The sequence below is a fragment of the Cervus elaphus genome, chromosome 28 (genome assembly GCF_910594005.1).
Source record: "Cervus elaphus chromosome 28, mCerEla1.1, whole genome shotgun sequence".
In the NCBI taxonomy this organism is placed as follows: Eukaryota; Metazoa; Chordata; class Mammalia; order Artiodactyla; family Cervidae; genus Cervus; species Cervus elaphus.
In genome coordinates, this window is record NC_057842.1 from 30,282,298 (window position 1) to 30,343,245 (window position 60,948).

At 38.2% G+C, this 60,948-nt stretch overlaps 1 long non-coding RNA gene across 1 annotated transcript; it reads right to left on the reverse strand.

The window, feature by feature from the left end:
• Nucleotides 1–19,658: 19,658 nt before the first annotated feature.
• LOC122685518 lies at nt 19,659–43,343 on the reverse strand. Its single transcript, XR_006338421.1, has 4 exons — nt 43,332–43,343; nt 32,580–32,584; nt 28,998–29,008; nt 19,659–19,943 (listed from the first exon to the last, which is right to left on the reverse strand). It is a non-coding gene; the product is annotated as an uncharacterized LOC122685518 (long non-coding RNA).
• Between the last annotated feature and the right edge of the window lie 17,605 nt (nt 43,344–60,948).

The following is a 60,948-nucleotide window of genomic DNA, read 5'->3' on the forward strand; positions in this document are numbered from 1 at the left end:
GGGGCCACACAGGATTTCTGGATACTGACCACGTGACTCAGGAGTCCAGGGGCCGCCGGAGAACTGTACCCAGGCCTTCACTCTGCCCAACCACATCACCTTTCCAATTTCTGATGTTGTGGCCCCATGTCAGGGTTGTGGAGGTGGGAAATGTGGCAAAACAATTATCCTTTAGACGCTGCCTGCGGTCTATAGTTCATGGGTCGCAAAGAGCCCGACACGACTGAGCTACTTCACTCTCAGTTGCAGTCTACACCCACCAGGCAAGGACTTCACCCTCCCCCAGAGCAGATGGGAAGAGACTGGGAAATGCCCTTCCCTTTGTCTGCTACTCCTGCTTCTGCCACAGATCTACTTTTCACCATCAGCTCAGTGGCTCAGCCTGGTGAGTCTCCCTTTATTCTCATTCCCTAGCTCAGAAACTTTCTCTGGATAGTTTTCTGTCTTTCAAGAGGGTACACTAATAGATGATGGGGTGCAGGGAGACAGCAGCCAGCAGAAAAGGAACTGTTACACGAGGACAGCTGCAAGTCGAGTGAAACATAGGTAATTTGCCTTCAGGGGCTAACACGTGGAAGATTAGGAGACTGTCTAAAAATTACCATCACCCCCCGCCCCCCCCCCCAAAAAAATTAAGAGATGTAAGTAGAGTTGAGGGCTGAGGGCTGAGGCAGTTCAGACAAGGGGAGTTACCACCACCCGTGTGAATCAGCAATAGTTATTGAGCTGGCTCAAGTCTTAAAGGTGGAAAAATTACAGGTCCAGACTCAGCAAGTAGGTCAGTTTAGCTGCAACATAAGGTGCCTGGAGGAGGAGAAAAGAGGGCAATGACAGGTCTGAATGTCAGTCTGAAGAGCTGGACTTGAGTAGGCAATAAGGGACTTACTATAGTTCTTGAGCAGAGAAGACGAGCTATGCCCTAGAAAGATTCACCTTGGAGATGTACATAAAATGAATGAGAAAGAAGGGAGAAAGGTGTAGGAGACCACCAAAAACTAAAGTCATTAATCATTGCTCCATGTTGTATATACTAGGGCCAAAATATCTAGAATATTTTTAATCTAACATTTTAAATAGTTCCATTTCATCTATTTTTTCAACCCTTTGCCAAAGTAAATGCATATGATAAATTTGATACTCTACAGATTTTTGGCGATATATTTTAATATTCGAAGGACAAGGAATCCTGGCGTGCTGCAGTCCATGGGGTTGCAAAGAGTCAAATATGACTGAGCGACTGAACAACAACAATAACAAGAATTAAAAAATACACACTCCCTATCGGTAGCTATAGCCACATCTGTATCACCATACTCAGACCCAAATATATCATGAGCTTCCCTCCTAAGTAAAACATGGAACCCATTTTTTGTCTCTCAATAACTTTGTTATACTTTAAGCTTAAATGTACTCACACATGTGAATACTTAAACAAATAACTTATTTGGCTTTTAATATATTCCCATTAAAATATAACTATTTGGATGAAAAAATAGGAATTAAATGTTTTCAGTGGCAATACATAATTAGGTGTCAGCAATGGACTAAAGTGCCATTTTAAAGTAATAAACTATAAAATGTGTTTATGATGTTGGGGTATAATTAATGATAAAATTAGTGGAAGTTAACAGTACTTAGAGTTGTTTGTATTTATTCTAGCAGAGTTATAGTAATACCAAATTATGATAGACATTCCATGGTTCCTATGAAGATGGAATGCCAAGTGCTCCTTTTTCCTTTTCTCCTATAGGATTTCAAGACATGATTGCCTAAGTGACATTTACACTGTCACATACTTTTGTGAAATGCCTTATGTTAATTACAGTTTTCACATTTTGCATGATGACAAAACTGTCATATTGTCTAATGCCTGAAGTATTTTTAACTAAATAGTGGTTTCTATAAAGAGGTCTTAAAAGTGGATTTTTCTTCAGAAAAACTGTAACCAAGTAAAAGCAAATTTTGGAAAATAAATAAAATATATCCAATTATATTATTATATCCAATAAGATATATCCAAATTAGAAAAGAAAAGGTTAAATTATCTGTTTCCAGATAATATGATCTTTTGTATAAAAAAATCCTAAAGATTTCACACACAAAAAATTCTTTTGGAAAGGAATTCTTTTCTTTTTTCCTTTTTTCCTCCCTTGCTCCTTCCTTCTGTTCCTGTTTATCTTCCCTTTCCTTCCCTTCTTTTTTCTTTCTTCTACAATTTATTGAGTGCTTATCACATTCCAAACACTGAATAAATTACTTTATTCTCACTAATTTCTCACATCTGTATCCGAAATCATTATCTGAATCACATCTTAAATTGACATTCCCATTCTACAGAGCAGGAAACTGAAAATGCCTGAGATTAAGCAATTGAAAGATGAAGGAGTTAGAAGAGTCAATTGTTGTTCAGTCGCTCAGTTGTGTCCGACTCTTTGTGACCCCGTGGACTGCAGCACACCAGGCTTCCCTGTCCTTCACCATCTCCTGGAGTTTGATCAAACTCATGTCTATTGAGTCAATGATGCCAGCCAACTATCTCATTCTCTGTCTCCCCCCTTCTCCTCCTGCCCTTAACCTTTTCTAGCATCAGGGTCAGAGTAGAGGTCAGTTCCCTGACTCCAGCACAGACCTTCTGAGACACAATGTAAATGCCAAGCTAGGGCAATATATGAAACCCAGGCTTTGGGGACAGCCAGTCCTGCATTCAATAGACCGCTTTGCTGTTTATGACTTCTGGAACTTTAGACATCTCATTTAATATTTCTAACTCTGTGTAACTATCTGTAATATGGGCACAATAACATAGTACTTACATCATATGATTGCTGGAAAAATGTAATGAAATAATATAAAATGTTCTAAGACCTCAGGGTAGTTATCACTTGCATGGCATTATAGAACAATATTAAATTAATTATAGAAAAACATGTATTTCCCTTTAAATTTTGTAAATTCTCACTTTCTCTCTTATAACCTTATACCCTTGCATTCTAATCCCAAACCTATTACTAATTTACCATTACCAGTGTTTGATAGTTGGTTCAGTTTTCTTCATAATCATATACAAGCTTACATTAAAGATGTCTGAGGCCAGAAAACCATTTTTTAGACCAATTAATTGTGTAATAGCTGCTTTGCTTGAAAGCCCAACAAGCTGATTTCCCCCTACTTGCAAGCATGCTAAACGAACCACACCAAAATATTTGCTGTAGGCAAATAAACACAGCCACATATTCTACAAAGAATGTTTATAATATCATGCAGAAGGTCAGATTCAAACCAACTCCTAACACACACTGTGGATTTAAGAGACACACTAGCGATGTTATTCTAAACTCACAAAAGCACTCAGTGTCCTTTCTGGTGGAATTTACACTGCCGACAGACGCAGGTCTTACTCACGACTCTGATTCTCCACAGAAGTCATTGCATCATTTCTGCTTCCACTGCTTCAGTACCCAAACTTGGATCTAGGAAAAATGGACAGCCTATTTTAGAGAGGCCACCATACACACCTCTTAGTATTTTTATTGCAATTCCTGGGATATTTTTTCTGACATGGTTGGTAGTTAACACTTTTCTCAAGTAAGTAGCAGCATTAACCCACTTGGACTTTAAAGTATGTAGTCACTCTTAGAGCCTAGAACATCAAGAATTGGGTTCACTATCCTCCTAAATAATTCATTATTATCTACTACTGCTTTCACAATTTGGTGATAAGCATCCAATTCAAACAGAGTGTCCAGTGCTTTCATGGAGTTCAGCAGAAATTCCATGAACCACAGTTAACACTTTGCTGACCAGGATTGGTGGGCCATCCTGTTTCATACTTTCCTCACACCAGATACTAGATTAAGATAAACTAACAATCACTATCACATATGCCTGGAGTGAGATAATTTGCTACCCTGTAATAATCTGAGGAGGGGGAGAGGCCAGCTCTGAGAGGATTGTTCTAAAGCTGTTTGACGAGCGTTCCCTGCCGTCCAGTGCTTCAACTTCAGGAAATGTGGGTTCGATCACTGGTCAGGGAACTAAGATCTTGCATGTCACGCAGTGTGGCCAATAAATAAATAAGTTTCTGAAATATTAAATCAAGAAAAATGTTTTAAATAAAATTGAGAAAAAGAAAACACATAAAGCTGCTTGATAAAATAAAACTGCCTGATCTGACTAACAGGGATCACAGAGGTAATTCATAAGATTCACTCTTGGACTTGACCATGAGGCTGGAAAGAGAAGGCGATGTACAGCATGAGATTTACCTAGTGGGAGCATCTGACAGGGAAATAAAGTCAAGGATGGATGAGGATAACTGCAGGCCACAAAACAGCAGAAAAGCAGATCAGCACCATGGTCCTGGTGCTTCTCTAGGGATGAGACTGAAGGAATGAGTCACAGCCTCTTCTCAACAAATTCCTCATTTACTCCCTAAAACTTACACTGTACTAATTTCTTCATTAATCATCCATCACGATGATTTATGTGATACTCTCACTTTACAGATGCTAAAAATCTTTGAAAACTAAAGTAACTTAAAATTCCAAAGACATTTTGGAACCCTTTAGTTTTAAACTTGAAAATACAGTACTCTTAACAGAAGTTCACACTGACCTCCAAGCATGTCTATATATTCAATATATTCTGTTATGTTTAGAGGAGAGAAAATTGAAGTGAAGACCTTCTTTTAGTAATGATCGTTTTAATGTCTGCTATCACACTGGGTAAATAATGCTGAGCTCTCAAGTTTAGCCATGAAAAGTAATCATTTTTCAATAAAAATGGGCAATTCTCCATTTCAACTTCCATATAAATGCCTTTAGAATTAAAAATATTGTCCTAAAATGCATTTCGAATGCTCGGCTTATTATGATTATTCCCAAAGATCGTATTTTTGAGAGTTATCCTTAAAGATCACTAATTTTCCTTAAAGCTGTAGACATTTCATTTTGGTCTAGAATAATAAACACTGGGCTCTACCTCCTTGACTCTCATGGTTAGTGAAAAAAATTTTAGAAGAGTTAAGCATGAAAAAAGGTAATGTATTAGCATTAATCTAATAAAAATATATACATTTTTAAAATGACAAAGTTAGTCATAGACTGCACGGTGGGGGGGGGGGGGGCACCTGTGTTCCACTTCTTATGTTTCTGTCCTTTGGTGAGAGCTTCATGATTATATCACTGCTGCCAGCTCTGCCCTCTCCCCTCTCCTTCTGCAGGAAGTGAGTGGTAAGTTCAGAGGAGAAACGCCCAGTGCGGCCCAGGCATTCCTCGCTGCGAGAGAAGCCAGCCTGCCCTCATGCACCAAGCCCTAAATTTTACGTAGCAGCTCCCATATGGGGAGGCTCAGCCATGCCTGAGGCTTGTTAAGTAAGACTGTCTAGTTCAGTATCAGGAGTCTCACCTTCCTGCAGACATGTTCTCCAATACCAACTTCATCAGTAATAAAGGTGTCGTGTTGGCTTTAAATTGTCTGACTTATTGAATTATTTCTCAATGACATTATTTATTAGGCCTGTGTCACCACCAAGCAACTCTGATCTAGTTATTTATTCCTTCAGGATTATGCTTTGGTTCTGAAAGGTGAAGGGCTTGTATTTTATTTTCTGCACAATAATGGACTATTTGGTGAATGCACGTGTGTGAACAAAAACAGTAAAGCTTAGGAAACAATAGAGGGTGGGGTTATGTGCTCAGTAACTATATTTTGAGAATCCACTATGTGCTAGGAACATTCTGGATAGTGGGATTTTGGTAGTGGAAAAGACAAAGTCCCTGCCTTTATAGCATCTACTTTCCACTGAGGGAAAGCAAATGATAAACATATCATTATATACAACCTACATACACAGGCCGCTAGCTGGTAGTGATAAGAATACTTAATATAATGTTTTACAAAGATAGGGTAATCCTTTAGGTAGGATGGTTAGGGAAGGCCTCTCTAAGGAAACAAAAGTTGATCTAAAACCTAAAAATGTGAAGTGGTTGTCATGAGCCTATCAGAGAAAAAGGATTCCAGACAGAAGAAATAGAAACTTCAAAGGTCGGGGGAGGAATCTTAAAGTCAATGGGCAGAAAGATGACCAGAGTGCCGGGAATGTAACAGATGGGAGCGGAGAAGCAGGAACCAATGAGGTTGGAGAGGTCGGCCGGACCTGGATCATGAAAGGTCTTGTAAGCCATAATTGATAAAGAAGATCTTATTTGGAAATGAAACAAACATGTATCGGACTGTTTAAAGTTACAAATGTGTGTGATCTTAATTTAGTTTTTAAAATTTTCCTTTGGCTATTCTGGTGGAAAGGATTATAGGCAAGACTCAGTTGCAGTGGCTCAGGCATGAGACGGCGGCTTGTTTAGGGTTGTCCTTGATGGGGAGTAGGAGTGGGCAGACATGAGAAATCCAGGGGACTAGAGTCAACAGTACTTAGGTATAAATGAGTTGAATCTTATGAATTAAAGAGCAGGGTTGAATCTTATGAATTAAAGATCTCTCCTACATATTTATCTTGAACACCTAGGTGAAGATGGGTATAATATCAAGAGATGGGGAAGGCTTTCAGAGGATCAAGCTGAGTTTTATCTTGCACAAACAGTTCTGTTTGTTTCCATATGTTTGTGGTGTCTTTCAGACTGCCAAGCTGAGATACCAAGTAAGCAGCTGGATATATGTGTATGGGTCTCAAGGGGAAAAGTCAGGGCTAGAGATATTTTAGCTGCTGTTCTTTGCTGCCATGAACTAGAGAACTGCTGGAGAGTAATGAGATTAACACTATAAAATATTGCACATGGACATATATTGTTTGACCACCATTATGCTGAAAGCACTATATATCTCTCATCTGATTTAATTCTCACAAGAGTATCATATTATATATGGAAAAACTGAGGTGGGAGAGAGTAATTGTTTGCCCGCAGGCACAAAGTAAGTGGTACACCAGGCCTTGAATTCATATCTTTCTGATTTTAAAGTCCATGTTCATCGGGCTAAAATCAAAGGTGCTGGAGACACCTTTGCCCTCCATGCTCTTAGGAGACTGAGTTTCATTTCTTACGTCAGTTAGCTGTATGACCTATACCATATAATCAACAAGAAAACCCTTGGAACTCAAAGGTTCTGTGTGTTTGATTTCAAAGCTAGTAAAAAAGAAGAAATATATAATTTTAAAAGGACAATTTGGGGGGAGATGAACACCTTAAGAATTGGGGATGGATAATAATCAAGGGGTTCCTAATCCAGTATCCTGAGCTTTTATCAAATTATCTAAGGAGGTTGGCCATGAATCTCAGTGTGCCCAAAGCAAACCTAAATTATTCCAGGATAATTTTTAATAACTCCCCATTTAATTCTCAAAAGTATCCAAATTTAGACAAATTATGGTCACTCAGAACTTAGAGATCTTTGACCCAAATGCTCATGAATAATTGATATTGTATCAGTTCAGTTCAGTTCAGTCATTCAGTCGTATCTGACTCTTTGCAACCCCATAGACCTCAGAACGCCAGGCCTCTCTGTCCATCAAAAACTCCCAGAGTTTACCTAAACTCATGTCCATTGAGTCTGTGATGCCATCCAACCACCCTATCCTCTATCATCACCTTCTCCTCCTGCCCTCAATCTTTCCCAGCATCAGGGTCTTTTCAAATGACTCCACTCTTCAAATCACATGCCCAAAGTTCTGGAGTTTCACCTTCAGCATCAGTCATTCCAATGAACACCCAGGACTGATCTCCTTTAGGATGGACTGGTTGGATCTCCTTGCAGTCCAAGGGACTCTCAAGAGTCTTCTCCAACACCACAGTTCAAAAGCATCAATTCTTCAGTGCTCAGCTTTCTTTATAGTCCAACTCTCACATCCATACATGACCACTGGAAAACCATAGCCTTGACTAGATGTACCTTGGTTGACAAAGTAATGACTTTGCTTTTTAATATGCTGTCTAGGTTGGTCATAACTTTCCTTCCAAAGGAGTAAGCGTCTTTTAATTTCATGGCTACAGTCACCATCTGCAGTAATTTCGGAGCCCAGAAAAATAAAGTCTGTCACTGTTTCCCCTGTTTCCCCATCTATTTGCCATGAAGTGATGGGACTGGATGCAATGATCTTAGTTTTCTGAATATTGAGCTTTAAGCCAACTTTTTCACTCTCATCAAGAGGCTCTTTAGTTCTTCTTTGCTTTCTGCCATAAGGGTGGTGTCATCTGCATATCTGAGGTTACTGATATTTCTCCCTGCAATCTTGATTCCAGCTTGTGCTTCAGCCAGTCCAGTGTTTCTCATGATGTACCCTGCATATAAGTTAAATAAGTAGGGTGACAATATACAGCCTTGACTGACTCTCTTTCCTGATTGGAAACAGTCTGTTGTTCCATGTCCAGTTCTAACTGTTGCTTCCTGACCTGCATACAGATTTCTCAAGAGACAGGTCAGGTGGTCTGGTATTCCCATCTCTTTCAGAATTTTCCAGTTTGTTGTGATCCACACAGTCAAAGGCTTTGGCGTAGTCAATAAAGCAGAAATAGATGTTTTTCTGGAATTTTCTTACTTTTTGCATGATTCATCGGATGTTGGCAATTTGATCTCTGGTTCTTCTGCCTTTTCTAAATCCAGCTTGAACATCTGGAAGTTCACAGTTCACATATTGCTGAAGCCTGGCTTGGAGAATTTTGAGTATTACTTTACTAGCATGTGAGATGAGTGCAATTGTGTTGGAGTTTGAACATTCTTTGACATTGCATTTCTTTGGGATTGAAATGAAAACTGACCTTTTCCAGTCCTGTGGCCACTGCTGAGTTTTCCAAATTTGCTGGCATATTGAGTGTAGCACTTTCATAGCATCATCTTTCAGAATTTGAAATAGCTCAACTGGAATTCCATTACCTCCACTAGCTTTGTTCGTAGTGATGCTTTCTAAGGCCCATGTGACTTCGCATTCCAGGATGTCTGGCTCTAGGTGAGTGATAAAACCATTGTGATCATCTGGGTTGTGAAGATCTTTTTTGTATAGTTCTTCTGTGTATTCTTGCCACCTCTTCTTAATATCTTCCGCTTCTGTTAGGTCCCTACCATTTCTGTCCTTTATTGAGCCCATCTTTGCATGAAATGTTCCCTTGGTATCTCTACTTTTCTTTATCTAGAGATCTCTAGCCTTTCCCATTCTATTGTTTTCCTCTGTTTCTTTGCATTGATCACTGCAGAAGGCTTTCTTATCTTTCCTTGCTATTCTTTAGAAATCTGCATTCAAATGGGTATATCTTTCCTTTTCTCCTTTATCTTTAGCTTCTCTTCTTTTCTCAGCTATTTATAAGGCCTCCTCAGAGAGCCATTTTACTTTTTTGCATTTCTTTTTCTTGGAGATTGGTCTTGATCACTGCCTCCTATACAATGTCACAAACCTCCGTCCATAGTTCATCAGGCACTCTGTCTATCAGATCTAGTCCCTTAAATCCATTTCCCACTTCCACTGTATAATTGTAAGCGATTTGATTTAGGTCATACCTGAATTGTCTAGTGGTTTTCCCTACTTTCTTCAATTTCAGTATGAATTTAGCAATAAGGAGTTCATGATCTGAGCCACAGTCAGCTCCTGGTCTTGTTTTTGCTGACTGTATAGAGCTTCTCCATCTTTGGCTGCAGAGAATATAATCAATCTGATTTCAGTGTTAACCATCTGGTGATGTCCATGTGTAGAGTCTTCTCTTGTGTTGTTGGAAGAGGGTGTTTGCTATGATCAGTGCATTCTCTTGGCAGAACTCTATTAGCCTTTGCCCTCCTTTATTCCATACTCCAAGGCCAAATTTGCCTGTTACTCCAGGTGTTTCTTGACTTCCTACCTTTGCATTCCAGTTCCCTATAATGAAAAGGACATCTTTTTTGGGTGTTAGTTCTAAAAGGTCCTACAGGTCTTCATAGAACCGTTCAACTTCGGCTTCTTCAGCATTACTGGTTGGGGCATAGACTTGGATTACTGTGATATTGAATGGTTTGCCTTGGAAATGAGCAGAGATCAATCTGTCGTTTTTGAGATTGCATCAAAGTACTGCATTTCGGACTCTTTTGTTGACTATGATGGCTACTCCATTTCTTCTAAGGGACTCCTGCCCACAGTAGTAGATATGATGGTCATCAGAGTTAAATTTACATACCCACAAATCCTTCACTCTTCTTCTCTAATAAAGGAGGGGCCGTGGCCACAGAGGTGACAGCGCACAGCCATCACACACTCACTCTTCATATCCAACCCATCCTTCAAAGTCAATTTTTAATTAATTCAAGTTTTCACTCAGTTTTCTGTCATCAGTGTATTTGTGCCACCCATGTGATATTTCCTAAAGATTATTTTCTGTTGAAGCATAAAAGTATTTTTTCTCTCTTATTTAAATGTATGCTCTATATATTTCCAAACATATCAAGTCTTTTCACTTTAGGTATTCCGTAACTATTAAAACACTTCTTAAAAAAAAAAAAAACAAAAAACATAAGTTAAAGTGTACATAAGATGTTTAAAATAGATAGATAGTGGCAAGCTACTGCATAACACAGGGAGCTCAACCTGGTGCTCTGTGATGACCTAGAGGGGAAGGATGAGGAGGGAAAGGAGGCTCAAGAAGAAAGGAAGATATGTATACTTGTGGCTGATTCGCATTGTCGTATGGCAGAAAGCAACACAAAATTTTAAAGCAATTATCCTCCAATTAAAATTTTTTTAAAAAGATCTTTTATTCCTTTTTGCCTTCCATAGTACAAATGACCTTATCTCTGCATATCGACAAAGAGAATCTTTTTAAGAATTTCAGGATGACACTGGTGCAACATTAGTTAAAAACTGGCAAAGGACTGTGGAGACATTCTGGCCCAAATTCCGGAAACCAAATTTTAATTTAGAAAGATAATTACATAAAAAGTATAATCTGCCACAATGCTCCACTGGATAATATAATACTGGGTTTTAACTAACGTTGGCTTGGTTTTTTGAGAACTGAAAATGTGTTTTCTTAAATTACACATGTTCTAAGAGTTGCCTGGTATAAACTCAGATCTGTTAAACAACAAAACATCTGTTTTGTATGTTAAACAACATACAAAAATGAGTTGTAACACTGTAATACAGTGAGGTTACAACATTGTTTCAGGTTGGGATCTAAACCACTTATAAATATACTACTTTTTGTGTTCATACCAGTTGTAGTAGTTTTGTTTGCCATGTTGTTTAAAACAATTGAGCAAGTCTAATACAAATGTTTGAACATTCATGCCTTTTTTTTTTTTTTTTTGGATAATTATTCTCAGTCAAATGGATGAGGGGTGGTTGGAATCTGAAGAATTGTAAATGCTCCTGCTTACTGATCTGCTGCTGCTGCTGCTAAGTCGCTTCAGTCGTGTCTGACTCTGTGCGACCCCATAGACGGCAGCCCACCAGGCTCCCCTGTCCCTGGGATTCTCCAGGCAAGAACACTGGAGTGGGTTGCCATTTCCTTCTCCAATGCATGAAAGTGAAAAGTGAAAGTGAAATCGCTCAGTCCGTGTCTGACTCTTCGCGACCCCATGGACTGCAGCCCACCACGCTCCTCTGTCCATGGGATTTTCCAGGCAAGAGTACTGGAGTTGGTTGCCATTGCCTTCTCTGGCTTACTGATCAGATTCCCTATATTCTGTTTTAACGCTAAACATTTGAAATGACAAAATGTATTACTTGATATGTTTATTGTCAAGAGAATTAAGTAGATATAGTAGAATAGCACTTTATTTGGGTTATGACCAACAATGCTGAAGTTATATGTACACATATTAGTCAGTTTTCACTAAGTTATTATTTGTTAACAAATGACCTGAAACTCTCAGTGTATTAAAACAACAAAAGTTTATTTCTTACTTCATTATGTCTCAACTGCAGGTCAGCTACAGCCTCACTTCATTTGTCTTCTTCTACCAAAAAGGTCAGGCCTTATCTGTGTAGAATGCATTACTGTTATTCCAATATTTCAAGTTAAATAAAGCTCACTCATGCTAAATACTCTGTGTGTGCTGGCAGAAAAAAAAAAGAAAAAAAGTTCAATGGCAGAACCACATGATGGCTCTTAGAGTTCTTGCAAAGATGTGGCAACATCATTCCCAAAGCAAGTAGCATGGCCAAACTAGTGGAACTAGAACCTCTTACAGAGAGGGCAAGGTATCATTGAGAACAGTAACAGGATGTACCATAGGGCATATGATACACCTCACAGCAACCACACCCTATGAATGTTGATTAGGCACTAAAATAGAAATCAGGCAACTCTGATCTAGAAATCATAGAGAGAATAAATAGTTGTATTGGAATAGCATCTGCTTATTTCCTCTACCTGCAAAGAACAGGAAAGGGTATGTATGAAAACACACTGGCAGGTCCAGACACACACACACACACACACACACACGCGCGCGCGTGCACAATCACACACTGGTGTTAACAATCCGCAATCTTTGAAGACTGAGTTTCACTGTCTCCCAAAGTCTTTAATTGGATGTCAGTTAGGTTAGCAATAATTTCTGAGACTAAGGGAAAAAAGAGAATGCCTTGAAGGACAACTGTTATCTGTGATGCCAGGTTCTATGTTCTGTCTCTAATTGACGGCACTGGTTTGAGAGGTGAAAAATGTTTCTCTTTGTTAAGGGAGTATATTTATTACCAAACAGGAAAAGAATAAGTTATTTTCCAAATCAAAAAAGATTTATTATATGTTATTATTCAGTCTACATCCAGAAATATTGTAAGTATTAGAAAAGAACACAAAACATTAGTCAATCCTCATAATTATGCTGTCCTTGTAATTGTTAACCCTAAGAAGTGTCAGTCTTCCAAGTTATTTACATTAAGCAGGCAAGTGACCTGATTTATGACTTCAACATATGTTGCATTAGAGGAATATTTAATGCTTAGAACTTGTACAGAGAAACAGGCTTGAACTGAAACTTTTGGAAGAGTAGGAAGTGATAAGGAGTTCAATATTTCATAATTTACAGTAACAGGAAGTAAAATCATTACTGACTAAAATAAGTCTTAGAATTAACCAGCCAGAATGAACTCATTAGGCAAAAAACCTTTAGCAAAACCTGAGGTTAGTATATTTTTCTCATTAGTCATCTCTGGTCCCATAAAAGAGACAATCAAGACGACATAATCCTACTTTAATAAGGGTTTGCCAAATATAGCTCTTCAAAATTAATTAGCCTACTAATCATAAAAGAGAAATGAATAGGTAGGTAGACTCTCTAACACTGAAAATACCCTGAAGAAGTATCAGACCCATTTTATTCTATTAACATGTCTATTAGTTTTACCTTACATGATACTAATATTAACACACTGGATGATACTCTTATAAATAAATAATTTTCTTTTGTTCTATATATATCTAATCTTCACAAAGATCCCATCATTCATAACTCCACTGAATCTACTTGGTAAAAATTTTGTTTTTTAAAAAATATCCTAAAAAACAAAGAGATGCCAGATGATCACAAGAAATATCCATAAGAATGCAAGCATTTTAGTGATCCTATCCCAATATTTATACTTTTTTTCTCATTAATGTTTGTGAGGGAGTGTGTGGAATAAAGTACCCTATTTTCTGGTGGACCTCTGAAGGCAGACGAAAAAAACAGAGTTGGGGAAGGATCTTAGACAATATGGACAGATATATGAAAAAGTGACCAAGTGGAGGAAAAAATTCAATTACCAGTCTTGATGACTCTCAATACTTTATGTGATAAGACAGTATATTTTATGTGGTTACCAAAGATCTTTCTTCAAAAAATACTGACAGAGAAGAGTATTAGGGACTTCCTCTTCCACATGGGTTAGAACTTCATCTCGTATGGTTCTCCTAGTAGTCTTAACACATAAGTGAACTAATGTAACCCCAACACAAAATAACGTGTACATGAGCTGAGGCACACATGATGTACTTGCACATTTCACACACAGACTCACTCAAGAGCTTTTTAGCATGCCGCCACTACGCCAGGAATGAATGCACCAGGTGCTAAGGTGTGATGTCTGTGTGACCTGAGGTGGTTTGGATATGCTAGCGAGTCATGAGCTGAAGACAAAGAACTGGGCTGCAAATATGCACATGTCGTTATCAGCATATGCTAATAGATGGTATTTTTAAAATGGAAATAGATCACTTAGGGAGGTACTAGAGATACCTGAAAAAGAAGATTAAGGGAGACATAAGGAATACCAATATCTAGGGGTATCACAGACAGAGACAACTATTGAAATGGGAGAAACATTAGAAGCAGAAGAGGGAATTTTGAGAACAAAGAAGTGGTCAGTTTTAAGCAGGGTCGATTGAACTTGGTTTCACGGAGGTTGTCGGTCATCTCCACAGTATCAGTTGTGGTGGCACTAGCAGCCTGGGAGAGTTAGACAAGGACACACATGCACGCACACTCAGTTATGACGTCCTCTGGCACATACACATCATATCCAGGATGCTCCATTGTTTGGAAAGCCTGGTATTTCTGTGATCATTCAATAACTGAAGCACCTTACTTCCAAACAGCAACTACTATTTTTGCACTTCCCAGGTGGTGGCTTAGTGGGAAAGAATTCCCCTGCCAAGCAGGAGATGAAAGAGACACGGGTTGAATCCCTGTGTCAGGAAGTTCCCCTGGAGGAGGAAATGGCAACCCACTCCAGTATTCTTGCCTGGAAAATCCCGTGAACAGAGGAGTCTGGTGGGCTGCAGTCCGTGGGGTCACAAAGTTGGACACGACTGAGCACACACTCAAGATCATCTAAATAATTCGCTTATTGTTGCTAAAGGCACTCCATGATAATTGACTGCATGTAAGACTGTGAAAGTAGGCAAGATCTTTAAAAATTACTCGTGAAGAATAAGTGATAGACTTTCATATGTAGTTTCAGAACTAGTCAAAGCAGAAAGTTAGTTTTTGAATATGTTATTAAGCCTTTTTTTGTAGTTGAACTATCCTAAAAAATTAAATTCTAGATTTATTCAAAGTAGTTGCTGGTTTATCCATAAAATAAGTCCTTAATTATAAAGAAATATAAGCAAGTTCAATAAATTCCTAGAATATGCTTTACAGAATAGCCTACCTGCCCCCCCATCCACTACACACACATATAATTTATTCAAGTCATAGATCTCAAGACCACTCAACCAGGAGAATCAAGATTTATACAGTAGTTGTAATTTATGTATGAACAACAGTGACCTCATGTGGCTAATGTCTCATGCCTAAAACTATTAGACTGAGAACAACAAGAAATAGTGTATGCTATCCATCAAAACTTATGTCATAATGAATGATCTGTGCTGCCCATGTCATGTGACATAATTTCTTTTTTAAGGCCTCTGATCACAAAGCAAGCCTTTCCAAGACCCAGTGTAGGTTCACTCTATGTTTATAAGGTGAGTTTGTTCAAAAATTAATATTATGGAATAGGATATGTTGAGGGCCAAGGACCAAATCTTCTTTCTTGTGTCGCCAAGGGATTCAGAGAAGGTCTTCGTACATGGAAGCGTTTGGTTCCAAACACTTTTAAAATTTCATCTTGCCTTCCTTGTTATGGGTATTCTAATGTTAAAAGCAAATGCCTAGGCAATTAAAGAACATATACTTTTGGCACTTCATTGCCCAGCTGTTTCTAACTTTGAGGGAATGGCTGTATTTCTCTTATATTTGAGCAGTTCCCTTAACTAACTTAAACAATGATAATAGTCACAACTTTCAATAAGGATTTCCTCAAAAACATATTTTACTGTGTTATCCGCTACTAGAATAATAACAGATTTCAAATGTATTACATAACATTAAAAACAAAGCAACTTCCAGCTCTTCTTTATAATGAAACACAGTATCCTTTATCATCAATTTAAAATTGCTATAGTTAAATCAAAGGTAAGTATCTAATTGCATCAGCAGCATGTTCCTCACTTGGGAATTCTTCTCTATCCTTCCTACAAAGTGACACTAAAAGACCACCAGCTTTGAGTGGGGCCCAGACAGGGCAAGTTCTTAATAGTAGACCTAGGCAATAGTGTGACCAGACCCGGCATTTAAGCCATAGGACAATGCAGCAGCCATCATTTTAGAGGCATTTGTGATGGGGAACGATGCCACGTGGAGGTTATAGAAAGCCCCAGTGAAAGAATTACAATGTGAACACCTAGAGTGCTGAAGCAAAGCCACATTTTCTACAGAAAAGAATTCTATGACATTAAAAACAGGCTCTGGGGCCCAAGATGGAGCACCTGACCGTGGAGCATCAGTGGACTATCCCGCAAGAACTGCCCATCTTGAGCTGGGAATTGTCAGATGCATCCAGGCCTGGTAGGCTAGCCCAGTAGCAATCCACTATAAAACAGAAATGATATATCTAAGGATCAGACAAGAGCAGTGCCAAAAGGCAAAGCAAGTTGCAAAAACAGGTGGCCCAGACTCCCGTATCACTCACCAGGGTCACACTGGCACCACTCCGTTGGCTAACATTTGTGTCCATATGGCAAGGGCGGGGGCGGGGGGGTGTCTCATAAAATCAAACGACAGGAGGAAAATGACTGAACTCTTGTAAGGATGGGTAGGCGTGCTATATGCCTACAAGCTGAAAATGAACAGTAGCTATAGTACAGCTCTGCTTAAGGGGGGGCCCAGAAAGTCAGCAGTGAAGGAATTGCTCCCCAATAGGCACATCTTTGGGTGGTGTACTTGGTCATCCCCTTTGCAAGGAAGGGGCTTCCCTGGCAGCTCAGCTGGTAAAGACTCTGCCTGCAATGTGGGAGACCTGGGTTGAATCTCTGGGTTAGGAAGATCCCCTGGAGAAGGGAATGGCAACCCACTCCAGTATTCTGGCCTGGAGAATTCCATGGACTGTATAGTTCATAAGGTTGCAAAGAGTCGGACACGACTGAGCGAGTTTCACTTTCACTTTGCAAGGAAAAAGAAGTAGTCTGAGGTTGGAATATATGGAACAAAAGTCATTTGAGGATAGATTATTGGGGAGGAGAAAGATTTGGAGATCAGGGCTAAGGAGGTCTGGGGAAGAGGCATGTGGATGAATCCATGGCAGTAGACCTGAATTATTTTATATTACATTATTAAAGCCCCCCAGAGAACACCCACATTCAGTTCAGTCACTCAGTTGTGTCTGACTCTTTGTGACTCCATGGACTGCATGCCAGCTTCCAGGCTGGCATGCCAGCTTCCCTGTCCATCACCAACTCTTGGAGCTTGCTCAAACTCATGTCCATCGAGTCGGAGATGCCATCCAACCATCTTATCCTCTGTCATCCCCTTCTCCTCCTGCCTTTAATCTTTCCCAGCATCAGGGTCTTTTCCAAGGAGTCAGTTTTTCGCATATCCAAGTCCCCCAGAGAATACCCACACTAGAAAAGACAGTAAATTACCAGTGTATTGACAAAATAATCCAGCCAGGTGATGTCAACCAGCTTTGGTCATGAGCCACCCCAGTGCTGGCACAATGGCCGCATGAAAGTTGTAGCCATGGCGGGAGGAATGCAAACTCTAACTGGGCCTTACAGCATGGGTTCCCACTTACCAAACATGATCTAGCTTCAGCTGCTATAACATCCAATTTCCCGGCAATAGAAATTAGTGCTGAGCCTCAGTATGACACCATTCTTTAAGAAGATCAGCTGAACACCTGGGATTAAGTTGGTCACTTTGAATCCTTTTCTGCTGGTAGGGCCTCAGCCAGGATCACTCTTATAAGCTTAGAGAGTGTTTGACACTCATAAATGAAATTCTTTACATAATCATATCAACTAAAGAACACACTTGAGTGCAAATTAGGTGAGGTTGTGGACACCTGACCACAGGATTCACTGGTTCTACTGCATATCGAACTTCCCTGAAGCTGTCAGCCTGACAGAGTAACGGAAAAGCCTCTGAAGTCATAGCTGAGGTGTCAGCTTGGAGATCATATCCTGCAAGGATGGGACATCATTCCCCAGGATGTAGTGTACAATGCCCCCACCCCCTGCTTCCTTTATCTATGGTTTTGTTTTCCTCAGTTTCAGTTGCTCATGGTTGAAACACAGAACAAAAATATTAAGTGAAAAATTTCCTAAATAAAAAATTCATGACTTTTTAATTGCTGCCATTGTGAATAGTCCGTTAATATCTCACACTGAGCCACACCATCCCAGTTCCATCCTGCCTGGGAAGTGAATCATCCCTCTGTCCCGCACACCCTGCCCGTTAGTCACTCAGCCATCTCAGCGGTCAGGTTGACCATCGTGGTACTGTAGTTGCTTGAGTTCAAATAACCCTTATTTCACTTAATTATGGCCCCAATGTGCATGAATAGTGATGCTGACAATTCACATATGCCAAAGAGAAGCTGTAAAGTGTTTCCTTTAAGCGAAAATGTGAAAGTTCTACACTTACTAAGGAAAAAAGAAAATCATGTGCTGAAATTGCTAAGGTCTATGGTAAGAACAAATCCTTTATCCATGAAATTATAAAGAAGGAAAAAGAAAATTTGTGCTAGTTTTACAGTTGTATTTCAAACAGAAAGTTACAGCCATAGTGAATGATTAAGGGTTTAACTAAGATAGAAAAGGAATTATATTTGTACAATATGATACCTTGAAAGGGAGACTATATTCACACAACCTTTATTATGTTATACTGTCATAATTGCTTTGTTTTGTTATTTGTTATTATTTTTCATTTCTTATTGTGCCTAATTTATAAACTAAACTTTATCTTAGGTATGCATGTATAAGAAAAAGCATAGTATATGTAGGATTTGGTACTATCTGCCATTTTAGGCATCTACTGGGGTCTTGTATCCCCTGTGGATAATGAGGGAGTTACTACACACACTGAATCAGTAACCTTATATGGTCCCATGTCCCCAGTAGGGAGGATGCTTGTCTGGATCCGGGAGCCCAGGCAAGAGAGTGGGAATACCTCTGCGTAGTGTCGCTCTCAGTGAGCTACTTGGTGACTGAGTGCCTCTCTGGCCTGCAAGTCTAGGCTCTGCAGGTCTAGATGTGCTGGCTCCACTACAGAACCTTGCAAACGTCCAGTTAAACTCTGAGTGGTGGCTGCAGCTTGGTCATTTGGGAACCCCATGAAACAAGGAACCAAGTCACCACTTTCATAGGTGGGTGGAATTAATCCTGACTCGCAGGAGGCTGCAAGACTTCCAGGCTTCCTGTTATGTAAAGGAAACAGGGAGCAAAGTGTTTAGCATTCATGTGATCCACTGGTGTATCTCGTAGAACTTTTCTGCCCGATTGTGAGAGATACTTGACAAAATGCAGCAGCCACAAGGGTATGGTGATTAGGAGCAAAGACACCTCCAGAAGAAGATAGGGTTAGCCCACAGAGTAAGCAACTAGACCTGCACAGGTACTTAACAGGCAGAAGAAATTCAGAATGAACAGCAGGGGAGATATTTTGGCTTCTAAAGTTGTTGCAGAAAGGCGGACCCTTTCCAGGGCCTGAAAGTGGGCTCTTGTCTAACACTTGGAAATGAATTGTCCGAGGAGACACATAGGCTGACAAAGCAAGAGATTTTACTGGGAAGGGACAACCCGGCATAGAATGGTAGCGTAAGGGAAGCCAGGAGGACTGCTCTGCCACGTGACTTTCAGTCTCAGGCTTTATGGTGATGGGATTAGTTTTCGGGTTGTCTTTAGCCAATCATTCTGACTCAGAGTCCTTCCTGGTGGCGCACACATCACTCAGCCAAGATGGATGCCAGCGAGAAGGATTCTGGGAGGTAGTCAGACACGTGGTGTCTCTTTTTGACCTTTCCAGAACTCTTCTGGTTGGTGGTGGCTTATTAGTTCCGTGTTCCTTACCAGGACCTCCTGTCATAAAACAACTCATGCAAATAGTTACTATGGTGTCTGGCCAGGGAGGGTGGTTTCAATCAGTATGCTTCCCCTAACAAACTTTCTGTAGCAGGGGGAATACAATTTATCTTACTAATTTTCTTGCAAATCTCCCAGGAAAAAAAGACCAAATAGAAGCCTGAAGAAACTTTTACTAGATGGACCAAACTTACAGAAATACAAAGCACGTGTATGCAAGCGGTTCACAGATGCTGTGATGTGTCACTCAGATTCCCCCCCTCAGCCACCCAACCCTCCAGCTGCTTGGATCATTGTCTGCTGATAGCTCAAAAGATGAGTTCCTCCCTCTAAATTGCCTTCAAATGAAAGGAGATGCCTGGCCCAAGGCTATTTCTCCTACCACCAGTCAGCTCTCATCTAGTGGTGGGACCATGTTAAAGGTACAAATGTCGGGCTCTTGACTCAATTTGAGACAATTTGGCACAACTCTGAAAATATAACTATAAAAATTAACAACAATTTCAATTAAAAAGAGCCAAGAGATGGGCTGAGAGAGTTCTCATCCTATGATGATAAAGAGTCCAACAGGAAGAAGCAAGACTCCTCCTCTTTCCTGGAAAGGACTCGGACAATGAAAATCCAGGGACTCTGCTTTCTATAGCCCCCCAAACTTCCTTTTCCCCTCCATAAAACAGTTCTCCTGTCCCCGGCATGCACATGCAGGGACTTGCATATGGCATGCCAAGTTTGCAGGAACCCCCTACCACCCGCCCCCCCCCCCCCACTCCACCACCCCACCATTCCCTGTATTAAGATACTTTGCTGATACTAAATAACTTTTTTTTTGCTGGAGAAATAATTGATAGTCTGTTTTAGGTCAATGAAACTTTAGATCCATAGCTCCTCTGGGATTGGCCGAGGTCTCTGCCTGCATCTCAGTCCAGTTCTCTGTCTGCCCAATCCTGCTGCTCTCACTCCTTTTAGAAGTGCTTTTGTGGAGTACCCTCCTCAGTAAACCTCCCTCACACAAACCTCAACGTTTGTTTTCTTAGGGACACAATGTGAGACAATAATCTTTCAATGCTGTTTTCTCAATTGCTTGATTTTTCATTGTAAAATAAGTTGATACTATTTTTAAAGAACTGATTTCAAATACCCAAAAATGTAGAGACATAGTTGGCTAAATTACTTCCCAGACAATGCAAACAGACTCTCACTGCAAAGCATAGATTTTTACTGTGTTACTTTTGGTTTTGGTTTCCCTTCTGATGCCACAAGGAAGCTCTGCTTTCCACCAGCCAATTCCCTTTCTTTCCAAGCAGAGTTCCTTATGAGACTTAGTTTTGCTTTTTTTCTTTTCTAGTTTAGATTTTATCCCAAAATGCGAGTACATAAGAAGGTATTAGCACAATAGAAGCAAGGAGAAAAAAGCAAACAAACAAAAAAACTTTTGCTTTTTTCTAAATACCCTATAGGAAGTTGTAAAAAGATTCATGCATAACAATAGGATGTAAATTTAGGTAATGATTTGGATCTTCTCCAACTGCAGCCACAGCCTGGCAAACAACAGATTTCCTTAGAAATTCATTGTAGCTCAAACATAAAATTCTTGTTTCACCATGGCTAATTGACATCGCACAAGCATATGTAATGAGCTTTTCAATAAAGAAATAAATACCTTTTGTGTAGCGGGAGTAAGAAGGCCAAAATGGAAGAATACTTCAGTAAATGAGTCAAGATAGGATTCAGATGTTTTAAGTCTTTTCATTTATATCACTGATTCGAAGAATTTCTAAATGAAAAAGTGGCAGCATTTTGTGACAGAGGCATTCTAGAGTAATTATGGGGGGCAATAAAAACACCCCAAGTTCTCCATGTTTAATCAATATAAAAATATTAGCCTTGCAGATTTAGTTTCATTTCTTCATCTTCTTTTTTTTTTTTGACTGGGGATATGGAGGAAAAATAACTAATATATCATATTAGACATGGGATGAGTTCAAAATCACTGCTTTCTCAGCCCATGTGATTTACTCAACTTGCTATTTTTAAACCATTTTTTGAAAATCTGTGAGCGTCTAGAAAAGATTTAAGATGACAAAAAGCTAAAGCAAATACACAAAATTAGATGATACATAAGAGAGAAAAGGAATATGAATAGAGATCGAAAGGAGAGTGGAGTTAATCAGCTCAGAACTAGATTGGCAAACAAGAGCTTCCTTATGCTGGGCATACATTTAATGCAGGACTGTTAATTTGGTTAAACTTTCCAGCAGCCATCATAAAGAGGAATGATGATAAGGATTCGACTGACAGCCTCTACAAAGCAGGGGAAAGCAACAGATTAAAATAAGTATAATGTTCCTCGTTGCTGAGAAACATTTTTCCTGAGGCTTACCAGAGATGCCATTATATTGTAATTTAAAAAAAAAAAAAAACTTCAATTACATTATGTGTGAAAACTGTTAAGAAACAAAAGCTTTCAGGGGAACCCTTTTGCTTCTTTAGTAAGAAATCTGTTGTTTTCATAATGTCCCTCAATTTAAGCCAATGACACAATACTAAGAAGCAAAGTCAGCAAATGAAATTTAAATAAAGTCTACCCAGATACTCTGAAAATTACTCTGACACTTGTTAAAATGGTCAGGGATACTTTACTCAAGACTACTGATTGTAAAAGAAAAAGAGATCAGGCTCAAGTCCAAGTACAATGTGAAGATTTACAGGCAAGGTTCAGGGTGATGGGGATCGGTGGACAGACTAAGAGGAGACATCAAGGATAGGAAGATGTCTTGCTAAACTGGCTTTATAGAATTTTTGCTAAAGGCATCAGATCAAGGACTTACACAAGGAAGTTAGGGGATGTGGAACGTGACCAGATATTAAGAGTGGGGGGATTCTTGGCAAAATGACTTAGCAGAATTCTTGCTAAGACTGGACAATGCAGGTTTGGCAAATGCAGGATGGACACAGAAGACCACTTATGAGACCTAGTCAAGAAGAGACCACAAAGGAGACTAGAGTTTGGTCAAGGGTAGAGACTTAGTCAGTATCTACTGTGAGCTAGGGCTTCCCTGATAGCTCAGCTGGTAAAGAATCCACCTGGAAGATCCCCCAGAGAAGGGAAAGGCTACCCACTCCAGTATTCTGGCCTGGAGAATTCCATGGACTATACAAGTCCATGGGGTCACAAAGAGTCGGACATGGCTGAGTGACTTTCTCTTCACTTCACTGTGAGTCAACATCAAAGACTACCAAGATCTGTTCAAAAAGAAGTTTGGCAAACACTTATACTTTGGTTAGGACATCTGCATCTAAAGCAACAGGCTGCGATGAAGCAAATCTCCACGTCAAATACCTCAGGATCAGAAAAAGGAACAATGGATAGTTATTCCCCACAAATGAAGGCACTTCCATTAGAACAACAGTTATCAATTTTTTTTCTCTCAGGATACCTTTCACTTTTAAATACTACTGAGGACACCAAAAAACTTTTGCTTAGAAGAGTTATATTTTCTATATAAAGAACTGTGAAAATTTTAAAATATTCAGTTATTAATTCATCTAAAATAGCAGCAATAAACTTTTCTATGTTAATACAAATAACATAGTTTCATAAAATAATATTTTTCAAGCCAAAAAATCAGTGTGACGAGATGCATCACTTTACATTTTTTGCAAATATTTTTAATGTCTGAACTTAACAGAAAACAGCCGGGTCTTCATATTTGCTTCTCATTCCCTTGGACACAGTATATTGTTCTGGTTGAAGTACATGAAGAGGATCCAGTCTCACACAAACGTGTGGTTGAAAAGGAAGACCTTGAAGAGCTCTAAAAGGAGGCCTTGCAGATCCTCCGACCACAATTTAAGAACCATTCCTAGCCTTTGATTCTCCACTTATTCCCCTCTGGAGAGGAGGTGTGAATTTCCCAATAGATTACTGAGCTGTTGTTTAGTCGCTCAGTTGTGTTCAACTCTTTGTAACCCCATGGACTGCAGCATGCCTGGTTTCCCTGTCCTTTGCTGTCTCCTGGAGTTTGCTCAAATTCAAATCCAGTGAATCAGTGATGCCATTCAACCATCTTATCCTCTGTCATCCCCTTCTCCTTCTGCCTTCAATCTTTCCCAGCATCCGGGTCTTTTCCAATGAGTTGGCTCTTTGTATCAGGTGGCCAAAGTATTGGAGCTTCAGCATCAATCCTTCCGACTTAGTAGCAGCAGCAGCACAACCTCTGTCTGCTGAATTCTGGGTATCACTGTCCATTCTGTACAGAGTTAATGACACATTTTTTCAGATGAACATTTATCAGAGAAATAAAAAGTTAAATATTTATCTCCATCTGTCTGACTGCTGTGCTGATCTCTCAACCAGTTTTGAACACAGGAGCAGAAGACATGAGTGTTATTTATTGACCCCCTTAAATGCCAGCAAATGGAAGGACATATGCTGGGCTGCCCAAAGCCATGCTGCCTTGAAAATACAATGTCAGGTATGACAGGGAATAAATTTTAAAGGCTTCTCATTTGGGATGTTAAGTAAGATTTTAATTTTAGGAATATGTGTAATTATGTATATCAATAATCTAGAATAAGCATAAAAGTTAGAAGAAACTGGAAAGAAGGCATATGCCTAAGAAAACAACTTTGAATCATTTGGATTTATAAGCTAAAGGAATAGTTAGTGAAAAGAAAATCTGTTTCTTAAATACATAACTTTTCTACACAGACTATGTACCTACGTAGAGTAGGAGCGCAGAATTAGAATCATAAAGTACCGAATCTGCTGAGCTTAGTTTGACTTGTAATAACCCATGGACAGAGGAGCCTGGCAGGCTACAGTTTATGAGGTCTGCAAGACTTGGACATGACTAAGCACATGCAAGGCATACTTACTAAACACCAAAAATCATTATAGTGAAAAAATATAGTTAAGCAAAATGAAAATAAATAATTCAAAATACTGTTAAAAGGGCCACAGCAAAAATGTCTGTATATTGAGGCTTCATGACAGGCACAATGAGGTACTAAGAAAAAACACATATATACATTTCTGTGTTTTTGTACACCAAAGAAATAGTCAAGTGTCTATCTCTGAATAAAATGGAATTTTACTGACATAACTAAAAATTAGTAATAAGATGACACTGAAATATAGCCTGCCACCCAAACTTAGTCTAAGTGTTAATTCAGTTCAGTTCAGTTGCTCAGTTGTGTCCAACTCTTTGCTACCCCATGGACTGCAGCAAGCCAGGCCTCCTGTCCATCACCAACTCCCAGAGTTTACTCAAACTCATGTCCATCAAGTCGGTGATGCCATCCAACCATCTCATCCTCTGTCATCTGCTTCTCCTCCTGCCTTCAATCTTTCTCAGCATCAGGGTCTTTTCAAATGAGTCAGTTCTTCGCATTAGGTGGCCAATGTATTGGAGTTTCAGCTTCAGCATCAGTCCTTCCAATGAATATTCAGGACTGATTTCCTTTAGGATTGATTGATTGGATATCCCTGCAGTCCAAGGGACTGTCAAGACTCTTCTCCAACACCACAGTTCAAAAGCATCAATTCTTCAGCACTTAGTTTTCTTTATAATCCAACTCTCACATCCATACATGACTACTGGAAAAACCATAGCTCTGACTAGATGGACCTTTCTTGGCAAAGCAGTGTCTCTGCCTTTTAATATGCTGTCTGGTTTTGTCATAGCTTTTCTTCCAAGGAGCAAGCATCTTTTAATTTCATGGCTGCAGTCAACATCTGCAGTAATTTTGGAGCCCAAGGAAATAAAGTCTCTCATTATTTCTATTGTTTCCCCATCTATTAAATTACACCTAAAGTCAGTGTAATTTATTTCTTGTACTTTCTTATACTTCCTTGAGATTTTTCAATTCATGGAAGTATGATTTCTTACCCACAAAGTGTGGGAGCAAAATACTTTCAATTAGATTAGAGGATTCCTTACAAAAAAGCACCACGTCATATAAGTAAATAGAGAGGTTTTAAAATTCAAGTTAGTGTTTTGAATATTTAAAATGTTTTCTGCTTGAATGAATAAACAAATGTTCCTTTAATTTATGCTTTCTTGTTAGCTACATCATCACTATTTACAGCTCTTTTCTAAGGACAGTCTGCACTTAACATACTTCCTAAACTTTCATGAGTAGTCCCAACCCCATTATCTGCACTATTAATCATAACTGTCAGACCAGATGTCCTTACCTTTAGACTAAGACCAGCATCAAGGTAAGGCCAGTATGGCAGTCATTTTCAGTGAATATATTGGGGGGGGGGTGTCAAAACCTCAGTAATCCACATAAATGATATTTAAATGTCCTAGTTTTTTTAAATTGTAATAAACAAAATATCAAATTTTTTAAAAAAGATAGGCTGTTTGTTGTATGGCTTTGTGTTACTGGGCAACACAAATGACAGTCTTCCAATCAGAATGAATTTTCCAAATTCCCATCCAGAGTGGGTTTGGGAGGATTCACAATGATGTGTAAACAGACTGGAAAATATGGAGCTTTACGTGTAGTTACTATATTTTTTGGTAAAGCTTCTATTAACTTTTAATCCTTGGTTCAAATTATCGGAGGATATTTTGATAAATGTACTAGGGGTGCACATTTCTGGTTTTGTCTCAGACCAATATGGCTCTGTCTTTTTCTTACATTAACTGTGTGCTGTGAAAGCAAAATTTCTATCTCTTTCCTTTACTTCACAACTCAACTTCTTCTAAGTTGCTTTTACTTTCTCCTCTTCCTCATCTCAAACTTAACCCATTCTTCACTTTCTACTCCATGGGAAATCTACCCACTAATGTCCTTAAATGACATTCATATTGCTAAACCCAATGGGTCCTTTTCAGGCTTCATTTTACTTAACTGCTTAGCATCTTTCAAGTTTGTGGATTACTCTGTTCTTCCAGAGACAATCTTTCGGGTAGCTATCATGACACCACACTCTTTGTTTTCCTTCTACCTTTCTGGCTACTTTTTATTACTGGTTTCTCTTCTATATACCATTAAATGCTGGCTTTTCTAATGTCATACTCTATTGGTATTCTTATTCTATACTTACTATTTGACAACTAATACTCATCTATAAATTCACAGGCACCTATATACTCATGACACTACATCTATAGCTCTAACTCAGAATCAGACTCAATAGCTTTCTCTCTACATCCACTTGAATCTCTGAAAGTCATTTCACCATCAGTTTATCCAAGACCAAATAACTTTCTGTCCTACTTAAGTCTTTTTCCACCCAGCAGCTCAAATGAGAAATCAAGGAGTAATCTCTCTTATATCTCTCCCTTCCCATATCATCCAGAACTCTCTCCCATTAAATGAAAAATCAATCTCACTTGAGCAGCTCAAATGAGAAATCAAGGAGTAATCTCTCATATATCTCTCTCACTCCATATCATCCAGAATCCATCCACATCGGGAACCTCTATGGCCCTCTCTCTAATCTAATTGAAGCAGAAGACAGATGGGCACCCCCAGCATAAAGTAATTGGAGATTCATTCCCTATTAACCGAAACTTCAAGATGAGAATAGCAGGACAATTAAGCAAGAAGACTGGGCCCTTCCCAGACCACATGTCTCTCATTCCCAATCTCAGGAGACCTCTCTGACCACACATTTGCAGAAAAGGCTCCTTGCAGGACAAATGGGGAGCAATGTCAAGGGATGCTCTACCCAGATGCCTCTGCAGTAGGACCCATCTTGACTAAGAGGTGCATAAGCATACATAGAAGGATCCTAAGACATAACCAAATATGAACTGTGAACCAGGCAAATCAAAATTATTGGTGAAAGGAAACCTGAAAAAAATACCCTATAAAAGTAATTCAAAGTGCCACAAGGAAGCGACTCAGGGACTCTCTGAGTCTGCCCATGTGCCTATCCACAGGGTACTATACTCTTTTTCCTCTTATTACTTTACTTGCTTCATCACTTTCTGTCTTTGGGGGAATTCTTTTCCACAAAGCTGAAGGGCCAGGGCCCTGTCACTGACCACCGGCCTAGTGGCTAGGATTTGCTGCTCTCACTACCATCACCCAGCCCCAATCTCTGACTGGGAACGCAAGCCCCACTCCAAGCCACTGCAGGCCAAGGCCACCCAAGATCATAATTTTTTCCAAATCATCTAGAATATTCTAATAACCCCAACTACTTTCCCTGGAAAACACTTTTCTCCCCTTCAAATTGTTCACACTGAAGCCAGAGTTCTTTAAGTAAAATTCTTGTTTTTCTTTATTCTAAAGAGACTCAGTTCAGTTCAGTTCAGTTCAGTCGCTCAGGCCTGTCCGACTCTTTGCATCCCCATGAATCACAGCCCGCCAGGCCTCCCTGTCCATCACCAACTCCTGGAGTTTACTCAAACTCATGTCCATCGAGTCGGTGATGCCATCCAGCCATCTCATCCTCTGTCGTCCCCTTCTCCTCCTGCCCTCAATCCCTCCCAGCATCAGGGTCTTTTCCAATGAGTCAACTCTTCACATGAAGTGGCCAAAGTATTGGAGTTTCAGCTTCAGCATCAGTCCTTCCAATGAACACCCAGGACTGATCTCCTTTAGGATGGACTGGATAGATTAGAGGCTAAAAATACCAATTGAGAGCATTCTGCAGTTCAAGCAAGATGTAATAAAGGGACGGAAAGGGTAATAAGTTACAGATTCAAACTATTTTTAAGAAATGGGAGTGCCAGCTCACAGACACTGACTGGAGGGCATGAAGAAAGGCCATAAAGAAGCCCCTTGTTTCCTGGAGAACCGTGCAATTCGAACATGTTGAACATGATCTTCTGATTTGGAAACTGGAGTGATGATTTCAGCTCAGGTGTGCCAAATTCCATAGCAGCATGTTTTCAGTACTTCTTGCATTTTAGCACATAAGTATGAAAGCTTTGCTCTCTTAAAATCTCTCCTTTGATAGTACATCCTCTTTCTGTTGTGGGGCTATCCATCAGTTAATTCTCTAAATTAAAATGCTTCTCTTCTCCCTAAGAGTTCTTGAGTTTTCTGTCACTTGTCTATCGCAATGGCCAGTAGCTTAGTGTAATTATTATTTTCTATGTGCATATAATTTCTCTCCCCCAATTAATTTTCCACATTGCTGTGAAGTATATTTGTTACTTGCACCACTATTTAAGATCCTTGAATGTTTACAGCCACCAGCATTGAAAAATTCCATAACAGGATATATGAAACCTTCTGTATTGTTATCTTTACCTCTCTTACTCTTTTCCCTAAGAAATTTCTATTCCCTCAATGCTTTCTCAGGTTCATACTTTCATAAGAGATATTTTGATCTCCTTGCCTAAAATACTTTTTCCACTTGATCTTTGTATGGTTAACATCCATTTGGTGTTCAAATTTCAATTCTTATTCTACCTTCTTCTTCAGGGAGCCTTTCTGACAAGTTCCTCTCTTAGCTAGCTCACTCCTTCCAGGCACCTATATAGCACCCTATGGAATATATATTTTTATAATACATTGTCATGTTTCATTTGTCTGACTTCTCCATTAATTTGGATAGCTTGATACCAGAAACTAACAATATTATATAATGAGGAAATAGAAGCTGGTCATAAATAATTTATTCTGGATTCAGATAACCTGCACTCAAATTCTTACCTGGCCATTTTTAATGATTTGCTAGTTTCATCATCTGAAAAAAGTAAGTCATAAAAATATTTATCTTAAAAGCATTTTGTAGACATTAAATTAGATTAAGTGTATAAAATTAGCATAAGATAAACCAAGCAAACCAAAATAAAATGGTAAAGACTTGGTCATAGTAACCAGAACCCATGAAAGTAGACTAGAAGAACCTGCATGCTAAACCTAAAGAAAGTGATTGCCTGAAAAATAAAAGATCTAAATAGGATTCAGTTTCCTAACATAATAAACAAAATACCCAGGATGCAACTGAAAATCACCCATCATTCCAAGAACAAGGAAAACCACAACCTGAATCATAAAATTAAATGAGGAACACTGAGGAAAATCAAATGTTGGAATTATTTAATAAAGATTTTTAAATCAATGAACATGATCATGCTTCAAGAATTAATTACAGTATTGTCTTAGAGTAAGTGAAAAAATTGAAAATATCAGCAAAGAAACAGTGCAGAGATAAACACATAGACCAATGGCACAGAATAGAGAACCCAGAAACAGACCCACGTCAGTGCAGTTCAGTTTAGTCGCTCAGTCGTGTCTGAATCTTTGCAACCCTATGGACTGCAGCACGTCAGGCCTCCCTGTCCATCACCAACTCCTGGAGTTTACCTAAACTCCTGTCCATTGAGTCAATGATGCCATCCAACCATCTCATCCTCTGTCGTCCCCTTCTCCTCCTGCCTTCAATCTTTCCCAGCATCAGGGTCTTTTCCAAGCAGTCAGTTCTTCACATCAGGTGGCCAAAGTTTTGGAGTTTCAGCTTCAGCATCAGTCCTTCCAATGAACACCCAGGACTGATCTCCTTTAGGATGGACTGGTTAGATCTCCTTGCAGTTCAAGGGACTCTCAAGACTCTTCTCCAACACTACAGTTCAAAAGCATCAATTCTTTTGCGCTCAGCTTTCTTTATAGTCCAACTTTCACAGCCATACATGACTACTGGAAAAACCATAGTTTTGACTAGACAGACCTTTGTTGGCAAAGTAATGTCTCTGCTTTTTAATATGCTGTCTAGGTTGGTCATAACTTTCCTTCCAAGGAGTAAGCGTCTTTTAATTTCATGCTGCAGTCACCACCTGCAGTGATTTTGGAGCCGCCCCCCGCCCGCCCGCCAAAAAAAAGTCAGCCACTCTTTCCACTGTTTCCCCATCTATTTCCCATGAAGTGATGGGACCAGATGCCATGATCTTAGTTTTCTGAATGTTGAGCTTTAAGACAACCTTTTCACTCTCCTCTTTCACTTTCATCAAGAGGCTTTTTAGTTCCTCTTCACTTTCTGCCATAAGGGTGGTGTCATCTGCATATCTGAGGTTATTGATATTTCTCCCGACAATCTTGATTCCAGCTTGTGCTTCTTCCAGCCCAGCGTTTCTCATGATGTACTCTGCATATAAGTTAAATAAGCAGGGTGACAATATACAGCCTTGACATACTCCATTACCTATTCGGAACCAGTCTGCTGTTACATGTCCAGTTCTAACTGTTGCTTCCTGACCTGCATACAGGTTTCTCAAGAGGTGGGTCAGGTGTTCTGGTATTCCCATCTCTTTCAGAATTTTCCACAGTTTATTGTGATCCACACAATCAAAGGTTTTGGCATAATCAATAAAGAAGAAATAGATGTTTTTTCGAACTCTCTTGCTTTTTCGATGATCCAGTGGATGTTGGCAATTTGATCTCTGGTTCCTTTGCCTTTTCTAAAACCAGCCTTAACATCTGGAAGTTCACGGTTCATGTATTGCTGAAGCCTGGCTTGGAGAATTTTGAGCATTACTTTACTAGCGTGTGAGATGAGTACAATGGTGCGGTAGTTTGAGCATTCTTTGGGATTGCTTTTCTTTGGGATTGGAATGAAAACTGACCTTTTCCAGTCCTGTGGCCACTACTGAGTTTTCCAAATTTGCAGGCATATTGAGTGCAGCACTTTCATAGCATCATTTCTCAGGACTTGAAATAAGAAGGATTAGTACCCTTATAAAAGGCTTCCCAGGTGGTACAAGTGATAAAGAATCCATCTGCCAATGCAGAAGACACAAGAGATGAGGGTTCAATCCCTGGGTCAGGAAGATCTCCTGGAGTAGGAAATGGCAACCCACTCCAGTATTCTTGCCTGGAAACATTCCATAGACAAAGGGGCCTGGTAGGCTATAGTCCAGGTGGTTGCAACGAGTCAGACATTATTGAGCCTGTGCGTACACGCACGTTCACACACACACACACCCACACACACACACACCCACACAGAAGAGATTCCAGAGAGCTCCCTAACCACATCCACCATATAAGGACACAGAAAGGAAAAGACAGCTGCTTATGAATAGGAAGTGGGCCCTCACTACACTCAGTGATTTGAACTTAGACCTCCCAGCCTCCAGAATGATGAGAAATAAATGTTCGTTGCTTAAGCTAACTTGTTGTTCAGTTGCTCACTCGTGTCCAACTCTTTGTGACCCCATGGGCTGTAGCATGCCAGGGTTCCCTGTCCTTCACCATCTCCTGGAGCTTGCTCAAACTTGTGTCCATTGAGTCAGTGATGCTATCCAACCATCTCGTTCTCTGTCATCCCATTCTCCTCCTGCCTTCAGTCTTTCCCAGATTGCAACTCAGGAGGAGCCCTGAATGGTTTCAGACAACAACAAGCATATGAAAAGATATTCTCCTCTATTAGTTATCAGGGAAATGCAAATTAAACCCACAACAAAGTATCACTATACATCTATTAGACAGGCTATATTAAAGAATAGCAACACCAACAAATGCTGGTGAGGATGCAAAGAAACTGGACGGTTCATACATTATTGATGGCAATGCAGAATGGTATGCCCACTCTGAAAATTGGCAGTTTTACAGAAAACTAAACACACAATTATCATATGATAGAGTAATAATACTCTTGAATACTTTTTCCAGATAAGTATAAAAACTACCTTTGTAAGAAATTATATATGAAATGTTTATAGCAATTTTATTCAGAATAGCTAAAAACAGGAAACAGGTCAGATGTCCTTCAACAGGTAGCCGGTTCAATATATGCTGGTACACCAGTACTGTTGCTGTTATTCGTCTCTACATTGTATCTTTTGTGACCCCACAGACAGTAGCCCACCAGGCTCCTCTGTCCCTGGAATTTACCAGGCAAGAATACTGGAGCGGGTTGCCATTTCCTTCCCCAGGTGATCGTCCTGACACAGGGATCAAACCCTCATCTCCAGCATTGCAGGTGGAGTCCTCACCCCTGAGTCACCAGGGAAGCCCATATCTGTACTACTCAGCAGTAACATAGAATGCACTCTTGGTAGATGCCCAACAATTTAGATGAATCTTCAGGGAATTTTGCTGAGCAGAAAAAGAATTAAATCACAAAATGTTACATATTGTGCAATTTCTTTTATATAACACTTCTGAAGTGACAAAATTTTGGAAATCAACACATGACTGATTATCAGGGGTTAGTGATGCACATAAAATGATAACATTAGGGATACTTGTGATGGAGCTTTTCTTATCTTGGTTCTTATGGTAGATACATGAACTCATAAAACTGTACTGAACTAAATATAGAAAAGAAAGAGAAAGAACAATGAGTAGAACAAGTAAGACCTGAGAAATCCAAACAAGATTTGTGGATTATATTAATATCAACATCTTGGTTGTGATATTGTACTAGTTTTATGCTATCATGGGGAGAAATGGTAACAGGTACAGGATGTCTGTTATTTCCCACAACTGCATGTGACTTTACAATTACTGCAATAAAAATTTAAATTAAAAAAATTAAGGTGAGATGTTTCCTCTAAATGGATTCTTGGATACCTTCTGACTTTAATGTGCAAGGAAGCTTCTACAATGTCAGTGTTGTTGATGAGGACAACTGAACAGCCAGAGGACTGTTTCCAATTTGTGTCATCTTTCTATATCCTCCAGAACAAGGCTGTCTTCCAGTCTTTCATCTCTGATTAATCCCATTTTCTCAGACTCTTCAGTGAGATCTTTTCCCTCTTCCTCTCCATTCAGAGGTTCCCTAGGGCTTTATTCTCAGATTATTCTCATTCACATTCTTTCACTAAGGTGTCTCCTACAGCTTTAATTAGCAATAATTGTGCCTCAGATAAACCTCATTGGCTATGACAGTGCCACTGCGCCAGGCTCCCACAGCTTTAGATGTCACTGATTCCCTAATGTACATCTCCAGGCCTGATCATACTCCAGAGCCCTAGACTTTTTAGATATAGCTGCCTTCTTGGAATAGCCATTTAGATATTTAATCATTTTCATCTCATGATGACCAATCTCTTCCACTAAACATAGTTAGTGTTAGTCACTCAGTTGTGTCCAGTTCTTTGTGATCACATGGACTGTAGCCCACCAGGCTTCTCTGTCCATGGAATTCTCCAGGCAAGAATACTGGAGGGGATCTTCCAGGGGATCTTCTCCAGGGGATCTTCCTGACCCAGGGATCAAACCTGGGTCTCCTGCATTGAAGGCAGATTCTTTACTGGTTTAGCCATCAGGGAAACCCACCAAACATGCTTCTCACCAAATGTTCTCATATTGGGGAACTGTATCATTCATCTCAGTCTAAAAAAAATATTACCTTGGACTTACATTTCTCTCCTCACTGTTCTCCCTTTTATATTTCTCTTACTTACATTTAAGCAGCAAATACTATTGGTTCCACCTTCAAAATGTATTCTACCCTTGACCAACTTTCACTGCCTTCCCTACTACCACCCTAGGCTAAACCATTTTCATACTGCCAGGTCTAACTACAAAATAGTCTCCTAATGAATTCCTTATTTTCCACTTTTATTCTTCTAGAGGTTATTTCAGTACTTTTTTCTCTAGTATAACAGTTGATTGAAGGATATTGCTTAGGAAAGTCAGACTTGTGTAGTTTAGGAATATAAATCTACTTTGATTCCTATCTCTGTTATTTACCACCTGACTGGCCTTGATGAAGTAACAATCTTTCTGAGCCTCAATTTCTTCATCAATAAAACAATATTCACATAATAAAGTTTCTGTAAGGAGCATATGTGATTATATCTAGCACATGGTATCCCTTCAATAAATGTCAACTATAATTGTTATTATTTGCAGTTAACTCATAACTTGTTATGTCAGAGAAAGAGATCATTCCACCTGGAGTTTTAGTTCTTAGATTTATTCCTCTGCCAAGGCATTAAAAGGATGGGATAAAACTAAGATTTAAAATAAAATAAGCTTGTTTTGTATGAGCTATAGAAATGAATGCTTTTTGAATCTTTTTTCTTTCTTTTAACAAAAGATTAAATTATAAAATAATTGGTTCTCATAGATTTTGCTGTTAAATGCATCATGGCACTGATCTTTCTGCTCTTTCATCTTTTTAAGCTCATTATTATTACCTTTTCATATTAGAAATCTCTTGTTGTCTCATAAAATTTTCTATTTCAAAACAGTGATATTTTTTACCCACTAATGTTACTCCATTATTATTGAGCCAGACTTCAAAATGCAAAAGAAATCCATGGTTAATCTTACCACTTAGGAAAAATTATTAACTTTTGATAGGATCCAGTGGTTAAACAAGTATCAAATTCTAACCACTATATATCAGAAAAGAAATTATTTCATACCTCTACCTGCATCCCCACAACCAGTCTTGACAAATTTTCTTGATATTGTTGAATAAAAAATGCACAATCTTTTCAGCAACTAACATCATCCCAGGATCAGACAACCCACATTGATCATGCCCTGAACTGTTTCCACTGCTATTTACCAAGGTGACTGTGGTAAACAGTAAAAAGCCTCTTTTAGGAGCATCGTTGGAGTTCGTAGTTTATAAAGAGATCTATATGCTAGCTTAGATGGATCACTAAAAACTTGAATAAACCATACAGAGCATCAACAAACATATAAATATCTTAACTAAAAATCTCATATTTATGTTGTGGCTACATTATTTTAAAATTAACATTGCCTTTCTCTGCTTTGTTTATTCCCCATAAGATAGCAATTTCACTAATTTATCTTTATTTTATATCACCCCCAAGGAATATAAATAAGCACAAAGATAGAAATTTTAACTTATTTTTTTCACTGTAGTTTCCTCAAGACCTAAAGCACTCCAATATGCAGTAGATGCTTACTATATTTTTGCATATTGAATGAATTTGACATCAACCTACCTTAAATGTTATAAACATAAATAACACATTCATCTTTAATAACTAGACAATTCATTTAGACATTGCTTCAATTAAAAAAAAACAGGTTACCATCTTTCTAATTTCCATATATATGTGTTAGTATACTGTATTGGTCTTTATCTTTTTGGCTTACTTCACTCTGTTTAATGGGCTCCAGTTTCATCCATCTCATTAGAACTGATTCAAATGAATTCTTTTTAATGGCTGAGTAATATTCCATGGTGTATATGTACCACAGCTTCCTTATCCATTCGTCTGCTGATGGGCATCTAGGTTGCTTCCATGTCCTGGCTATTATAAACAGTGCTGCGATGAACACTGGGGTGCATGTGTCTCTTTCAGATCTGGTTTCCTCAGTGTGTATGCCCAGAAGTGGGATTGCTGGGTCCTATGGCAGTTCTATTTCCAGTTTTTTAAGAAATCTCCACACTGTTCTCCATAGCGGCTGTACTAGTTTGCATTCCCACCAACAGTGTAAGAGGGTTCCCTTTTCTCCACACCCTCTCCAGCATTTATTGCTTGTAGACTTTTGGATAGCAGCCATCCTGACTGGCGTATAATGGTACCTCATTGTGGTTTTGATTTGCATTTCTCTGATAATGAGTGATGTTGAAGATCTTTTCATGTGATGTTAGCCATCTGTATGTCTTCTTTGGAGAAATGTCTGTTAATGATAACCCTATATGCAAAACAGAAAAAGAGACACAGATGTACAGAACAGACTTTTGGACTCTGTGGGAGAAGGCGAGGGTGGGATGTTTCAAGAGAACAGCATCGAAACATGTATATTATCTAGGGTGAAACAGATCACCAGCCCAGGCTGGATGCATGAGACAAGTGCTCGGGCCTGGTGCACTGGGAAGACCCAGAGGAATCGGGTGGAGAGGGAGGTGGGAGGGGGGATCGGGATGGGGAATACATGTAAATCCATGGCTGATTCATGTCAATGTATGACAAAAACCACTACAATACTGTAAAAAAATTAGCCTCCAACTAATAAAAACAAATGAAAAAAATAAATAAAAATAAGCAGAAAAAAAATCAATCAATTAACCAAAAAAAAAACAAAAACAAAAACATGTTATCTTTCCTTCTTTGGCTAATTGGCCAACTAAAACACGTTGCCAATAGAACTGTGGATAATCAATCAAACTTCTTGACTGAATGAAGCAAGAATTGACAAAACATCTATTATAAAACCAAATACAAAAGTGCATATTTATTTTAAATTTTATAGTGGCATAAAATTGGTTTCCTGATCTGAATTTCTATCATCCAAAGCCTTTGACTGTGTGAATCACAACAGACTGTGGAAAATTCTTCAAGAAATGGGAATACCAGATCACCCGGCCTGCCTCCTGAGAAATCTATATGCAGGTAAAGATGCAACAGTTAAAACTAGACATGGAACAACAGAATGGTTCCAAACTGGGAAAGGAGCACATCAATGCTATATATTGTCAGCCTGCTTACTTAACTTATATGCAGAGTATATCATGCAGAATGCTGGACTGGATGAAGCAGAAGCTGGAATCAAGATTGCCGGGAGAAATATCAATAATCTCACATATGCAGATGACACCACCCTTATGGCAGAAAGTGAAGAAAGACTAGAGAGCCTTTTGATGAAAGTGAAAGAGGAGAGTGAAAAAGTTGGCTTAAAACTCAACATTCAGAAAACTAAGATCATGGCATGCAGTCCCATCACTTCATGGCAAATAGATGGGGAAACAATGGAAATAGTGAGAGACTTTTATTTTTTTGGGCTCCAAAATCACTGCAGATAGTGACTGCAGCCATGAAGTTAAAAGATGCTTACTCCTTGGAAAAAATTTACGATCAACCTAGACAGCTTATTAAAAAGCAGAGACATTACTTTGCCAACAATAGTCTATCTAATCAAGGCTATAGTTTTTCCACTAGTCATGTATGGATGTGAGAGTTAGACTATAAAGAAAGCTGAGCGCTGAAGAATTGATGCTTTTGAACTGTGGTATTGGAGAAGACTCTTGAGAATCCCTTGGACTGCAAGGATATTCAACCAGTCTATCCTAAAGGAAATCAGTCCTGAGTATTCATTGGAAGGACTGATGCTGAAGCTGAAACTCCAATACTTTGGCCACCTGATGTAAGAACTGACTCATTGGAAAAGACCCTGATGCTGGGAAAGATTGAAGGCAGGAGGAGAAGGGGACGACAGAGGATGAGATGGTTGGATGGCATCACGACATGATGGACATCAGTTTGAGTAGGCTCCAGGAGTTGGTGACGGACAGGGAAGCCTGGCTTGCTGCAGTCCATGGGGTTGCAAAGAGTTGGACATGACTGAGCAACTAAACTGAACTGAACAGAAGAAAATTATGTTGTTATTCCACATATTCTTTTTTTTTTTCTTACTACCTATCTTGAAAATGAAGACTTTAAGAAAATATTTCTGAAAATAACCAAATACATTTCAACACTTTTGGAACCAGAAAGTGTTCATTAGTCATTATTTCAAAGCCAGGAAGTACATAAGTTGAACATAGTTCAAAGAAAGAGATGGTATTTAATGCTGATTCTCATAAGGATTTACAAGAAAAATGGCAAAAGTCTTCCTGTTTGTGTAGCATTATATCAATATTTAGTATAATTTAGTGTGACACAAATTCAGATCTTCATATTTTCCTTTTCTGAAAAGCCTCTATATTGTTTAAATATCATGTTGAATTAGACTGTACAGCTCTCTAAATTAGCTAAGTGGTTCTACAATAGTATCACTGCATCTAGGCTGCCAAGCAAGTGCCAACTCAGCAGGATTTCTGAATAGTTGGTAAATGAAGCATCAGAATTCTGGAGTTTAAAATGAAAACACTTTCTTAACAACAACAAAAAAAGTCTCAGAATTATGTGTCTTTTACAATAAAAATTCTAGGGAAAATCTTTGACATCTGAAAAAGATAGGGCAAATATTTCATTAATTGATTAAAAGGTAATTATTAATTTTTTTTCAGTTAGTGTACACTATGCTACTTGCTATTTTAACTATCAAAGAAAAATATACTGAAAAGTATCACTTGGAGCTCTTCTTAATGATGATTTAAAAATAACCAAACAGCAGAGTTAATCAGCACAGGAAGACAGGAAAGATAATGCTGAATTGCATCAGTCATGCTCTCCTCTGGTGACAAGTCCTTTGAGGAAGTTCTAAGATTCCTTCAATCCAGGAAAGAATTGATTTGATCAATCTTTCATTGTAAGAATTCCTCTCTGATGAGCAGTTTTATTTTTGAAATCTAAAAGAAACCATTAAATCATGAAAATGAATCTCTAGTGATAAAGCATCTAGTGTCAGGACTCAATAGTAGAGTATGTGTCTGACCTGTGTGCTGCAATAGGTCTAAACCATCACTCCTTCCTAACAATCAGACACTACCAATGCAGGTGGTTGGATCACCGTGGGGGAGAATCAAAATGCTTCCTGCTATCACAACTTGACATATGGAAGTCACAGAAGGGAAAAAATGTAACTGAATCATGACAGAAAATGAAATATAGTACATAAATCCACAGTGAATAATGAAAAATGTCAGAGTACTATCTTTTGTCAAAGTGTAAACAGGCAAATCTTTCATCCAGAGGGAAACCAGAAAACAAAGATAAACTATCCACATCTCCTCCTGAAGGGAATCTTCTACTGTTACATCAACATACGCTTCTCTGATCATAATATTCTACATGTCATCTCTCTGGGTATCTGTGTGCATGTTATCCAGAGTATGTGATAAATTGCACATAAATGTACTTAAACGCCACTATTCATATTCTGAATTCACAGACAACACCTGATTAAGTGCCTTCTTGGACCAAAGAGGGACAGGGCAATTATTTGTGCCCAATAACCCATATCCAGAAGAGTTTCTTATGAATGACTTAATCTGATAGACAGTGATATATTTCAGGCAATGTGCTAGGAAATACAAAGAGGAATATGACAACATTATGGTGTTGTTTGACATTCCCAAATTCCAGCTGAGAGCAGGCATAGTAAGAAAAATAAGATGAAACAGATACTGAGAAATGCTAAACAAACATATTCAGAGTGGAAGAACTGGTTAATTTGTTTAGAGAAGTGAGGGACACTTAACAGAGGAGGTGATTTTTTAAAAAAATCTCTTACAGGAGAAGAGAACCATTTAATGTATACTATATTTTTGAAGTAATTTGAATGCTATTTGTTTTGAGTGCTTCAGGAAAGTCTTCTTTCTGCCAACAAAATTATTTATACTCAGAAAGGATATAATTTTTTCTTCTGAAATTGTCTCAATTACAAACATATATTTGGCATACGACATTTTGACACTTGTGAGTTTCTATTCCTGTGAACAGGAGGCCAGTGACAGGTACTCACTTGTGATTCTGATGAGGCGCAAATTTGAATCACAGCTTTGTGAGATGGTATGTGGGAATGACTCATACAGCTAATGTGTGCGTCTAGAAACCTCCCACAATCTACAACCTGACGTGGATTAGTTGTACTTAAATATCTGTGAAATCAGCAATAAATCTTAGGTTGCAAAAATATTTTTGGCAACTTTATCTATATATGCTAAAAATATAATGAGGTATATAGTAATGCATACTTTATTTTAGTAATGAAATTAACCCCAATAACACCATAATTTCTGTCCTATATGTATTGAATCAGTTAAGCATTTTAAGTTATTCCTAACATGTTCAGTTGTGTTTTATATGGAATATTATGCATTAAAATGTCACTGGCAATGTTGAGGAGTCACTATAGTCAGTACTATTTTCCCAGACAATATCCAGTGTATCCTCATAAGGAAGCAATATATTCTCACTAAATGGGCAGTACTAGGGGTACTCTCAAAAATGACAGAATGATCTCTGTTCATTTCCAAGGAAAATAATTTAATATCACAGTAATCTAAGTCTATGCCCCAACCACTAATGCCAAAGAAGCTGAAGTTGAATGGTTATATGAAGACCTACAAGACTTTCAAGAACTAACACCAAAAAAAAGAAGTCCTTTTCAAAATAGGAGACTGGAATGCAAAAGTAGCAAGTCAAGAGATACCAGGAGTAACCAGCAAATTTGACCTTGGAGTACAAAATGAAGCAGGGAAAAGGCTAACAGTTTTGCCAAGAGAATGCACTGATTGAAGCAAATACCCTCTTCCAACAACACAAGAGACAACTCTACACATGGCCATCACCAGATGGTCAATACTTAAGTCAGACTGCTTACATTCTTTGCATTCGAAGATAGAGAAGATCTATAGAGTCAGCACAAACAAGACCAGGAGCTGATTGTGGCTCAGATCATGAACTCCTTATTGCAAAATTCAGACTTAAATTGAAGAAAGTAGGGGAAACCACTAGACCATTCAGGTAAGACCTAAATCAAATCTCTTAAGATTATACAGTGGAAGTGACAAATAGATTCAATGGATTAGATCTGATAGAGTGCCTGAAGAACTACGAACAGAGGTCTGTAACTTGTACAGGAGGCAATGATCAAAAGGAACATCAAGAAAAAGAAATGCAAAAAGACAAAATGGTTGCCTGAGGAGGCCTTAAAAATATCTGAGAAAAAAGAGAAGCAAAAGGCAAAGGAGAAAAGCAAAGATATATTCAAAGAATAGCAAGGAAAGATAAGAAAGCCTTTCTCAGTGCAAAGAAAAAGAAGAAAACAATAGAATGGGAAAGAGTAGAGATTTCTTCAAGAATAAAAGCATATAAAACTGACAGCAAACATTATCCTCAATGGTGAAAAATTGAAACCATTTCCCCTAAAGTCAGGAACAAGACAAGGGTGCCCACTCTCACCACTACTATTCAACATAGATTTGGAAGTTTTAGCCACAGCAATCAGAGAAGAAAAAGAAATAAAAGGAATCCAGATTGGAAAAGAAGTAAAACTCTCACTGTCTGCAGATGACATGATCCTCTACAAGAAAAACCCTAAAGACTCCATAAAATTACTAGAGCTAATCAGTGAACATAGTAAAGTTGCAGGATATAAAATCAACACACAGAAATCCCTTGCATTCCTATACACTAACAATGAGAACACAGAAAGAGAAATTAAGGAAACAATTTCAATCACCATTGCAATGAAAAGAACAAAATACTTAAGCATATATCTACCTAAAGAAACAAAAGACCTATGTATAGAAAACTATAAAACACTGATGAAAGAAATCAAAGAGGACACAAATAGATGGAGAAATACACCATGTTCATGGATCAGAAGAATCAATACAGTAAAAATGAGTATACTATGCAAAGCAATCCCTATCAAGCTACCAACAGTATTTTTCACAGAACTAGAACAAATAATTTCACAATTTGTATGAAAATATAAAACACCTAAAATAGCCAAAGCAATCTTGAGAAAGAAGAATGGAACTGGAGGAACCAACCTGCTTGACTTCAGGCTCTACTACAAAGTTACAGTCATCAAGACAGTATGGTACTGGCACAAAGACAGAAATATAGATCTATGGAACAAAACAGAAAGCCCAGAGAAAAATCCACACATCTATGGACACCTTATCTTTGACAAAGGAGGCAAGAATATACAATGGAGAAAAGACAATCTCTTTAACAAGTGGCACTGGGAAAACTGGTCAACCAATTGTAAAAGAATGAAACTAGAACACTTTCTAACACCATACAAAAAATAAACTCAAAATGGATTAGAGATCTAAATGTAAGACCAGAAACTATAAAACTCCTAGAGGAAAACATAGGCAAAACACTCTCCGACGTCAATCACAGCAGGATCCTCTATGACCCACCTCCCAGAATATTGGAAATAAAAGCAAAAATAAGCAAATGGAACCTAATTAAACTTAAAAGCACTTGCACCATAAAGGAAACTATAAGCAAGGTGAAAAGACAGCCTTCAGAATGGGAGAAAATAATAGCAAATGAAGCAACTGACAAAGGATTAATATCAAAAATATACAAGCAGCTCCTGCAGCTCTATTCCAGAAAAATAAACAACCCAATCAAAAATTGGGCCAAGGAACTAAACAGATATTTCTCCAAAGAAGACATACAGATGACTAACAGACACATGAAAGGATGCTCAACATCACTTATTATCAGAGAAATGTAAATAAAAATCACAATGAGGCACCATCTCACGCTGGTCAGAATGACTGCTATCAAAAAGTCTACAAACAATAAATGCTGGAGAGGGTGTGGAGGAAAGGGAAACCTCTTACACTGTTGGTGGGAATGCAAACTAGTACAGCCACTATGGAGAACAGTGTGGAGATTCCTTAAAAAACTGGAAATAGAACTGCCATACAACCCAGCAATCCCACTGCTGGGCATACACACCGAGGAAACCAGAACTGAAAGAGACACGTGTACCCCAGTGTTCATAGCAGCACTGTTTACAAAAGCCAGGACATGGAAGCAACCTAGATGTCCATCAGCAGATGAATGTATAAGAAAGCTGTGGTACATATACACAATGGAATATTACTCAGCTATTAAAAAGAATGCATTTGAATCAGTTCTAATGAGGTTGATGAAACTGGAGCCTAATATACAGAGTGAGGTAAGTAAAAATGAAAAACACCAATACAGAATATTAATGCATATATATAGAATTTACAAAGATGGTAATGATGACTCTATACGCAAGACAGCAAAAGAGACACAGGTGTAAAGAACAGACTTTTGGACTCTATGGGAGAAGGTGAGGGTGGAATGATTTGAGAGAATAGCATTGAAACATGTATTTTATCATATGTGAAACAGATTGCCAGTCCAGGTTTGATGCATGAGACAGGGTGCTCAGGGCAGGTGCACTGGGATGACCCTGAGGAATGAGAGGATGGGATGGGGAGGGAGGTGAGAGGGGCAATTGGGATGAGGAACACATGTAGACCCATGGCTGATTCACGTCAATGTATGGCAAAAACCACTACATTATTGTGAAGTAATTAGCCTCCAATTAAAATAAATACATTAATTTAAAAAAAAAAAAAAAGAAAATTGGATATACCAAGGGAACATTTCATGCAAATATGGGCACAAAAAAGGACAGAAATGGTATGGACCTTACAGAAGCAGAAGATATTAAGAAGAGGTGGCAAAAATACACAGACGAACTATACAACAAAGATCTTCATGACCCAGATAACCATGATGGTGTGATCACTCACCTAGAGCCAGACACCCTGGAATGTGAAGTCAAGTGAGCCTTAGGAAGCATCACTACAAACAAAGCTAGTGGAGGTGATGGAATCCCAGTTGAGCTATTTCAAATCCTAAAAGATGATACTGTGAAAGTGCTGGACTCAATATGCCAGCAAATTTGGAAAACTCAACAGTGACCACAGGAATGGAAAAGGTCAGTTTTCTTTTCAACCCCAAACAAAGGCAATGCCAAAGAATGTTAAAACTATTGCACAATTGTACTCATCTCACACGCTAGTAAAGTAATACTCAAAATTCTTCAAGCGAGGCTTCAACAGTACATGCACCAAGAACTTCCAGATGTTCAAGGTGGATTTAGAAAAGGAAGTGGAACCAGAGATCAAATTGCCAAAATCCTTTTGATCATAAAAAAAAGCAAGAGAATTCCAGAAAAACATTTATTTCTGCTTCATTGACTACACTGAAACCTTTGACTGTGTAGATCACAACAAACTGTGGAAAATTCTGAAAGAGATGGGAATACCAGACCACCTGACCTGCCTCCTGAGAAATCTGTATGCAGGTCAAGAAGCAACAGTTAGAACTGGACCTGGAACAACAGACTGGTTCCAAATTGAGAAAGCAGTACATCAAGGCTATATATTGTCACACTGCTTATTTAACTTATATGCAGAGTACATCATTTGAAATACTGGGGTGGATGAATTACAAGCTGGAATCAAGACTGTCACGAGATATATTAATAACCTCAGATACACAGGTGACACCACAATTACAGCAGAAAGTGAAGAACTAAAGAGCCTCTTGAAAGTGAAAGATGAGAATGAAAAAACTGGCTTAAAATTCAACATTAAAAAAATGAAGATCATGCCATAAGGTCCCAACACTTCATGACAAATAGATGGGGAAACAATGGAAATAGTGAGAGATTTTATTTTTGGGGGCTCCAAAATCACTGCAGATGATGACTGCAGCCATGAAATTAAAAGACACTCGCTCCTTGGAAGAAAAGGTATGACCAACCTAGACAGCATATTAAAAAGCAGAGACATTACTTTACCAACAAAGATCCATCTAGTCAAAGCTATGATTTTTCCAATAGTCATGTACAGATGTAAGAGTTGGACCACCAAGAAACCTTAGTGCCAAAGAACTGATGCTTTTAAACTGTGGTGTTGGAGAGGACTCTTAAGAGTTCCTTGGACTCAAGGAGATCCAGCCAGTCAATCCTAAAGAAAATCAGTCCTGAATATTCATTGGAAGGACTTACATTGAAGCTAAATGTCCAATATTTGGTCACCTGATGCAAAGAGCTAACTCACTGGAAAAGACCCTGATCCTGGGAAAGACAAAAGGCAGGAGGAAGAGAGGACGATGGAGGATGAGACAGTTGAATGGCATCACTGTCTCAATGGACATGAGTTTTAGCAAGCTCCAAGAGTTGGTGATGGACAGGGAATCCTGGCATACTGCAGCCTATGGAGTTGCAAAGAGTCAGACAAAACTGAGCGACTGAACTTAACTGAACTCAAATGGGCAGGAAAAAAGCAGAAATAGTTTCATACTAATCAGTCTCTTCCTAGGAATCTTCATAATTTAACTAACTGCAATAAGCAACAGTTATAACTGGACATGTAACAACAGACTGGTTCCAAATCAGGAAAGGAGTTCATCAAGTCTGTATATTGTCAAACTGCTTATTTAACTTACATGCAGAGTACATCATGAGAACTGCTTGACTGGATGAAGCACAAGCTGGAATCAAGACTGCTGGGAGAAATATCAATAACCTCAGATATGCAGATGACACCACCCTTATGGCAGAAAGCGAAGAAGAACTAGAGAGCCTCTTGATGAAAGTGAAAGATGAGAGTGAAAAAGTTGTCTTAAAGCTCAACATTCAGAAAACTAAGATCATGGCATCCAGTCCCATCACTTCATGACAAATAGATCGGGAAACAGTGGAAACCAGTGGCTGACTTTATTTTTGAGGGGATCCAAAATCACTGCAGGTGGTGACTACAGCCCTGAAATTAAAAGATGCTTGCTCCTTGAAAGAATAGCTATGACCAACCTAGATAGCATATTAAAAAGCAGACACATAACTTTGCCCACAAAGGTCCATTTAGTCAAAGCTATGGTTTTCCCAGTAGTCACGTATGGATGTGAGAGTTGGACTGTGAAGAAAGCTGAGTGCCAAAGAATTGATGCTTTTGACTGTGGTGTCGGAGAAGACTCTTGAGAGTCCCTTGGACTGCAAGGAGATCCAACCAGTCCATCCTAAAGGAGATCAGTCCTGAGTTTTTATAGGAGGGACTGATGTTGAAGCTGAAACTCCAATATTTCGGCCACCTGATGCGAAGAGCTGACTCATTTGAAAAGACCCTGATGCTGGGAATGATTGAAGGCAGGAGGAGAAGGGGACGACAGAGGATGAGATGGTTGGATGGCATCACCAACTCAATAAAGATGAGTTTGAGTAAACTCCTGGAGTTGGTGATGGACTGGGAGGCCTGGTGTGTGTGGTCCATGGGATCGCAAAGAGTCGGAAAGGACAGAGTGACTGAACTGAACAATACCATGTAAGGATTTTATGGGCATGTACAACAAAGAGTTTTTTTAAAATGCGAAGCAAATAACTAGTTGTTAATAATGACAAATTGTCCCTTTGGGAGTTTTCCTCTATATTAGTCAGGACTAATCTGTAAAATGTTTCAAAGACATTGATTGACACTTAGTAACTGGCTAGCCTATTATTTCACTAATGATAAGATAATCACAGCACTCTCAAAGGTAAAGTATTTACTATTTAAGTATTAAAAAGAGTTCCCATTTGCAATTATTTCACTGCGGAGTTACAGATTCTGAACCTTAGTATTTGAGTTGTCCAAATTTACTACTATTATGTATGTTGCTGTAATTTAATTTTATAAAACATATTTAGTATCAATAAAAAGGCATTTATTCTATTTTGTTTTAATATAAACTACCCTACAGTTGAGTTCATTTCACATGCTTGCAAGATAATGCTCAAAATCCTTCAAGCTAGGCTTCAACAGTATATGAACTGAGAAGTTCCAGATGTATAAGCAGGATTTAGAGAAGGCAGAGGAAACCAGAGATCAAATTGCCAACATCCGTTGGATCACAGACAAAGCAAGGGAATATCAGAAAAACATCTACTTCTGCTTCACTAACTATGCTAAAGCCTTTGACTGTGGGTGTCTTACACAGTCATGTCTGACTCTTCACGACTCCATGGACGGTAGCCTGCCAGGCCCCTCCATCCATGGGATTCTCCAGGCAAGAATACTGGAGATGGTTTTCATTCCCTTCTCCAGGGGATCTTTCCAACCCAGGGATCAAACTCCAGTTTCCCATACTGCAGGCAGATTTTTTACTGTCTAAGCCACCATAGAAAAAGCAAGGGAATTCCAGGAAAACATTTACTTCTGCTTCAGTGAGTATGCAAAAGCACTTGTGTGGATCACAACAAACTGTGGAAAATTCCTAAAGAGATGGGAATACCAGACCACCTTATCTATCTTCTGAGAAACAGGACCTGGATGCAGGTCAAGAAGTAACAGAACAGGACATGGAACAATGGAACTGGTTCAAAATTGGAAAAGGAGTATATCAAGGTATATGTCTTCACCCTGCTTACTTAACTTAGCAGAAGACACAATGTGACCTGCTGGGCTGGAGGAATCACAAGTTGGATTCAAGTTTGCCAGGAGAAGTATCAACAATCTCAGATATGTAGATGGCACTCTAATGGCAGAAAGTGGAGAAGAAGTAAAGAGCCTCCTGATGAGGGTGAAAAAGGAGAGTGAAAAAAAGCTAGCTTAAAACTCACCACTCAAAAAATGAAGATCATGGCATCTGGTCCCATCATTTCACGGCAAATAGATGGGAAAAAAGTGAAAACAGTGACAGACTTCATTTTCTTGGGCTCCAAAATCATGGTGTACAGTGACTGCAGCTATGAAACAAAAAGGTGCTTGCTCCTTGGAAGAAAAGCTATGATAAACCTAGACAGTGTGTTAAAAAGCAGAGACATCACCTTGTCCACAAAAGTTCATATAGTCAAAACTATGGCTTTTCAAGTAGTCATGTATGGATGTGAGAGTTGGACCATAAAGAAGAGTGAGTGCTGAAGAAGTGGTGCTTTTGAATTGTGGTGCTGGAGGAGACTCTTGAGAGTCCCTTGGACAGTAAGGAGATTGAACCAGTCAATCCTAAAAGAAATTCCTGAATATTAATTGGAAGGACTGATACTGAAGCTGAAGCTCCAATACTTGGGCCACCTGGTGTAAAGTGGAAAAGACCCAGATGCTGAGAAAGATTGAAGGCAAGAGGAAAAGTGGATGACAGAGAGTGAGATGGTTGGAGAGCATCACTGACTCAATGGACGTGAGTTTGAGCAAACTCTGGGAGATAGTGAAGGACAGCGAAGCCTGGAGTGCTGCAGTTCACGGGGTCACGAAGAGTCAGAGAAGACCTGCTCAGTGAATAACAACAAATGATTATTATTGATTTAAACCCAAAAGTCAAAACAACATTAAAGTGTAATTAAAGTATTTCTATTAGATGTGTCTGCCAGAGTCCCAAGTTAGCAGTTCAGCTCATCTTGTAATCCCAATAGCTCACCTATAACCCCTATAACTGTGTTTCTTTCCCAGAACTACTGTATCTTTCTGTAGTAGACTATTCTACTTGATTAAGATGATGTATCGACTTTTTTGGTTTGTTTGTCTTTGTTTAACACTTGAGATGCAGTGGTAAAGAATCTACCTGCCAATGCAAGAGAAGCAGGATATGTGGGTTTTTCTCTGGTGTGGGAAATGACAACCAACTCCAGTATTTTTGTCTGGAGGATTCTATGGATAGAGGAGTCTGTTGAGATACAGTCTATGGGGTTACAAAGACTCTGACACAACTGAGCAGGCATGCAGGAGTTTGAGAGATGTTGGACATCAGCTACGATTGCTCCTCTATTTCACACACACACACACAGAGCCAGACTTTTGAACCACTAAATGGGTAAGGTAACTTTTAAGATATTTAGATGTATTTAGAATGGATCAAATTAAATATTCTAATATTCTTCCTTCCTCCTTCTGCTATTGATATGAAAATGTTAATTTCTCAGCCCTCTGAAACTATGCAATGCTACCCTTCTTTAACTTTTTTCTTAATTTCAAAAGGATTATTGTAATCAGGTAAAAAATTTCTTGTAATACATAAAAGCTTCCATAGGTTTTCCAACAGTGAAAAGTCATTCCTTTCACTTTCAAATAAAATTTTATAAAAAGAAATGCTAGGTGGTGAACCAGTTGTTAATGATAGCAAACTTCTCATTCGGAGTTTTAATCTCTGTATGTCAATAATGTATAACTAATATCATATATTATCACTGGTATATATCTGCTATATAATTAAATATCAGTTTTAATTATATAGATGATTATACCTGCTCCCTTTAGTCTCCTGACACATGAATAAAAATAAAATATATGCTACATTTTATGCATTATAACACATATTTCATATATGGAAAGGGCAAATATGATACACAATAAAATCACTGCAAATGGTGACTGTAGCCATGAAATTAAAAGACCAATGGTCCTTGGAAGAAAAACTATGACCAACCTAGACAACATATTAAAAAGCAGAGACATTACTTTGCCAACAAAGGTCCATCTAATCAAAGCTATGGTTTTCCCATTAGTTTTGTATGGATGTGAGAGTTGGACCATAAAGAAAGCTGAGCACCAAAGAACTGATGCTTTTGAACTGTGGTTTTGGAGAAGACCCTTGAGAGTCCCTTGGACTGCAAGGATATCCAACAATCCTCAAGGAAATCAGTCCTGAATATTCATTGGAAGGACTGATGCTGAAGCTGAAACTCCAACACTCTGGCCACCTGATGCGAAGAGCTGACTCACTGGAAAAGACCCTGACGCTGGGAAAGGTTGAAGGCAGGAGGAGAAGGGGATGACAGAGGATGAGATGGTTGGATGGCATCACCAACGTGATGGACATGAGTTTGAGTAAGCTCTGGGAGTTGGTGATGGACAGGAAGCCTGACATACTACTGTCCCTGCAGTTGCAAAGAGTCAGACATGACTGAGAGACTGAACTCCTAGGGGAGTCCAAGATGAAGGCTGTAACTGTAACAAGCAGTTAGAGTTAGCTTGTTTCATTTCTTAACTAGCCAGGAAGAGGACACTAATCTTGCATTCAAGTCAAAGGAGAACATGAGCTGTGAATGGCAACCCACTCCAGTATTCTTTTTTTTTTTTTTTTTAATTTTTTTATTAGTTGGAGGCTAATTACTTCACAACATTTCAGTGGGTTTTGTCATACATTGATATGAATCAGCCATAGATTTACACGTATTATTCTTACCCGGGAAATCCCAAGGACAAGTGAACCTTCCATGGGGTTGTAAGAGTGGGACATGACTTAGCAACTAAATAACATGATTTAGAAATAGAAAGCAAAGTTCTGCTGCATTTCTGCCCTTTGATAACCATGTACCATTTGACACCTTTGAGCTTTTTATTTCGATTCTATAAATTGAAAATAAAAATACTTCAAATCAGCAGTATGGTTAAGAATGTGTATATCAGAGTCACTATCTCTGAATTTGACTCCTGACTCTGCCCTAACTATATGACATCAAGTAAACTGCTTCATTTCTCTGTGCCTTGGTTTCATGATCCATAAAATGAAGATGAATAATCTATTTCTTCATATTACTTTGAAGATTAAACTAGTTAGTGTGTGTGTATATATATACATATATATATTATATGTATTATATATATATAATGGTGTTGGTGACACAGTAAGCCCTTAATATATGTTACTACTTTTGTTTTCAATATTATTTTTATTTGGAGGGTTGTAAGAATTAGGGAAAAAACAGATGTTTTAAAATAAAAACATTTCAAAAACTTGAAATGGGAGAATACAGCAAAGCAAATTTGACATAGCCACTCTGAATCTATTATTAAGAATCTTTGGGTTTATTTAAATAATTATAATATCATATATTGATCCCTTAGCAATTTGTTACAGTTTATATTTGATATTTGATTTCCATTTGGCCCCAAAAAGTTAAAATAGCTTTTAAAAACACCAACTTTCTGATTTTGGCAACATTTTTCAAAACTTATTATTAATTCACAAAAGTTGGCATTAGACCATGAACTTCTTCAGAAATAATTACAAAGCAGGAACACTCAGCTGCCTCAAAAATAAATTCAGCTTCCTTGCTAAAGGGGATGATTTTAAAATAAAATGCTTTCCTTTTATCTTTAAATTGACTTGGAGACATTATAAATTCTGTTTTTTAAGAATCAATCAAACATAATCTCAATTAACTATATACAGAAATCCCAATAAATAGGGATAAGCTTTTAAAAATTACGATGTTGGTCACCACAAAAAAAGAATCTCCACAGAATTAGATACGTCCCTGCACAATATTACAGGTTTAAATATACAACCCAGATTCTAGAGCTGTTATTATGGTCTCAAAGTCTGAGACTGAAACTGAAAGATGCACTTCAGCTGCAAATATGTAGCAATTATCATGAAATGAACTTCATTCCACATTTTTGCTAATCACCATGGTAACCTGCATTCAATGGATTCTTTCTGGGAAACATTCCAGACTCTATCAGACATTTTTAGTTTGGAAGGTTAGAATATTCTTACTTACTTGGTTGCTTATATTGTTTTTAGCAATATATAATGGCATTATCAAAAGAATGTACAAGAATATTGAAACCGTTTGATATAATAATAAAATTCTTAGGTCATAAAGGTAAGAAGACTTGACTGCTAACATTTACTAATAATACTTCATAAATATTAACAAATACATGATCTTAAAAATTTATAAATTTTAAGTGATCTAAATTCAACATGTTTTGACTATTGATAATATACACACATGTACTTACATGCTATATATGAAACATATAGGATATAAAATTGATTCCTATCAATAAAATATAAAGAATTTCTCATTCAGACATAGGAAAAATGTCCATTTTGGCAATAAAGTGGTTTGAGAAACATACTGTCTTAGAAAACATATCAAAAGAATGATGTGTTGACACTGGAACAATATCCTCCATTCTCAGGTCTATGTATACGGCTTACGAGGTAACTTATACATCAGACTTAGAAAGCAAAAATATCAAGAGAGAGGTATGGACTGGGAATTCATATTCCAAATTTTTCATAATGAGATAGTAGAAGAAAATATATACCTGGATATCAGACCGAGGACATCTACTTTAAGTGGACAGTCAGCAAAGTGTGACCAGTCCCTGATGGGACAAAAGACTTGTGCAAGAATGTGCAACACTTTGCCTCTACATTAAGGAAGTCTTATTATTTAAAAAAAAAAAGTCATGTGAGCTAAACATGTGCTTACTGATGTAGTAGATTTACATTCTGGAATAAGTTTCTTGGGTTTTCCTGGTGGCTCAGCAGTAAAGAATCCGACAATGCAGGAGATGAGGATGCAAGCTCTGCGGTGGGAAGATTATCTAGAGAAAGAAACAGCAACCCACTTCAGTATTCTTGCTTGGGAAATCCCATGGACAGAGGAGCCTGGTGGTCTACGGTCCATAGGGCCGCAAAGCGTCACACATGACTTAGCCCCTAAGCAACAACAACACATTCCTTATCTTACTGCAGACTGGGAATAGTTTATAAACTGGTATTGGAGGAGAAAATGGTCTTCTAAGGAAAGCCCCAGAGATCAAGGAAGAGGAAGCCTGATAGAAGACATCTAAATTGTAAATAAAAAGTTAATTAGGGATTTGGTTTCTGTTTTAACATGTAAAGTGTTTAGAAATCATCAGTTCTGTTTTTATAATCAGAAAAAGTCAGACACATTGAAACTGACTTTCTTAAACCCATCAAATTATTGAGGTTACAGGATACCAATCCAAATGTGGAGAGAAAGGCAAATCCAGAGAATCACAGCTAAAATTTGCTTATCTGGATAAAAGCGGCTGGAATTATAAACAGGTAGAAACCCTGAAATGGTAATGTTAAAAAATTGCTTGAAGCTGAGTATGGATTAGTGTGAGAGCAAGAAACTCTTGCAGCCCCAATCTTGGTGGGTGTGGGGTGGGGTGGGGGTTCGTATATTCCTGTACTTTAACTCCAAAAAAAAAAAAAAAAAAAATTCCACCAGTATTCACAATGAAAAGTCAAAAGAATATGCCCTATTAGTTCTAGAAGAGGTAGAGGAAGAAAAACCTTTGTGAAATAAACCCATCGTTTTTTACATAACAGAGTTATAGGGGGAAATGACTTTATTGGAGCCTTCCCTTCAAAGAGCCACGTGAACAGGGCATTGTCCTCATTTCAGCCCTCTTTAGCTTTCTCGTCTCATTGAAACAGGAAAGAGTTATATAAAAAGAAATACTTATGATAGTCACAGGCCAGAGACACAGACTCACTAAAAGACTGAGACTTGATTAGATTATACAACACTGTTCCTCCTCCACACCTTTCCCCACACCAGCAGATTCTAGTCTAATAACAGTAGATTACAGCTGAAGAAGCTGCAAGCACAAAATGTCTCTGGTGGTATTTTCAGAAAACCAAACTTAAGATGGAAATTAAAGGCTGAGTTGTGTCCTCAACCAAACTTATATGTTGAAGTCTTAACCCCAGTACCTCAGAATGTGACTGATTAAAAGATAGTAATAATAACAATAATATAATATAATATAATCCTAGGCAGATCATATTAAAACTTTAGAAAACCCAAAACAAAGGCAATTTTTGAAGGAAGCCAGTGGAAAATATCTTACCTATAGGGGAGCAAGAATAGTAATTACAGCAGAATTCTTATCAGAAACTGTTTAAGCAAGAATATGGCACAGTGAAACATTTAAAATGCTGAAGAGAAAAAAAAAATCACCAACGTGAAATTTCATATCCAGTGAACTTATCCTTCAAAATTGTAAAGAAATAGTCTTTCTCATACAAACAAAAACTAGCAGACCCATCCTATACAAAATATTAAACAAATATTTTCAGGCAGAAAGAAAATATAGGAGAAGAAATAAATAAATAAATATATATATATATATATATATTTGTTACCATTAATTGATCTAAAGATAACTCTTAAATAGTAGTTGCTAAAACCAGTAGCAATTTACTTTGTCACAAAGACAGATAAGTTAAATGTAAGAAAATAACATCATACAGAATGAGAGGGAGCAACTGAGTATACTCTGCAATTGAGAACTCTGGTATAGAATTCTTTGAAGGTAGTGTTAGATTGTAAACTCTAGAATAACCACTATAAACTTAAAAAAGGTATAATTGATATGATAAGAAATAAAAATAAAGTTCAGAAATAGACCCATGCAGGAATAGCCAACTGATCTTTGACAAAGGAACAGAGGTAATTCAATGGGAAAGTCTTTCAACAAATGATACTGTATTAACTAGACCTCTACTGCAACAAAGAGAACCTCTTTGTGATATGAATGATGCCACTCTGAAAAAACTACATATTGTATAATCCCAGTTTTATCACTTTCTGGTGAAGGTATAAAATATAGTCATGCTGCTGCTGCTGTTGCAAAGTCGCTTCAGTTGTGTCCTACTCTGTGCGACCCCATAGACGGCGGCCCACCAGGCTCCCCCGTCCCTGGGATTCTCCAGGCAAGAACACTGGAGTGAGTTGCCATTTCCTTCTCCAACGCGTGCAAGTGAAAAGTGAAAGTGAAGTCGCTCAGTCATATCCAGCTCTTCGAGACCCCACGGACTGTAGCCCACCAGGCTCCTCCATCCATGGAATTCTTCAGGCAAGAGTACTGAGTGGGTCGCCATTGCCTTCTCCAAAATATAGTCATAGTAAAGAGATAAATGGTTTTTAAGACGTTCGGCAGGGAATAGGATGTGGTCAGTAGGAAATGCCCAAAATATTTTTAGGTACAAAATTATTTTTCATTATACTATAATGGTGAATACAAAATATAAGACTGTAGTAGTAAAATACATAGAACTTTACAACATAAAGAGCAAACATTATGTATCAAATAAAAAGTTATTTAGGAGGTTTGAGGATCTCAGGATGTAATACAGAATGTGACAAAAATAATCTAACAGTACTACAAATGAATAAACCAATCTCATTGGAGAGGGTGGGAGAATATGGAGTTGACTTAAGCAATTTTGGAAATTAGTGAGAGACTTTAAAGGCAAAATGAACTGTACACACAACCGCACTCTACTCGATAAATTTGTTTCCCTTGAGGGTGGGTATAAGTCAATAATAAGAAATAGTTATTTGCATATGCTGGAACTGAACATTTAAGTAAATGGGTGGTAGCAGAAGTCAAGTTTCTCACTATTTGGTTGGGAGGTTACAGATAAGCAAGTGAAAAAGCTAAAATGAGCCTTGATAATGAGTTTGGGTTGTAGATATCGGTATATACTTGTGCTTAGTTTAATACAGGGAGAGATGGCTATCCATGTAAGTATATTTAGATATATGTATACATATAGGTTAGTTGTGAAATGAAGTGAAAGTGTTAGTTGCTTAGTTGTGTCCCACTCTTTGGAATCTCATGGGCTGTGTCCCCTCCCTAGGCTTCTCTAGGGTACCCTATACGTAGGATAATGTAATTATCCAAGCAAGAATACTGGAGTGGGGAGCCATTCCCTTCTCCAGGGGAGCTTCCTGGCCCAGGGATCGAACCTAGTTCTCCTGCATTGCAGGCAGTTTCTTTGCCATCTGAGCCAGGTTAGTATACATACATATATCTCATTTGAAAGAGCCTAGAATCAACAACACCCTAACAGCAATATACAAACCCAGTGCCCAGATTGGTTTCTAAAATCACAATCCAGCTAAAGAAACTATGACTCCTTAGAGAAGTAACTGGTTCTAGGACTAGGTGTAAAAAACATTAAAAGATGCACATGGGGTACCTTCTGGTGTCAAAAAGTAAGGAAGTGCTTGGGGAAAAAAAGCTATATTAATGGCAATATGTCTAAAAGACATAGGAGTCAACTGGAAGAGCTCCCAATGGCCACAGCTGAAAAAATGTTATTAACGGCAACAAGGTAAATAAAGTTGCATTGGTTTATAACCCAAAAGATGAAATAAATATCCAAAATGATACATGTGAATGAATTAATGTATGCATTATTATAAAATACATGGATTCACAGGTTTTGCAAAATTGTTAGGGTAAACCAACATTTCTTAGGCTGAGGCTCTTGGAATGACTCCAAGAATAATATAAAACTGACCCCCTAGGGAGCTACCACATCTGATATCACCACCAGTTGTACCAGTCTAGGTCTGAACTTGTGGTCACCTTCACAACAGTCTCTAGACACAGAGGGATTAGAGAATAGAAAAGGGAATGACACTTAAACTGAGGAACTAGGAATTAAGCTCTAATCATTACAGAGTTAGATCAAGTCACTGCTACTGCTACTGTTTCTCGAATAACAACAATGCAACTTACTACAGGGAAAGTCTGGCCTTCCTAACCAGTGATGAGAGCCAGAAATCACAGGATTACCTCCAACTCATTTGCACTTGGGCTTCCCTACTGGCCAGTGGTAAAGAACCCACCTGCCAATGAAGAAGACATGAGTTCAATCCCTGGGTTGTGAAGATCCCCTGAAGAAGGAAATGGCAACCCACTCCAGTACTCTTGCTTGGAGAATTTCATGGACAGAGGAGTCTGGCAGGCCACAGTCCATGGGGTTGTAAAAAAGAGTTGGACACAACTTGATGACTAAACAGTAACATTTGCATTTTCCAGTTTTTGTAAATAATGCTTTTTGTAATAAATGCATCTATTTTGTAGAATTTGAGTTACTTGAAAGTCTGGGAAATATAACTTTCAGCTTTTCAATCTCTTCAAATAGAACATTAGTGAAATAAAGCCTGAGAAAGTCAATCTAAGTATTTACCATTGCAGATTAAAGACATATTTTAGAACAAATTTCAAAGAATATCACAAATTCTCAAGTATATTTTAACTCAAAGTCAAGCAAAAATCTAAAGAATTTAATTTTGATATATAGCAACTGAATGCAGTAGGAGGTAAATGCAAATCTCTGGAATATTTTCTTTTATAAACCCTGAATATTCACTGGAAGGACTGATGCTGAAACTCCAATACTTTGGCCACCTTATGCAAACAGCTGACTCACTGGAAAAGATCCTGATGCTGGGAAAGACTGAGGACAGGAGGAGAACTGGGTAGCAGAGGATGAATAGTTAGATAACACCACCGACTCAGTGGACATTAATTCGAGCAAACTCTGGGAGATGGTGAAGGACATAGGAACCTGGTGTGCTGTAGCCCAGAGGGTTGCAAAGAGTCTGACATGACTTATCAACTGACAATGACATAGACTAGAGGAGCAAGGTGTCACAGATTTAAAAAAGCTCATTTTTACATTCAGTTTTAATTTTGATGATTTTAGAAAATTCTTATGCCTCTCGAAGCACAGAAGTTTTAAGTGAATAGAATGCTAAAGACATCATTTCAAATGAAAGTACATAAATTGATCATCAAAATACATAAACTGATCAACATCATAAAAATAAAGCAGAAGTTTTGATTAACACATATATATTACAGATTGATGAATTTTCCTTAAGATGTTAAGGAAATGAAGAAAGTTTGAAAAATAAAATTTAGAAAAATTTAATGATGAATAAAAAAGAAATTTTTAAAAAATAATTTCACTGCCATTTTTGGTGCATTTCCTTACAGTTGTTCTCCTATATCATAAGTATTCTTTTTAAATAATGGAATATCCTACATTATAATTCTGTATCCTGCACTTTTTACATAGTAATGTATTTAAGCACTTTATAGTATTAAAATATAAAAATCAGCAACTTGATAGCTACATAGCAACTTTTATATGTACAAAACATAATTCTTTTCTACTCTTTTGTTACTATTTGAATTTATTGCAACTTTTCACTATTATAACAATGTGCTCTCTCATGAACATCTATTTCATCCAAATCTTTTAATGCAATTAGTATAACATTTCTCACAAATTTCTTCCCAAAGGTTTCTTCCCTTCTAGTACTTTTAAAGAGCATGTTTTTTAAAAACTTCTTGTATGTTAACCAAACTGTCTCTCATCCCGTATCACTAAAAATTATACAATTTTTTAGAAAGAAAATGACAGACTTTAAGAGACATTCTGGCCCAAGGCCTGAAGTGAAAAAAGTCAGTGATTTTATATCTGGGAACCTGAATGTAAAAGATAAGGGTTGAAGAATTGTATTTATCACAGAATTGATGATACATTTTTCTGAGAGAAGTAGAGTTGTTATGGGACTATTGGTAAATAGTTTAAAGCATTAGTCCCACAGCCAAATGCTAAGTTTTGTACTTGATTTTGACTTATGTCAGATAACAACTTTTTTACATCAGAAAATAACCTCAAACTTTAAAATGATGGATTTTCTCTCATTTTCACCTTTGTGCTAGCATATGCAAATCATTGCCTCTTTATGCCCTTCAAATACATCTTGGAAATATGCAAATAAAGAGCTAGCCATTGCATGTGTGTGTTAGCAGTTCTATCTCCTCAGTTATTTCAAGATTAAATATAATTTTATGTTGTTTACTTAAACAGTAACTATATAATCATAACCTTTGCATAATAATTTATGATTGAGGATTTACAGCTTTACAACCATTAACTTATTAATCTTTACAACTTGCTCTGAAGGCTTAACTTGGTAACTCTAAGCATTTGTGATTTATAGATGGAGAAAATGAAATAGGCAGGTGAGATTCTTTATTTGTAATTGATATTGACTGATCTGGGAAAGAAGCCAGGACTCTGGAGTGTTCATTCTCTAGTCCGGTATCTTGGTTATAGAATCTACTGATTCATTATTTTAATTGTTACAATAACATAGCAAATTATCCAACACCCAATGTTCTATCAAATGGAACCACACACATAGGGCACTAAAATCAATGAGGTTAACAACAGTATTGCTAACATACCTTAAATTGAGGGTTTTCTGAAGCTAAACTTAATCTGTTAAATTAAAACACTAATGCTAGTGTTATCATTATGTATATTTAACTTTATTATATAACTGTAAAGTTTATAAATTGAAGCTACCTCATTTAAAGACTCTCAAATACACTTTTTTATTTGCAGAATACTGATACATAAATCAGAGAAGGCAATGGCAACCCACTCCAGTACTCTTGCCTGGGAAATCCTATGGACAGAGGAGCCTGGTAGGCTGCAGTCTGTGGGGTCGCTAAGGGTGGGACACGACTGAACGACTTCACTTTCACTTTTCACTTTCATGCATTGGAGAAGGAAATGGCAACCCACTCCAGTGTCCTTGCCTGGAGAATCCCAGGGATGGGGGATTCTCGTGGGCTGCCGTCTACGGGGTCGCACAGAGTCAGACACGACTGAAGGGACTTAGCAGCAGTAGCAGCAGCAGACACATAAATATTACAAATCCATGTTGAATAAGAGCTACTTGACAGCACTATAATTTTATTCAATGTGCAACAAATTAATTGTGACATAGTATAAGAGTATAAGACCAAGTCATGGAAGGCTGTTAGATGGGGTAAATCAGAAAATTCCAGACCTAGTGGAGTTAGGCTGTGGCATGGGATAAATACTGAGATGTGGCCAAAATGTAAGTTAACTCTTCTGTCTGAAAGGTAGATATGTGACTTTCAGTATGGAGCAAAGCAACTGATTCAAAATATAGATTGTAATGAGCTTTTGGAGAAACAGACAAATTGAGGGGTAAATATTTAAAATAGGAGAAGCTGACGGAATGTTTCAGGTTTCATAGAGCTAATAATACACATAACAACAAGACAAAATATTTGAACCCCTTAACTATGGACGGAGGTTCATGACATTGTACAAGAGACAGGAATCAAGACCATCCCCAAGAAAAAGAAATGCAAAAAGCAAAATGGCTGTCTGAGGAGTACTTACAAATAGCGGGAAAAGAAGAGAAGCAAAAAGCAAAGGAGAATAGGAAAGATACACCCATTTGAATGCAGAGTTCCAAAGAATAGCAAGGAGAGATAAGAAAGCCTTCTACAGTGATCAATGCAAAGAAATAGAGGAAAACAATAGAATGGGAAAGATTAGAGATCTCTTCAAGAAAATTAGAGCTACCAAGGGAACATTTCAGGCAAAGATTGGGCTCAAAAAAGGCTAGAAATGGTATGGACCTAACAGAAGCAGAAGATATTAAGAAGAGGTGGCAAGAATACACAGAAGAAATATACAAAAAAGATCTTCATGACCCAGATAATCATGATGGTGTGATCTCTCACACTCACCTAGAGCCAGACATCCTGGAATGTGAACTCAAGTGGGCCTTAGGAAGCATCACTACAAACAAAGCTAGTGGAGGTGATGGAATTCCAGTTGAGCTATTTCAAATCCTAAAACATGACACTGTGAAAGTGCTACACTCAATATGTCAGCAAATTTGGAAAACTCAGCAGTGGCCACAGGACTGGAAAAGGTCAGTTTTCATTCCAATCCCAAAGAAAGATAATGCCAAAGAATGCTCAAACTACTGCACAATTATACTCATCTCACACACTAGTAAAGCAATGCTCAAAATTCTCCAAGCCAGGCGTCAGCAATACGTGAACTGTGAACTTCCAGATGTTAAAACTAGTTTTAGAAAAGGTAGAGGAACCAGAGATCAAATTGCCAACATTTGCTGGATCATCGAAAAAGCAAGAGAGTTCCAAAAAAACATTTATTTCTACTTTATTGACTATGCCAAAGTCTTTGACTGTGTGGATCACAATAAACTGTGGAAAATTCTGAAAGAGATGGGAATACCAGATCACCTGACCTGCCTCTTGAGAAACCTGTATGCAGGTCAGGAAGCAACAGTTAGAACTGGACATGGAACAACAGACTGGTTCCAAACAGGAAAAGGAGTACATCAAGGCTGAATATTGTCA